The sequence below is a fragment of the Pteropus medius genome, unplaced genomic scaffold, assembly GCF_902729225.1.
Source record: "Pteropus medius unplaced genomic scaffold, Ma_sr-lr_union100, whole genome shotgun sequence".
Classification (NCBI taxonomy): domain Eukaryota; kingdom Metazoa; phylum Chordata; class Mammalia; order Chiroptera; family Pteropodidae; genus Pteropus; species Pteropus medius.
In genome coordinates this window covers 2,888,042-2,960,130 of record NW_024352786.1, presented here as the reverse complement: position 1 = coordinate 2,960,130, position 72,089 = coordinate 2,888,042, and the positions used below count along the sequence as shown (strand labels likewise).

The 72,089-nt window shown below is 32.7% G+C and overlaps 1 protein-coding gene across 1 annotated transcript; it reads left to right on the top strand.

The window, feature by feature from the left end:
* The first annotated feature begins 12,723 nt into the window (after nt 1–12,723).
* TACR3 (tachykinin receptor 3) lies at nt 12,724–69,269 on the top strand. Its single transcript, XM_039848748.1, has 5 exons — nt 12,724–13,593; nt 38,007–38,195; nt 39,886–40,036; nt 65,959–66,155; nt 67,595–69,269. Exons 1-5 carry the CDS (start codon nt 13,046–13,048, stop codon nt 67,905–67,907), a joined length of 1,398 nt encoding a protein of 465 aa, XP_039704682.1. The 5' UTR covers nt 12,724–13,045; the 3' UTR covers nt 67,908–69,269.
* The last annotated feature ends 2,820 nt before the right edge of the window (nt 69,270–72,089 follow it).

The window sequence follows — 72,089 nt, the reverse complement described above, 5'->3', positions numbered from 1 at the left end:
AAAAGAAAGAAAAGCAAAATTAAAGGGATATTGCTCACTTCATATGAGAAAGAATTTTTTTTGAGATACCAGAGGCTTAATAAACAATTTTTTAAAATAATAAAACATATAATAGTTTTTACGGGTCTTGTTTTGAAATTCTGGCCTCTACAATTGTCTGAATATTTATTTAGCTCTTAATTTTGCATTGTGTATCTTCTACATTTCTTACTGAAGAAATTTTAAAATTGTATAAATTCATTCTCTGTCTTCAGGAAGAATATAGACATATTCTTAAATTTATATTTTACATTTAATAATAATCATACAAGTTTACAAAAAGAAATAAAAAGCTTATTAGCAAAAAAATAACCAAAACAAATTTATAATGGAATTCTTTATTTATGATACTGGAAGCTTTAAAAAAGAATAGAATAGTATCTACACCCTACTATGAAAGTGGAATGCAACCCATAAGACTTGAAGATGGAGGAAGATTAAGAGAAAATAGTGTTGAGAAATGAATTTTGTGGTATATCTAAAACTAGATAAATATTCAAACATAAAAATAATGTGATAATTAGTTTTCTTGAAACAGAGAGCTATACCTCAGGGGATGCTAAAATTTCTAAACTATTTCATCAAACAAAGAAGTTGGAGCAATGCAGAAGAGGGGAGAGAATAGGACAAAGTGAAGGGAGACTGAGTAACATCTATTGTCCCAATTTGACAGCCAGCCAGCTCCTCCATAGCATCCTAGATGATGAATAAAAAACCACAAATGCATGAATAAGCAATATTAAAATATATATTATGAAACATGATAAATACAATATAAACACTATACTATATCACATGTAATTTATTTTATATATAATTATATAACCATTCAACATGTATATATTTAAAATGTACATATTATAGTTTTATATTTGTACACAAGGAATTATCTCATGGAAGAGAAAATAATTTTATTCTACCATAATATGCTTAAATAAAGCAAAAATATAATACTATTAATGGATATCTGTGTCTAAATAGACATAGCATGAATATGAAAGCCTAATTAAATTAAGCCACATTATACCTACTTGTCATTCCATAAATGCTATCATTGGGAATTGCAAAATAGATACACATTTCTCATATGTAAGAAGATGTGGTCTGTCGAATTGTGAAATAGCCTCTTATATTTAAAGACTTCTGTCAAATTAGCTATTATTTATCACACATTTTTAGTTATGATAGTGAAGACACGATCAGTATCTCATTCCCTAAATACTGCCTACCTTTGGTGTCAATCTTGCCTTTAACAAGATTTTCATTCTCCACAATAATAACAAAAATTCTCCTGCAAATTTTATTTTCTTACTTGTTGTATGTATAAAAAACATCTATAATTACAAAAGAATTAGTAACTACAATACATTATTTTCTTATGAAATCAAATTCATTTTAGTGTTTTTAGAATCTAGTGCATGCTCACTTTTCCCTTGTATCATAAGGGTCTATGTATGAAATAGTAATGACAATGAAACTATCTTTTAGAAAGTATCGATATTCTCTATTTTTTTTCCTTTGGCACAGCATAAGTGAAACAATATTTGAAATAATTACTCTATTTTGGGACAATAAAAAGACTACTCCTTGGCAATTTGTATTTACTTAAACAATTTTCCATCTGGGGCTTAATTTTAGGTCTATTTCCTTCCAAGCTAAAATTTTTATTACAAAAGAATATAAATATCAGAAATAGCAAATTTAAAAAGTAGATAGATAATTATATCACTCACCAGGTATATATCTGTACATATATATGACTGAAATTTTCTGTACCTGCTAAATAGAATAACTGATTATGTTTGTATATGAAACTAGAAGAAAGTGTCCCATGCATTTTAATGAAAAACAGAAAATTGCAGTGAAGTATGTAATATGCCATTTTTTATAAAAATTAAAATGTTTGGGGAAGCCACACATTTTATAAGTGGATATGTTTTTTGTAATTGTTTACAGAAAGCTGTAAATAATTTTATTCCTCTAATGGCAAGATTGGTAAAGTGGGACAAAGGATTTGTAGATATGATTTTCTTTGATAAATCTGAAGGAACTGATAGACTGTTAGAGTAAAACGACAAATAAAATACATTAAATAATTTTAAGAAAAGATTTTAATTGAAATAAAATAAAAGTAAAATTTTAAAATGCATCATGTTCCCAGTCATAGCATAGGGTCAATCACATGCAAACTAGCACTTACAGTTACTTTCGTATAAAATGTTATCTCTTTGGTTGATGGGATACTGAAGAACTCTAAAGATCCCCAGCCAAGGGGATAGGACTTCATGGGAAGAAAAAGGGAATATATCTATATTTCAATCAATGGGGGAGTATATCAAACCATAAAAGCTAAGACGGCCATTTCTGCACACACTTGCTGATTCTCAGCTGTGTAAGCAACCGTAGAATAGCAGCGTTGCAAATTCATTTGTAGAGATTGTGTGAGGGAAATGCCTATGTAACATAATTAATATCAATTTTAAAGAATTATGGTTGGAAGGAGAATGTTTTTATCCATGACCAAAGCTACTTTGTGTAAAATAGAGATACATACTGAGATCCTACATGTATATTCTTAAAACTATTGTCAATATTCTCATCTTTTCTTTTATTTTTTGAATATTTCACATGTACATAATTTACTAGTGCAACCATGCAATATGTATAATTTATAAATAAATAAAGATGCATTTATTAACGGTGTATGCTTTCTTTTCAGTTCTTGACTAGTAACTTTGTAGAATACTACATTAGTTGACATATTATAGTATAAAGATTAGAATGTAGTTTGTTCCTCAGAGAGTTAGATATATTTGAATTTTTAATTTAAACCATGTTTAGATTTAACCACGTCAGGTACTGATTTGATTATAGATATCATCTTAATTACCAAGAACATTTGGAAATAAGTGTGTATGCACAATTACAAGCAAATTTTACATATTTTTTCTTTACTATCCTTCCATTCTCATAGTACTTATGCAGAGTGATCATTCGATGAAAAATTATACCAACCATAAATGAAATATATGTAAATAAAGATATCAGCACCTCTTTGCCATACTAACATCTAATTCCTCCTTTAAGTGACAGCAAATAAATGTGTAGCACAGAAATTATATACCAATCATGGAATCCTATAATTGTACTGATTAACTTTGATTCAATTAACAGATAGGAGCTCTCCAAGGAGCTCTTATTTTGAGGACTAAAAAGAAGCTGAACTATCCAATTACTGTCCCCTTCCCCAATTCAGCAGTTCTTAAGTTTAGAGTAATAGATGCTTTAACGACTTTTGAAAGATTAATTTTTCTCTTAATTATATCACCTGTATCTCTTGAATCAACATGGGAAAACCTGGTGTTTGCAGATAATCAACAAATGTCTGACCTACTACCCCATATTTACTTGAATAGAACACTTTCTCCTCTTACACAAAAAAGTAAACAAATCCTAATGTTACTAAAATTATTTTTTAATGACTATGCTTTCATTTCTTACATCATACATGCATTTAATTTTCTAAAAGTTCAATAAATATACCGGGGAAATAAAGAAGGAAAGAAAGGGAATGAGAGGTAGGGAGAAAAGGGAAAAAGGAGAGAAAGAAATAATTTATGTGGTTTGGATAATACACTCCTCATTTTCCTGTTTTAACATAGCCCCAGGAAGAAGAGGAAATGAAAAACATAAATCTTCAATACAGTCATTCTGAACTCTCATCATGAAAACGCTTTGCACAAATAAGTATAATTCTAGTGTTTAAAATGTGCATCTCATACTATCTGTACTGAAGACAATCTAATACTTTATCTTACGCTAAACTGTAGCCCCAGCACTGTATTCCAATTTAAGGACTAGCTATTTAGTGCTTAGGAAGGAAATATAGTGTGTGTACATATTATACTTTATGTGTGATATAAAGGATTCTCAAAGGCAACTTAGGTAATATTTCTCTTGCATACAGAGTGTAGTAACTAACCCCTATGTAATCTGTGACTATGCTGGCATGTGTATGTTTAGAAACATTGTTAGTTAAGATATCAATCACCTCTGCGTCATCAGTGTGGCTCACACCCAGCTCTAGTCCATAGTCCCAATTTTTAACCATAGTTATTCCAGTCTGCCTTTGCTGGTTGCGTTTTAATTCCAAAGAGATTATCTGTTTGTTTATTTGCTTGCTTGCTTGCTTGCTATTTTGTTGGTTTGTTGAAGTATTGTTTGTCTTCTATAAAACAGTCATCGGTGCTACATATCTGAGTCCCTGCATGTTTGAAAACATCTTTCTGTTATCTTTATACTTGAAAATGAATTTAATCAATGGGATAAATTTATTGAAACACACTTTTCTTTCCCTAAGAATTTTTAAGAATTCCTCAACTTTCTTCCAACAGGTAATGTGTAAAATTTTGAGACCATATTATTTTATTAATTTTAAAGTGATTTGTTTTTTACCTGTTACATATAATATTTTTTTCATATGCAAGAGTCCAGTGGTCTAGTAACTTCATTTGAATATATCTTGACTCAATTCTTTTACATTAATTTTGATTGTGACATGATGAATCTTTCTGAACTTTTTTTTTTTAGAAATGATTTCCTTTTTTAGGTAAAATTCATATAACATAAAATTTTGTTTTAAAATTTTAGATAAAATTCACACAACATAAAATCTACCATTTTAATCATTTTAAAGTGTACAATTCACAATGTTGTACAATTACTTCTAATTTCAGAACATTTAAAATATGTTCTTCAAAGGATAGGATAAAAGCCTAGCTTTGAAGATGCCAAAATTCTTTTTTAGACATGCTAAAATTATTTACTTTTATGCCTTTTACATTTTTGACCACTTAAATACAGCTGCAATATACATTCTTGTACACAAATTTTTGTCTGAATTACGGATTACTTCCTTAGATTGAATCATTAGGATTGAAATTATTGGACACAAAGAGTGAGATCATTATTAAAATTCTTGATATATATTGCTTTATATCATACTAATTTCTACTGCTTTAATAATTTCCACACTAGCATTGAGGGTTATTATTTTAAGAATGCTTCCTATTTTAAAGTGGGGAGAAATTCATGGTATCTTTACTCACAATCTCTTTACTCATTGCTTTCCACCCAGTGCTTGAGTTGTATTAGCTATATACAACAGATGAGCTGTCATTCTCCAATTGAAAAACCTCTTTTAATACTACTTTCATTAATGAAATTGTTCAAACATAGCAAGGAGTTTCATTTCTTGATACTGTGAAGTTTCTTCCTTCACTTATCACCTTTGTGCTCTTGGACAACTTAACTTCTTATAGCCTCTGTTTTCTCATCTGTGAAATAGGTACCTCAGGTTCTTCAGTGTTGTTTAAGGATGAAGTAAGATCTATGTCAGTATAGTGCCTGGCAGAATAAAAGCTCCATAAATGGTAGTTATTTTTAATTAAATTAAATGTAAAATAAATTTTTAAAGGGTAGCTAATGAAATATTTTTGTAGTATCTGTCCCCAAGGCAAAGATATAATATATTTAGAAAATCTCTATAGTCAGATTGCATCAAAGTATAAATCCTTTATAATTCCTAATCCTAGAACAGCATCAGCATATAATAGATACTCAATAAATATTTTCTGACTGAGTGAATTTGAGTAACTTCTCTTTACACCACTGGAGGTCTCCAGTTTTTAAAAGACTCAGTATAAAAATTAAAAAAAATTTTTTTAAAAACCACCTTTTTTCAACTAAAGCCCATAAAAAAGATGTGTTCATATATATCCAAAACTTTTGAGCATTTGTTATGTCTTGCTTTCTTACAAAAAAAAAAGAAGAAGAAGAAGAAGGAAAATTCACCAAAGAAATAAGAGTTATGTGTTCAAAATACTTTTTCTATTTTCCAAAGATCTCACTATTCTTTTTACTGAAGCTGTATAGGTTATTGTATCCCAAATAGAAGTAGTAGAGAAAGCAGTAACTATATGGATAACAACTCATTGCACATGATATAAATGTAATTACTAGATTACAAGACAAAGTGAAAATCATGAACAAAACAAGAAAGATAAAATTTAGGGTTAGAGAAAATACACACAAGAATAGATGATGGTACTAGTAAAACTAGTAAATAAAACAATATTTTTGGACAGATATTATTTTCTATAAATATGTTATTAGAAGGTGTAAGAGAAACAACTCTAGTGAAGTTACCCAGTAATAGAAAGAAATTGCCATTCCCAATTATATACTTTACCTAAAAGATATTTAATATGGCATTTTGTTACAAGAAATGAATGTGGTTTTCAAATACTCTGTGTGTATGTATATATGTATAAATCTAATAAATAGATGAAAATTCTGCCATTCTGTTAAGTACATAAGAATATGTAAGCATCTTGAAGTAATTGCAAACCTATAAAAATAAAATCTAATATGACCTTTTGTGAATCTATAGTTAGTATTAACCTCAAGGTCTCTTGGTAAGGGAGAAAGACCGGTATATTATTTCTAACATAAAACATACTAGTGTGTTTTACTACATATAACATAAAAATATTTTTCCTAACACGATTTAAAACACAAATTAACTTCTAAAATTACCATTTGCAATACAACATAAATTTCACCTACAAATAACAAGCCCAATAAAATAAACTTTATTTCTAAAAGGTCATACTTGAAAAACCAAATGTGCTCTTAAAAAATTCAGTGTCTAATTTAAGGTTGTTAATTTCATATTGCATATAGAAAGAAGAGCTGATCTGCTAAGAATTTAGTAATTCTACTAACATATATTTGTTATAGGTTCTATGCTAGCTAAATGAATAAAGCTCATATTCATCTCTTAAATATCTTATAATTTAATGGAGGAGACATAGAGGTAAATCAATAATTACAGGATGGTATGAAATGAACCAAGCTAATGACATAAACAGGGTACTATAATGGACTTCCACATCATAAAAAGCTTCTGAAAAAATAATAATAATAATAATTAAGATGAAATGTAAAGAACTAGGAAGAGAAATGGTATTCCAGAAAGAGAGGCCAGAATCGGGAAGACATGGCATATGAAAGAATAGGATATGTTGGAAGAATCGCCAGTGGTTTCAGATAGTTAAAGAGAAGAGACGTTATGAGGAGAAGTAAAAGATAAAATTAAAGAGGAAAGCAGGGACCAATATTGAAGGACCTTGTTGCTTTCCATTGAAAAATTTTGGACAAGGGAATGATTGATCTAATATATATTTAGAAAGATCTCCGTAAACCATTGTAAAGAATAGTTAACTACAGTGCTGCCTAAAATCAGCAGTGATCTATTCATCAGTGAGCTCTATTAGAGTCTGTCACAGAATCCACAGCAGAAGTAATGGAGATTTGCACTAGGGAAGTATCAATGGGAAAAGAAATAAGAAAATTGATATAAGAGCTTCTAAGAATGCTGAATCTATTCTACTAGAAGTGGTAAATGATTGGATTTGTGAAGGAAAGAGAGGAACACAAAGAAATCTAGAATCATTCCTGTTTCTAGTTTGAGTAATAATTCAGCCAGATTTATGTTCTTATTAACATGGGGGGGAAAAAGGTCTAAGATCTTAAAGATGAGTTCAATTTGGGTCTTGTAGAGTCTGAAGTGACTGTATGGCATCTAAAGGAAGATGTCCCATAGGTAGTTGAGTATATGAGCATGGAAAGGTAGATTTGGTACACATCATGACTAAAGGTAGTAAAGACTTGAATTTGCATGAAGTAGAGCTCTCAAGGAGAGTATACAGAGTAACAAAAGAAAAGGATCAAGACAGGAATCTCCGGAAACCCCAAATGTAAATGGTAGTCAGAGAAAGGCAGTCTCAAAATACATTGTTTGGATGTAGGAAGAAAGAAGGAAGCAGCAGAGAGTTGTTCTACAGCCTCACGGATGGAGAGAAAGTTAAGAATGAAAGAATAAATAATAATATTGTAGGTTAAACTGTGAGGAAGTAGGGTGTTGCTGTAACAAATGTGGGATTGGCTTTGAAATTGGGTAATAGAAGCCAGAAGAATTTTGAGGCATGTAATAGAAAATATCTAGATTGCCTTAAGAGACTCTTAGATATACGGTTATTAAAGGAGATTCAGGTGAGATATGAGGAAGAAATAAGGAATCGGTTATTGAAAACTGGAAGAAAAATTATCCTTGTTATAAAATTGGCTGAATTGTATTTTGCTTTTGGGTGGAAGGTAAAACTTGTAACTGATGAACTTGGATATTTAACTGAGGAAATTTCTAAGCAAAGTGTGCAAGGTGAGGCCTGGTTTCTCCTTGCTGCCTGTGGTAAAATGCAAGAGGAAAGAGATAACTTGAGGAAGGAACTGTTAAGCAAAACAAAAAAAAAAGAAGAAGAAGAAAAAAGAAAGATTTGTAAAATTCTCAGCCTGTCCATATTTCAAAAGATGAGAATGTCGTGTTCTGGAGACAATGCCAAGAGTGTGGCTGAATAAACTATTATTGGAAAGATTAGGCATATGATGCATTGATCCAATTAACCATTTCAGCAGAAACCACTATTTTGGCCTAAGGAGAACAGAGGCAGGATGAAAGGAAGAAAGGCTGTTGGACTTCTGGAATTCTATAGGCAGGAAAAAGGAGACTCTTGTAAAATAAAAATACAAGTATAAAATATGCCATACTGTTTCCTTGAGTTGTCAGAGAGGAAAAAAATAATTAAGTAATGACCGGTATCCATTTTATTATTATAAGTTTGTAACAAATTATTGGGTACATTACTAACATGTATTCTAAGCAAAAACACTGAGCGCAAATAAAATTTAGAAGAAATGTAATCTATTATGCATAATAAAATGGGTAAACACTTCTTGGTCTTTAAGATAAATACAAGGATTCACATAAATGGTTATAATTTATATTACACTCATGCAGTCAGACCAAGATTTAGTCACTATTATCTAAAACTTATTAACATCTCTTAAGCTATTTACCATGCTTAGCTTACTTCCCAGCATCCTTAGACATTTGTGTAGGTGCAAGCTCACACAAACTCCCCGTTTTGTTTTGTTTTTTCCTCTCTCTGCCTTCCTACTACAAAAATGTTTTGTTGCTGATAATGGTGTTTTCTTTATTGTTTCATTACAACAGGGTCATATAATAAGCTTATGCTTTTGGCAATAAACCTACATTATCTATTAAATATAATCACAAGGTATGTAGATAATCTTCCTTCTTCTCTTCATCTCTATTCCATTACCTAAATCTCAATATGTGATTTCTTGTCCTGATAATCTTGGGCTACATTAATATAGCTTAAATAAAAGAGAGTCATTAAAAGGCAAAAATACTCTCTGGATGATCTCATACTGAAAGGACGGGACCTTGGTTTAAATAATAAAAAAAAATATTGAAAGGATAATCAGAATTTTAGTCTGCAATCCAAAAAATAAAATAATAGCTTCAGTTTTTAAATGCAAAATTATAGGATCCTTCTCTAAGAAGGATCTGGTCTGTTACCATGTCCTCTGCCCCTCTGCTCCTGACCTCAATGTTCATGCTTAAGGCTAGATTCTAATGGTAAGAGAAAGAGGATAAAGAAGAATGAGGAAGCCATCAGAGTGCACTTAGATAAGAGCAGATTCAGATTCTGGAGCTACAATGGCCAGATTATTCCCCAAATTCTCTTAACCAGGATCCCTCTTTCTTACACTTCCCTTATCTCCTAAATCTTCCCATTTTTTAAGGTGTGAACTCCTGGTAAGCCTGTCTTTTTTGGCACTTCATTTCATTCTCACAAAGAAATTTTTAAGAGAAACTGACATAATCTAGACTCCAGTGAGTACAACCTTCTTCTACTCAGTTACACACTCCCATTTTTTTTTTTCTGTAACTTCCTATCTTACTACTTATAATACTTGCTTTAGTGTCAAAAATACTGCTAGACCACAGGCTCCAGAAGGACAGGGTTCATATCTGGTTGTTTCATTGCCACATCCCTAGTACTTGGCATAGCTCCTGGAAGGAAGTATACTCATTTCATATCTGAGGATGACTGAAGCAATGAATGAATAACAACTACTCAGTACTACTGCTCAGGGATACAGGGAAATTCTCTCTATGTAAGACAGATCTAAAAGGAAAGCCTTGACCTGGATTCCTCTCTTCCTCTGAAAAGAAAGACCTTTTTTAAGCCCTTGCACTCTAACTAGTTCTAATTTTATCATTATCACTTATTTTTTGTCATATCACCTTACCCATATATAAGTCCAAGGAAAATAGAATCACGACTTATGATACTCTGTATGGATAATTAAGGCAAGAGTATAATAGATTTAATAGACTTCTACACAACTAAGCAACTTTACAACTTAAAATATTTGATCAAAATATACTTAATTATCAACCACCAGAATGATCCATATCATAATCTTGATAAGTGGTGTGTATTATACGAAGTTTTTTTTTTTAATTCTTCCCTTCATTAGGGAAGAAAGAGGCTTTCATTTGTAACTCAAGTAATTTCAGGAAGGTAAATTGGCAGAAAGAAATAATTTGGCTTTCAAAAGAAAATGGTTTAATTTAGAATTAATAAGCAAGAGTGTGGAATCTCTATTAACTTATAATTTATCATATATTTTCACAGGCCTCTCTGGGAAGAAATAGGAAACAATAACCCTTGATAATTATGACTTTCAGCATGCATTTATTTTGCATAAGGGTTTTGTCAATGTAATTATCAGGTTGCCTCACGCTTAGCTCTATACACTATAGTTTTCATCATAAAAACTATAAAAAGGAAAACACTATTCATCACAAGCCACCCTGCACATCCATTTGTGAAATAATCATTGCAAGTTTTTTAAAGAATATGTTCTGAACAGGGAAACTAAAGAATTCAAAATATTCACAAATTACAAGCTAACTTCTTTTGAAGCAAGTAAAACTTGCTTTTGAAGAAAGGCCTGGTTGGGACCTCTGTAGTAGAGGCCTCACAGCGACCCCAGCCTCACCTTTCTTTATCCTATAGCTTAACAATAGATCAGCCCCTGAAGCTTGACCCAGAGCTTGGAACATCTTCTGCCATAGAAAGTTGCCCTGAAACTTATGATTAATGCCCTTAGGCTTACTGACCACAATCCTTCTGATCTAGCATTCTTTCCAGACTACTCCCATCTTTGCTCCTGGTTGCCAACACCACCGGAGGACCAAGTCACCAGAGGGAAGGCTCCAGGAAGCACGACATACCCCTGGAACCATCATGTAGCCTCTGGAATAATTCCCAGATGTCCCCTTAAATACCCTAAGCTGGACTGAGAAAGTAAAGCAGTTTTTGAAGGTGTTAACCTGCTGCCTTCTCAAATCACAGATGCTCTGACAATAAACACTGTTCTAATAGCCCAATTTCTGTGTTGGTCTATTGGCTGAGTGGCACAGGCAGCATAAGCCCCTGACTCAGTTGCCCTATGGTTACACTTTGATTCATTTTACCTGAAAACATTTAGATGAAATGCACCATGATAAAACTGAAGTAGCTAACATTTACTGAGGTCTCCCTCTTGCCTAGTGTTGTTGAAGGAATTCTGTTGAAACTACTCACCCCCATAATTATCTTGTAAATTAGACTTTTTAAAAATTTTTCATTTTCAAATGTGAAAACTGAGGTTCAAAATTTTCAAGTGTTTTCAGGAGATTGTTAAATTATGTTTAACACTGAATTCCTGTATATCTATCCCCGAGAAATTAATGAAAGAGAGCTTGGCCTCTGGAACATCCTGATAAATTGCCTATCTACAGTCTACAGAGACCATTTCCTACAGCTGGCACTGCACAGAGCACTCCAGTTCACATGCTCCAGCCAAAGCTCAGAAGTCAGGCTTGCCCACTTACCCAGGAAACTAAGGCTATTGTTGCTTATCCTCATGTTCAGGCCCTGAAAACCAAAGCGCCAAATGTCCAAAACTGTATAACCGAGTGTATGTATTCAGATTGCTTACAGGATACGTTTATCCCAGAATAATAAAGAAATCTAAGTCTTGTCGTGTTTAAACAAACAAACAAACAAAAAACCCACATCTTGGGATTTCTAATTTACCCTCTGTGCGTTATGGCATTCCAACCTAAGCCAAGTCTCCCAAACCGTAGCCTCTCATGGTGATAGAGATTAAAGAGGAGGAACAGGGGACTTTGGAAGTGAGAGCGAGAGGAAAAGGGATCTGAGAAGTGATAACATGAACACGCAAGCAGAAGGTTGACTGAAATTCCAAAAGCCAGTTAACACCTAACAATATGACCATAGCCCGCAGCAAGCTGCACCCACACACTCTCTCAGGGAAAAGCTCCGGGGATTGTGCCTTCAGTTTAACGGTGAATGGTTTCATTGGTTTAGAAATGAACAGCCCACAGAAATGTCTGAGAACAAGGACCTCAGCAAAATATCCTGAAGTTAAAGAGGAAAACCAATCTTGGCAGGATTTTAATTACGTGTGAGGAAGTACAGCCCTTTCTTTGAGATGTCCACCCTTCAAGTTCCAGCTGCTCCGCAGCAAATAGAGAATGAATGAAATCTGAAGGGTGGGGTGGAGGAAAGGGGTACAATCGTTGTCTGCGAAGGGGTTGGTCAGCTCCGCGGCCCCTACAACGTCACCAAAGCAGGGGGCTATAAGAGACTATAAAGCGCGCCGCAGCATCCGAGCCTCAGTGCTCCGCAGCCGGTGCCAGGCCATCCCCGAGATCCCCGGCGGGGACAGTTCCTAATCTCTCTCTTCCGGATCGTCTCATCCTGCCTGCCTGCCAAAGTCGCAAACTCCTCGGACAAAGTGGCGCCCTTGCTCTCCATCATCTGCTTGTTCAAAGCATCTTTTCAGGAACAAGAGGAGCGGTACCTTCTCTGCAGCGCTTCCAGGGGTTGGGGGCTGAGGACCGCCCAGCAACCAAGACCAGGAGGCAAATAAGAACTTCAGGGGAGTTGGCTGAGGCTGGCGGCGGGTGAGTGGGCAGATCCGGGGCTGCAGACTGGTGGCGATGGCCTCTCTGCCCTCGGTCACAAACTGGACGACAGGCGCGGGAGGAGAGGGCGTTGATGCCGGGAGCCTGAGTGAGGCGCTCGCGTCTGGGGCAGCGGTAGGAGTGGCTGAGGCTGAGTGGCTGCAACAGCTCATCCAAGCCGGCGATCTCTCCGCCTCGTCCCCCACGTTGGGACTGCCCGAGACTTCCCCGGCGCCTTCGCAGCCGCGGGCCAATCTCACCAACCAGTTCGTGCAACCGTCCTGGCGCATCGCGCTCTGGTCCCTCGCGTACGGCGTGGTGGTGGCCGTGGCGGTCTTAGGGAATCTCATAGTCATCTGGATCATCCTGGCCCACAAGCGCATGAGGACCGTCACCAACTACTTCCTCGTGAACCTGGCTTTCTCCGACGCCTCCATGGCAGCTTTCAACACCTTGGTCAACTTCATCTACGCGCTTCACAGCGAGTGGTACTTCGGCGCCAACTATTGTCGCTTCCAGAATTTCTTCCCTATCACAGCCGTGTTCGCCAGCATCTACTCTATGACGGCCATTGCTGTGGACAGGTGAGAAGAAGGACAGGCGAGAGGGAGGAGGGAGAGCTGGGCGGGGAATAAAGTTACAAAGGAAATGGTGACGAGGTGGGTTTGGTAAAGGGAAAGAGCCTAGGAAAGAGTTCCTGGAGAAAAGAGGTCAATGACCCACTCGTAGTCCTCCAGCGGCTGAACTAGTTTCTGCTGCTACGGCCTCCCGCACTCCCACGCTAAGCCCTGGTCCCGGTTAAGGACATCTACAGAGACCGAAGAAAAGGAAGGAAGGAAATGGGGAAATGTCATTTCAAGTAGGAGAAAGTCAGCTAGAAACACTTATTTCTCATATGACTTCAAACAACTGCAGCAAAGCTTACATTTTCTGCAAAAAAAATGTGCTTTTTGGCCTTCTGTCTCTCGGTCAGTCACTATTCTCTCAGAGAAATGGGCGATGAGTCTACCCTTCACACTTCCCTTTTCTCTCCGGTCTTCTGGAACTCATCCCCACCCATCGCATTCCCTATCCTTACCCCATGGCCAATACTGGTTTGGCATGCCAGTCACAGAGCATCTATCCATCAGGGACAACAGGTTCCCTCCCAAAGATTGCCATTGGCTAGCAGTTTCCACAGTGTCTCAGGTCAGACTTCACTTCTGGTAATCTGTGGAGGCTATGAGTTGAGTAGACACTGTGCCTCGAAGACTGCATCCAAATCTTTCAGATAATGTGCAACAAAAAGCCCAGGGAATAATTGTTTAAAAAATGAGACACACTACTTTAGAGCTGTTTAAGATAACTTTTTAGATTCTTTCCTCATCTATAGTGGGGATTCTGAAATGTTTAAGCAATTAAAAGAAGCTCGATTGACCTTCAACATTTGTTCTGATATTTAAGTTTTAAAATTTTCTGTGTGCATTTTCTTTCTCATATTGACATTATGAAATATGCATGCTGTGTCAAGACAATGGTAAATCTCCCCCTGTTATTGAAAGCTGGTTACACTTTAATTCAACATTATGCTAAAAATGACCATACCAATTGATTTCAGTATTGGTTTTGTGATTGGCAACTGCATGTGGAATACATGAGGTAATTTCACTTTAACTTCAAATCTCAATATTCTCGCTTGTGGAAGAAAAGAGTATTCTTTCCCGACATTAACGAGTCTGTTTCAAAATAAAGTGAGGCTTAATATTAATTCTTACTACATTAAGCCACTATTATAAGAAAAAAATAAGAAGAGAATTCTTTTTATAAGTCATTCCTTTATTTATGTCATTCTTTTAACCCTTACTGTTTTGAAATAGTGAACACAGAGATATTTATCAATAAATCTTTAGAAGCTTTTTTGAATATCAGATCCAGAGGATTAAACTGAAGGAACACTGGTTACTTGCCACTAACTAGGATAAATTAGCACAAAATCACATTTTTTTACAGCCTCTGAAACTGATCTTTATCCCTTTCCCCTTTATCTCTGATCTTCCACATGTGTAGGGACAGAAATAAATAAAAAGAAGCAACAAAATCAACTCCAAATTGGGGAACAGGTGAAATTGCTTCTAAGCTTTCTGTACCAAGGTAGAATTGGTTTGAGCATCTTATTTTTTCTTTTGCCTTGGGGTATTTTTTTGTCTTTTTTATTTCTTGTAAGCACATGGTTTTTAATGTTGTGATCAGGAGGAGAGGCATTAGCATATCATGGTATAAAATTCTCACAATCTTGAAATGTTAATGATGCATTGTGAAATTTGATGAAAGTTTAGTATGTGTGAAATTGGTAGTTTAAGTAAGAGGAAAATGTTTATTTTTCCAATTACTTTCTGCTAAAATTTATACAAAATCTGAAATGGCTTTTGAGTTATTTTAATGGCTAATATAATGCCATTTCATTACACTCACTGATTTGAAATTAATGAATACTTTAATAACTCTTTCCTATAAAACATTTGATTACTAAAATTTATGGAGCATACAATTTGCAACAAAATATGAAGTATACTCAGTTCAGATCATTTTAAAATCTCTTACTTAAAGGAATACTCTTATTTGAGCAGACAATTGATAAAAAGAAATACAGAAATAGAGAAAAGCCTGTTTAAGATAATTTTTAGAATCAAATACTATGCAAATATAACAGTTATTAGAACTCTCAGTAATTCACCGGTATACGGAAACCTTCTGCATTTGTGTCTTATGAAACATGAACTGGAAAAACTTGTATTTGCAGTTATATTATAGATTAAACATTACAAGGTAGACCCTTCTAAGGAAGTTCACATGAACTTCATGGTGGCTTGGTTTATGGTTGCATGGACTCCCTGCCACATTGGAACATAGTAAACGGTATATGCTCACAGAAATTAGATTTTCTTATATAATTAATGTGTTATTGAAATAACCATAAAGGTTACTTAACCCCTAATTTGTTCTTACTGATAAAAAATGCATCCTTTAGACTGCCTTGTGAACACTTGGCTTATTGAAATGTGAGTGTTTTCTATCCCCACTTAATAAAAACGGAATTCAACTCACTCTGTCGCTCTGCCTAGAATCAAAAGATCCTGAGCTTGAAAACTACTTTCTCTTCAACTCAGGCACATCTGGCTTCCCTTCAGCTGCACTGAAATGCTTGCAACCACCTATGACCTTAGAAATTTTAGACCTGAAAAGAATTGTAAATACTCCCTTCATGAACACCTATATTTTACAAATGGAGAACCTCAAGCCAAAGATCACACATTTTGTCAAGTAAAAGGCATTGAGTTTTCTTTGAAATGTTTGGCGCTCTATTCTGCATTGATAAAATTGCTTGCTTTCTATGTCCACTTTTATATACATATAATATTGATAACTCTACTAAAGATTTAAATGTGAAGTCACAGATTTTGGTCTTATCCTGAAACGTGTTACCTTTTGCTTTGTTGATAATTCCTGCAAAGCTGTGTTTTTGTTGGCTAAGAAGTCATCTTTATTTCTACAGTTTCTTCTTGCCTGGAAGGTTACCTCACCACCCCCCAACACCCTAAAACACACACAGTGGAAGTATTTGTCAATGAAGAGTCACTTTTTCTCTCCATTATCGTCCCTAAATTTGCCATGTTAAAATGTAACATTTAAATATAACATTTATTGAAAAGATGCTAAGCTTTCCCTGGATCATGCAGTAGAGCCAAATTCAAATTGCTGCATTCCATTCCCAGGCCTGTGCTCTTCTTAACCTCTACACTATTATGGCCCCTAAGAAGTAGTGATGATTACAATGTTTAATTAGATGGTTATTCCTTTAATTAAATTAGAATTTAGCACTTGTTTATGCTGTATATTTTACTTGTACATATAGCACTTTTCACACATATATTACCTATATTTTAATTGAGAATGTAAATGTTAGAAAATTATTAATGGAACAGTTAATATAATATAAATATTGTCATTTTTATTCATTTATGACACGTGCCACTCAGTATTTGGAGATATTAGTAAATAGAAAATGTTTTTCCATTTTCTGAGCAAATTTTTGAGATTGTTAGAAACTCTAATTATTAAAAGAAATATTTAATCAAACTGAACTAAGTTACATTTTTAACCAAATAGATAAAAATTGATCTTATATGCTACTCTTAATTTATTAATTTCTTTAAAAAAATTCTTTTATATAAAGCTAACTGTTATGCAAAGTATTCATTGAACCTCTATTTCTTTTGAAATTTATTATGGGCAAATAAAAATATACAATCATAAAAATTGTGAGGCCTCAATCTGGTAACAAATTATCTAAAAGTACTGTGGTAAATTCTACATCATTGCTATAAATATTATGGATATAAACACTTTGGTCAATTTTTTTTACACCACTCTTTAATTCTATTGCCGAAAGCCAATCTTCTCACTTCTCTATACTTTAGAGAAAGCTACTGGCCATGTAGTTAATAGCTTTTATTTGTGTTACAGTAAGACTTAACTTATTTTTTAGCCCACATGATAAACAAAATGAGTTTAGCCCAATATCTATTACTTTATCTTTGCATTCTTTGCAAAATAGTAACTTAAACTTATGTTTTGGAAAAGATTACTTTTTAGCAAATTTATTATCTTTGGCTCTTGCTACAATTTGTAGTTCTTATTCAGGGGTTTTAAAATACACCATTTGCATCCGCATGCGAATTGCTGTAGTGAGCTGTGAAAGTTCTGTTAAAATAATAGTGAATTCTTGTAAAAATTATTTATGAGCAGATAGTGAAAGCAATAATTATATGTTATTTGAATGGGTGAAATGCAAGGTCATCACAGAATAAGATGTAATCCAAAGTGGTTCTTATATAACTAGCAGAACTACAGTTGATATCAAGGTTACATTAACCACAATAGGAAAAAATATGTCAAAAAAAGTTTGCAGCATATTTAGCCAGCATAATATTTTTAAAAACCTTAATTAATATAACATATTCTTACACACATAGAAAATATAACTAATAGAAGAGATATAAACAGAGAGTTTGTTCACAAAAGAACCAAATATGTCTAACAAACATAAAAATATGAATGGCTTATATTCTTCATTTTCTTACCTGCTATGTGCTCCTCAAGCCGCTCAAATCTGACTTCCTTTCACAACACTCTATCTAAAGAGTCTTATTATAAAATGTTTTGGGTATTTGAGTTCTCGACTTTCTTGCCCTTTCAGTAGTATTCCCCACAGGTGACTATTGTCTCTTGGCTTTCAACTTTCTAATTCCTTTCTTCATCTTTGGCATATCTCCTGTGACTGTATTTCTAAGTCTTTGCTTCTGTGTAGTGATTAAATGCATAGGTTCTGCAATGCTAAATCTCTCTCCCCAAATTATCTAATCCGAATCTCTAGCTTCGTTTTTCACTGTTGAATAAAGAGTTCCCATTTTCTGTCTATTATCTAGCTGGTTTACTTCTGAATTATAAAGATACATAATAATCCATACAATAAAGCAGACAAATATAAATGAATCAAAAATTAAAACTAGAGAAAATATTATATATGTAAAAAAATAAATAAATAAGAACAAGACCAGGGTAAAGTTATAACATAGACATTCAAGTTAGACTCCTAATCATTTACAAAAGTTGAATTTCAAATGTCTCTGAGATTCTTGATAAACTTGCAAAAAAAGGATATATAATTAGAAATAAGGTTTACATTGTTCATAAGAAAATACATGCACGTTTCTTAAGAGCTAAAGAATTTCTAGTTTTCAAATTTCAAGAAATACCTTTTATAAGTAATAAAGAAGACAGCATCCTCAACCACACTGTCATAAATGCAAAATCAAGTTTTTTATAGATGTTTGTTTAGCGTTCCTCTGAGTCATCCAAAGGCATGTGCCAAAGCAAAGTTCAGAATGGAGTTCTCAGAGTACTAAACCTTTATCTGGGCACAGTTTCCAAATAGTCTGGTTTGATGAAGAGTATATTTCAAGAAAGGATAAATGTATTTTCTCTAGAAGTACTTTTCTCATCTGAACTTTGGATATAGTTTGAGAAGCAGATAACTCAAAATTGTAATATGTGGCAAAAACTCTCTAAATTATTCTCATTCTAGTCTCCGTTCTCTGATTCTGAACCATCCTCTATACCAGTCTTTCATTTGAATGTATTTTTTCTCTCTCATTTATTGTAAGGGACACACATGCACAGTGTAAAAATATCCAAAAACATAAATATTATAAAGTTACATTTATTCATAATTATCCTACTCCTCAAATTTTACAAACCTATAATTTTCATGTTCACATTTCAATACTCTTCTTGATTTTTGTGATGTATCATATATATGTATGATATATCATATTTATGCACACTATATTATACACATGCATAAAGTCAGACATATTTCTTTTAATTACTAATGTTTACATTATGTCATGTTTAATTCCACACACTAGCTTATTAAACATTTATTGAAAACTTATAAATCTTGGACTTTATTTGAAATGAGAATATAGAGATTCATCTTACCCTAAACCATTTTTACTTTAATTTTTTATCAGATAATACATATATTTGAATTAAAACTCAAAAAGTAAATGGCTCACCAATTTAAAATCCTATATCTAAACCTTCTTTTACTCTGGCCACATATGTTCAATTACCTATTTGACATTTCCACTTGGATGTCTGAAAATCTCCTTAAACACCACCAAAATCATTATTTTACTTCCAAAACTTTTCCTCTTCCAGAGTTCCCCTTATCAATAAACAGTACAAATATCCATCCAGTTGTTCAAACAGCTCCAAAATCTATTACCGTCTTTCTGTGTCTACCCCACTTTCCTTGTCCAAGCTTCTCTTATATCTTTCCTGGCCTATTACAATGGCCTTCCAATTGGTTTCCCCACATCCAGTCTTAACCCACCCTAATATTTTGATACAAAGAATGATGCCTTCAAAACATATCTAGGAACATGTTTCTGCACCCCTATTTGGAATCCTACAATATTTTCTCATTCTTATAAGAAGACTATTCTTAATCCAGACAATAATGACTTTTTTTATCCTGATCCCTGCCCAACTTCATTTAATGCCTTAACTCAACTGGCTTAAACTTTGTTCCAACTACTCTAATTCTCTCTCAAGTCCTTGAATATATGATGCTATCTTTTTGCCACTAAGCCTTTGAGTATACAGTTTTCCTTCTGTCTCCAATTCCCTTCTGCCAATTACTCATTAGTCAAATGTAGTCCTCTTTCAGATAGCAACTCAAATGTCACTTTCACAGGGAAACTTTACTTGAGTCTCCTGATTTAAATGAAATGTTCCTTCATAGATTCTCTTAGTGCATGTTTGACATAGCATTTTTCTTACATTAAATTTCATATTTATATTTAAGAATATTTGATGAATAATTTCCTCTAATGGAGAGAGAGAGAGAGAGAGAGATGGAAGGAAGGAAGGAAGGAAGGAAGAAAAAACAATGTCAAGACTTGGCACAGAGCATGACAGTTCCTCCAGAGGAAGAAGCCACCTGCTTCTTCAGGTTGTTTTGGGCATGTTGCATCCAAATCTGCAAAACTCATAAGTTACAAACTTTGCCTTCTGCTAGAAATTTTTGTGATGTTTATTTGTTCCAAATAGATTTGGAAGAATGATCTTGTTCCTGATCTTTGCTCCATTAAACATTTCTTAATGACCAGTTTTCTTTTATCTTCTACTTGAAACTCTTTCCCCAGGGCTCAGCTCTAAACCATCTGTCTAGAATGATGAATTGTTTATACCTCTTCTTCCCTATGCCTCATGGCTCTGAGCATAATAATTTTTATTGAAACTTGCTCACTGGTAAATTAAATAAATGTTGCAAAATAGACAACTAGGGTGTGCAGCCCCACCACTTCATTAGACACAGTCAGTCTGAATCTCTAACACCAGAGGAATGTTTAGACCATGGATTTAACAGTCTGATATTGTACATATAGATATATATCTATATGTACATATAGATATATATCTATATGTACAATAAGGTAGATATAGATTTGATATGCTCTGAATGGTTAGACTTTAGGTAATTTTATTTTCTTTTATACTTTTCTTTTTATAACTACCTACAACAAAATGCATTCCTTTTACATGAAACAATAATTTATTAATTGATTAAAGTTCTGGAGGTAGATGGTGGTGATGGTTGCACAACAATGTGTATTTACTTAATACCATTGAACTGTACACTTAAAATATTTAAAATGGTAAATCTTATGTATATTCTACTACAATAATTTTTTTAAATGTTGATTTGTTAAATAGATACCTTTTAAAGAACCAATAATGACTCTGAGGTATATGCCAAACAGTTTGGACTCCAAAAGAGAAAACTAGATTAAAATTTATATAGATATTTTTGTGGTAGATGTTTAATGGCAACATTTTAAACGCATTTTGTGGGCTGCATTAGAAATTATGAAGACAACTCTGACAAGAGAGTACTGTTAGCATTATAATAGATTATTTCGTAAGCTGTAAAATCTTTTCCAGGAATTGTATAAAGATATTTCACCTGTGTGGAGAAATTTAGAAACCTGCCTAAAAGTACGGAGAAATAGCTCAGTATTTCTACTATTTAGTTTAGTATGTGACATATCTTTAAATATTCACTTAAATTCCTTATTTTGAGCTTACATCATTATTTATGAGTTTTTTTTTTTTTACTTCACATCTGCCCAAGTATCAAGGTTACTTAAAATTCTCTTATGCATATAAGGAAAATATGTATATGATTATATAACTAAGAAATAGTGGGCTAAATTGTATTCTAAAGCTGGTTTATTACTGGCTAGAGGAAATCAATTGTGCATATTTCTTCCCAGCTTTGTATACAGTGATGTTACTTTGGTAGCCTGAAATTATGATAGGAGTAGTTACATCTACAAATCTGCAAACACTAAAAATTAGCTTTATTTTTTTTTCCTGAGTGTCTGTGGTTAAACATTTACCAGCAAATGACTTCCTATATTTGTAGTCTCTCACTCAACAGATATTATTGAGTTCCTTTTAAGTACTAAACATTGTATAGATAAGGAGAACAATGGTATAAACAAAGTAAATTGGCCCATACCCTAATGATACTGTAATTAATATCTCTAGCTTGAACCCCTCAGCTGTATTCCAGAGTCCTAAATCCAACAACCTACATGACTTCACCCTTTGGAAATCTGTTACGCATCTCAGACTTTATACATCCCAAACTGAGTTCCTGACATTCCTCCAAAACTTACTCCTCCTGCAGTTTTCTGAGGTCAAAATCTGAGCCTCCGGTCAAAACTCTTGGAAGTATTCTTGACTCCTCTTCTTTCATACCTCATATACAATCCTTCATCAGGTCTAATCACCTCCACTTTGAACATATATGTAGACTCTAATGACTTCTTAAGGTGCCTCCTGCTATCTCCCTTGTCCAAGTCATCATCCTTCCTCACCTAAATGGTTCCCCTGCTCCTACTCTTGTATCCTTTAGTTCATTCTCAATGCAACAACCGCAGTAATCCTGTTAATAATGACTCAGAGCATATATCCCTTCTACAAATCCTCCGATGGCTCCACAGTGTTTTCAGGATAAAAATCAAAGCCCTTACAATGGTCTACAAAAATTTATAGTAACCAGTCATTTATTACTCTCTGACTTTAATTACCCCTACTCTCCACTCCACCACTCTGTTCCACCATCACTGGTCTCCTCTATTTCATCAGTATCCTAGGCATGTTTCCACCTCAGGATCTTACACTCTGTGTGAAACATTCTTCTTCCATGAGGCCTGCATTACTTCTAACCCCTGACTGTTCTATTTTAAATTGCTTTATTTTTTCTTTATCACATGTATCACCTTCTAAAATACCATATAATTAGCTCATCTGTAATGTTTATTGTTTGTTTTTTTGTCTGTCTGTCCTACTAGGTTGTTAGTTCCATGAGAACAAGCCTAGACCTGTGTCTCAGCTGAAAGAATAAATAACAGATAATATCCATATTAAGCTAAATCCATAAAGAAAAAAGTTTGAACATTTTCAAATTAGCATAAGAAACAATTTTGAAGAAATCAAAATGCTCACAAAATTGAGTGTTTATTTTGAATAAGTATTATTAATCACAATTCAGGTAAATAACTTACTGAATTTAAAAGATGTCACAGTACCATGTGTACTGATTTTTATACTTTCTAGTTGAATAGATATATGGAGGTAGTTTTTTCCAAAAAGCTAACTATATGGTGTAAAATAAATTCAAAACTTTTTCAACTATACATCATGTCTTCATTAACTTAAAATGTTTTACTCCTTATATCAAAATTTTTTTAATATTTCTTCAACAATGATGTACATAATCTAAATTTCATGCAGAGGGCTGTAGTATTTCAGAATCAAAGAAAAAATAGTGTGATCCAATATTACTTTTTAAAAATAATAGATTAAATTTTTTCTGTACAAAAAATTACTGGCAATCCCCATTCAATTATAGAACCATTGCAGATGAATATCTGTAAGGAACAAGAAAGAAACAAGTCTCCTTAGAAACATCTGAAAGGATACCAGTTTTAAGGTTTTAGCAGCTCACAAGTAGAATGCATATGCTAAAGATTAAACACACACACAGACACATACACACAGTTGACCTTTGAACAACACAGGTTTATGTTGTGCAGTTCCATTTACATACAAATTTTTAAAATCTGTTTTTATGCTAAGTGAAATAAGTCAAACAGAAAAAGGCAAATACTGAGTTATTTCATTTATATGTGGAATCTAAAAATAAATAAATAAATAAGAAACAAAACAAAACCAAAACAGACTCACAGATACAGAGAATAAACTGATGGTTGCCTGAGGGGAGGAGATTGGAGGGATGGGTGAAAAGGTCAAGGGAAATAGACTTCTAGTTATAAAACAAATAAGCCACAAGATATGTGTACAACACAGGGAACATAGTCAATATCATAATAACTTTGCACGGTGGTAGATGGTTAGTAGACTCATTGTGGTTATCACATCATAAGGTATATAAATGTTGAATCATTGTGTTGTACACTGGAAACTTACATCAGTGTACAACATAATGATTCAACATTTGTATACCAACTATAATTTAATAATTTTTTAAAAATCTATTTTTAAGTGGATCCACGCAGTCCAAACCCACGGTTTTCAAGGTTTAACTGTATTTTTGATCCATGGTTGGGAATCCACTTATGGGGAGGGCCACGTTAAGTTATAAACAGATTTGCCAGTTTTTACTGTGAGAGTGGTCAGTGCCCTGACCCAAGTTGTTCAAGGGTTAGCCGTATGTCATATATTTGCAAAAACAGATTACCAATTCTATATACACACTTCTCACTTTGCACAAATTTTAGTTACTAAGACATATAACACCAGTCCCCTCAACAGCATGGCTAAAATTTTTATAACCATGTCATAGTAACTGTGAATACTTGCATAAAGTAGAAAATTAGCTATCAACCCTTGAGTCCATGATTCACTACACAAATAACAGATGTACTTCATATTCAGTGATTAATCATATTCTCTTTTTCAAAATCTGTTACTGATTGGTCACTGATCATCTGTTCATGCTCAGACAGCAAAGCACATAGTCACATTGCCTCATTGACTTTCAGTGATAAACTCAAATGACAGAATGGCTAATTAAAAGAGGAACTTGTCAGCAAAGATGAAAGTGTAATGAAGAAATAAAAAGGGAATATAAGTTTTTAATGCCATTGGGTAAATACCATGGAGCACAATTGCTGGATCATACGATATGAATATGTTTACTTTTGTAAGAAGTGGTTAAATTGTCTTCCAAAATGTCTGTATCATTTTTCATTTCCACTAGGAATTCATGAGAGTTCTTGTTTCTCGTTTCTCTCCAGCATTTGGTGTTGCCAGTACTGTGGATTTAGCTATTCTAATAGGTGTGTAGTGGTATCTCCTTGTTGTTTTAATTTTCATTTCCCTGATGATACATCATGTGGAGCGTCTTTTTATATGCTTATTTGCCATTTGTATACTTTCTTTGGTGAGGTGGCTGTTAAGGTGGTGAGGTGGCCCTTAAGGTCATTGCCTCACTTTTTAATTGAGTTGTTTGTTTTCTTAATTTAGAGTTTTAAGAGTTTTCTATATTTTGAATATGATCCTTTATCAGACATGTTCTTTTGCAAATATTTTCTCCCAGTCTGTGACATGCCTTCTCATTCTCCTGATTCTGCCTTTTACGAAGCAGAAGTTTTTAGATAAAATTAATTCCAGCTTATCAATTTTTTTTTTCATGGATTGTGTCTTTGATGTTATATCTAGAAAAACATCACCATACCCAGGGTCATGTAGGTTTTCTTATACGTTATATTCTAGAAGTTTTATAGTTTTGTTTTTTACATTTAGGTTTTTAATCTATTTGAGTTAATATTTTTGAGAAAAGTAGGTCCGTATCTAGATTCTTGGTTTTTTTTTTTTGCATGTGGATGTCTACCACCATTTGTTGAAAATACTATTTTTACTCCATTGTACTGCTTTTGCTCCTTTATTGAAGATCAATTGACTCTATTATATGGGTCTGTGTCTGGGCTTTCTATTTTATTTCATTGATCTATTTGTATATTCTTTCACCAATACTACTGTCTTTATTATTATAGCTTCATAGAAAATCTTGTTGTTGGGTAGTGTCAGTCCTTCAAAATGTTTTTCTTCAATACTGTGTTGGCTATTGTGGATCTTTTGCCTCTTCGTTATAAATTTTGCCTCTTCATTATAAAATCGGCTTGTTGATATCCACAAAACAACTTGCTAAATTTTGAGTGGGATTGCCTTGAATCTATATATCAAATTGAGAACTGGCATCTCAACAATATTGAGTTTTCCTAGTTAATTCCAAATTCCACATGTTTCTTTATGATATATAGGACAGTGATTGACTTTTGTACATTAATCTTATGTCCTGCAACATTGCTATAATGGCTTATTAGTTCCAGGAGTCATTTTATCTAGTCTTTCAGATTTTCTATATAATTTCATTTTGTGATTTGTGAAAATGTAAATTCTAATTATATAACTTCACTTTATTTTTAAATTAACAAACAGTAAAGCTAATTTTAATTGATGTACAGATCTAGGATTTTTAATGCATGGATAGATTTATATGACAGCCACCACAATCAGGATACAAAACAGTTTTATCACCACAAAGAAACTCCTTCAGACTATACCTTTGTAGGCACACCCTCTCCCTGACCTAAAATATTCCACCACTGTATTCTGGTATTTTGAAAAAATATCATATTAGTATAATCATGCAATCATACAATATGTAAACTTTGAGACTGGCTACTTTCATTCACTTATAACATCTCTGAAATTTATCTAAATTGTTGAATGTATCAAAAGTTTGTTCTCTTTTATTGCTGGAGTATTCCATTGTATGGATGTATGAAATTTGTTTATTTACCTTTTTAGGGCATTTTTATTTTTGAGCAATTAACAGTGTATGAGACTTCCACTCATTTTAGATCCTCACCAGCAACTGATATTGTCAGTATTTTTGTTTTTATTTTAGCTATTCTAATGTGTGTGTCATTCTATCTCATTGTGATTTTAATTCACATTTCACTAGTGGATTATTATGCTGGACATCTTTCATGTGCTTGTCATTAATATTTCTTCCTTGGTGAAGTGTTCTCCAAGCTATTTGTCTTTTTTTAAGTTGGATTGTTCGTTTTCTTACTGTTAAAATTTTAAAATACTTACTGAGTTATGATCTATATACCACTATATACCACACATTTTAAGTATATGAGTCAATGAATTTAGGAATTTTTTAGTTATGTAACCATCAACACAATCTAATTTTAAAACATATCTATTACCACTCCCCCCCAAAAAAAATCTCACTTTCAATTGTAGTCACTCCTTTTCCACACCCAGCCCTAGACAATCAGTATACTATTTTCTCCCACTATAGATTTAACTTTTCTGAAATTTGATATAAATGAAATCATACAGTGTGTAGTCTTCTGTATAGACTTCAATCGTTTTGTTTTCAAATTGGATTATATGTCTTATTAAACTGCAAGACTTTGCATGTTTTGGACATAAGTCCTTTATTAGACATGTTTGCAAGTATTTTCTCCCTGTGATTGTCTTCACTTTTTTCATTGGGTATTTGAAGAGTAAAATTTTAAATATTGATGAAATACTATATATCATTTTTTTCCCTTACTGTTTGTGCTTTTGTGGTCAATTGTTAAAAAAACATTAGCTCCCCCCAAGGTTGTAAAAGTTTAGTTCTACGTTTGTTTGTTTTTTTCTCATAGTTTCATACTTTTAGACCTGACATTTATATATGACCTATTTGGAAATGACTGTTGTGTATGTTACAAGATAACAGTATAATTCATTTATAATATTGATGTCATCTATAATCAAAATAAAAAATAAAAAGATGGTATAGTACTGGAATAAAAATAGACATATAGATCATGTAGATATCCAATTGCACAGTGCTGTTTGTTGAAAAGACTGCAGTTTTCCCCCATTGAATTGCCTTGGCACCTTTATCAAAAATCAATTAAACATAAATGTGTATATTTCCAGACCCTTAATATTTCTGTTTCATTGATCTGTATGTCTATTTTTAAGCCAGTACTACACTATCATTTAATTTTTGTTTTTTAATTACAGTTGGCATACAATATTATATTAGCTTCAGGTGTACAACATTGTGATTTGACATTTATACAACTTAAGAAGTGATCATCCTGATGAGTTTAGTACCCATCTATACCATACATAGTTATTACAATATTATGCTCATTACAATACTATCTTGATCACTGTAGTGTGGTAATAAGTTTTGAAATGTAGAGTGTAAGTTCTTCATCTTTGTTCTTATTTTTAAAAATTGTTTTGACTGTTCTAGGATAATTGTATTTCCAAATTACTTTTAAGATTTGTTTTTAAATTCTGGAATTAGAATAGGAACTTTTTTAAGAATTGTGTTGACTCTTTCAATCTATTTGAAAAGTATTGTCAGCTTAATGATATTGAGTTTTCCAACTCATAGACATGGGTCATCTCTCCATTTATTGAGATCTTTAATTTCTTTCAGTAATGCTTTATAATTTTCAATGTGCAAGTCTCATTTTTTATTAAATTTATTTAAGTATTTATTCTTTTTGGTGCTACTGGATGGACTTTTTAAAGTTCATTTTCAGATTGTTAATAGCTAGCATATACAAATGCAATTGATTGAAATTGTATCCTCCTGTGACCTTGACCTTATTTATTAATTCTAATTGGTTTTGGGTTTTGTGGGTTCCCTAGAATTTTCAATATGGAAGGTCATCTCATCTGCTGGTAAAGACAATATTACTTCTTCCTGTTCAATCTGATGCTTTTACCTTTTTTTTTTTTTTTTTTTGCTTGATTGATTACCCTGTCTAGAACCTTCAGTACAATTTTGAATGGGAGTAATAAAATTGGGTGTCTTTGCCTTGTTCCAGATTATAGGGGGAAGAATTAGATCTTTAACAATTAATTATGAGGTTAATTGTAGATTTTTTGTAAATACACTTCATTAAGTTGAGAAAATTTCTTTCTATTCCTAGTGCATGGAGAGTTTTTATTATGAAAAGATATTGAATTTTATCAAATGCTTTTCTGCCTCTGTTGATATGATCATGTGGTCTTTGTTCTTTATTCTATTACTATGATATATAACATTTATTGATTTTTAAATTAACTTTGAATTTCTGAAATAAATCCCACTTTTTCATTATGGGTAATATTTTGGGTATGTTTCTGAAATTTTCGTTTGATAACATTTTGTTTAGGATTTTTATATCTATACTTGTGAATGATATTTGTCTGTAATTTTCTTTCCTTATGGTATCTTTGGCTTTTTTTAAAGTGAGTTATAATGACATGTAGTATTATATTAGTTTCAGGTTTACAACATAATGATTTGATATTTGTATATACTGGAAAATGATCACCACAATATATCTAGTTAACATCTGTCACTATACAGAGTTACAAAATTTTTTTCTTGTGACAAAAACTGTTAAGATCTACTCTCTTAGCAACTTTCAAAACTGCAATACAGTTTTATTAGCTATAGTCATCAGGTTGTACATTATAGCCCCAGGACTTATTTATTTTATAATTAGAAATTTGTACCATTTGACCCCCTTTGGCTTTGATATCATAGTAATACTAAACTTACATAATGAGATGAGAAGTGTTCCCTCTTCTACTGGGAGAATTTGTGAAGGATTAGTAATATTGTTTAGATAAATTTTTCAGTAAAACAATCTTGACCTGATTTTTTTTGTGGGAATATTTTTAATTATTAATTTATATCTTGTTATATATATTTGGATTTTCTTTTATTCTTGAGTCATTTCGGTTGTTTGATTCTTTTTATGAATTCTTCAATTTTACATTTTCTAACTTGTTGGCATATAGTTGCTCAGAAAGACTTGGAAGTTATGGCTCACAAAGAAGAAAGACTATTAAAATAACATTATCTTACCTTTGTTGGTGTGTTGTAAAAAGAGAGAGAAGCAACTCTCACAAGGAAATGAATAGCTACCTTTTCATTTCTCAGTGTATCTCACATATGAACTAATTACTGTCTAAAACAGCCACGTCATTTTTTTATCTGCTGTTTTATTTTTCTTCATAAGATTTATTACTGTTTTGTTTACTACTATATTCATAATATCTAGGATAATGACTGCATATATACATATTCATTGTATGACTGAATGAATAACTGGAGGCAATTTTTAAATTGTTTTCTTGTCATTGAATAATTTGTACTTAAATTAAAAATATGTCAATAAGATATCATGAATATATAAGTAAAAAGAAAAATCAGATATGAAAAAGCCTATATTTCCCATCTTTATTTTCCAAGTTTAGAGATTATCTATTGTTCGTTTTCTTCCATTTGCACAGTTAAATGAACATTTACGTCGTAAGGACTTAAATACCCAAAGATTTGGAAATCTTACTGCTTGATGGATACCAACACCTCTGTGAGTTTAAGGATAATATAATGGAACTACCACATGCCTCTGTTTACTTCAAAAGGAGTTTGATATGGTGTAGGTCTATATTAGACAAAGTTGAAGGGAATTAATTCCTACTGCACCCCCCAAATTTACAGAGATTCCAAGTGTAACATTGAATGTTTATATTTAATCACTGAATCACTAAGAACCAGTTGCGCTTATAGAAATTGCATAGAATATCTCATTACTTTCCACAAAGGAAATTATTTTAAAAGGAGAGAATTAGAGAAATAACTATACTATACTACCCTGGTGGAATAGGTTTCTATTAAAGAGCTAGGGACTATATCAAAAAAAGTTTTTTTAATCCTCACATCGGATTTTTGGAATGAATTTTTTTTTCCATACCAATCACGAGTACCTAAGAACCAAGTTATATTTTTGTTTGTTTTTGTCTAAAGCTTACCCCATAGCTGTTATGTTTTGTTTGTTTGCTTGTTTTGGTCTCAAGTGTTAATTTCTTTTTATTCAACATAGTTTAAGATGACATTATTAAAGTTCTTGTACATGTCGTGTTATTTAATGTCATTTAATCTCATAATCATACTCTACATTATGTTTATTATTTTTATTTAGCAAAGTTAAGAAAACTATTCCTTTAAAAATTGCATACATGCTGAAGTTCTCATTTGTAAATAATTATTTACTCATTCATCTCTCCAAATATTCAACAACTATTTGCAGTCACTATCTAAAAATCAAGGTGACTACTCTACACACTTTGTTAGGTGGTACAAAACACAGAGAAAAATAAATCAGTATCTCCATGAGCTAAAATCAAAGTAAGAACATAATGCTGTTAGAGCATGTAAAAGGTAAAAACTAGCTTTGGACGAAGAGAAGAGAAAGAATCCACAAGAACATTCTATAATCTGAGTGGAAGTTAAAGGACGTGTAGAAGTTTTCCAGTTGTAGAACTTTAGAATAAGATAATCTATTATGTTCTGATTTGTAAGTTATTAATCAAAGATAGCATAAGTAGCAGAAACTAATTTTTAACAATAAATTTTATATTGTCATATAGAAAATCACTTAAATCTGTGTCTGAAGTTTTAAGGAAAAACTGTTTTATGCAATGTTCACCAATGAGGTAGCATTTTTATATAATTCATTTTATAATTACTATAAATAATTAGAATTTAAGATTACATAATTTATATATGAAGCTCTTAGAATAATGTCTAGTATATAGTAAACATTTAACAAGTATTAGGAATTATTACATTTATTGTTAAAAAAAATCTAAATTTATATTGAATATATTTTATATGTGAAGTCATGCTTACTACCAAATTTCCAGCTCATCTGATATCTCTGCTTTTCCCTCTCCTCCATGTTGTAGAAAAGCTGGCCTTCGTTGGTGCTTCAAATACTTCATGCTTTCTCCAACATCAGGACTTGCTCTTCCACTTTCTCCTCTAATCCCATCTTCATTCCTAATTCATTCCCGTTTATCCTTCTAATCTGATACTGTTTCCTTGGGGGAGGCTACATCTAATATCTCTACCATTATTTCAACCTATTCCTCAGATTAGGTCAAATTTTCTATTTCATGCTTATAATTACTAGTACATGTCTTCATAACATCACAGTGGACAATTTTATTCAGCAGAATTCTCAAATGATTGGGCTGGACAGATTAGCCTAATGAAAAACTGGGGAACAGGCTAAACATCTAAAGAGATTGTGACAGGATTACATATGGTAATGTAGTTTTAAAAAATGGCAGACTATAATGTGAGAAGAGAAGAAAGTCAAGACTGAAAACATCAGGATGAAGAATGATGGTGCATTCTCCTCTCCCTTAAACTTGCAAATACAATAAATTTTGAAATCTGAAATGCTTTTTGTAATTGGATTTCTTGTGGAAACGACAGTATAATTTTGCATCCAGATTCACACTGGGTGAGATAAATACATTTTATACAGATTCAAGAATGGAAACAGAGTGCACCACACAAGTCAGGTAGGAATTTTTAGAAATCATGGGAAAGGGTGCTGAACTCACACAGGCCATTACACTAAAGCTCCAAGGAAAGTTTAACCTAATATCGAAGAGGCAATGTTGTCCCAAGAGCCATTTAGGTAATAAGTTCTTACATGTTTTCTGACTATTTTAATAATATATTTTCTCTGCATTAGATTTTGAACTCCACAAGAATAGGAACCATATCTATTTTTTTCATCAATATAGCCAAAGAGTGTAGCATAACCCTGGAAAATAGTTGGCAGTCAAAAAACAGTTGAAAATAAAGTCAATATTCAATAAATAAATAAATGAATAGATAAATTTAATTGCTAAATATATCTCTTTAAATATATTTTTATTTTTCAATTACAGTTGACATATATTATTATATTAGCTCCCGGTCTATAACATAGTGATTAGACATTTATATAACTTACAAAGAGATCACCCCAATAAGTCTAGTACCTATCTGACTGACACAAAACATAGTTACTATAATATTATTGATTATATTCCATCTGCTGTACTCTACATACTCATGAATGTTTTTTATAACTGGCAATTTGCACATCTTAATACTTTCCCCTTTTTCACCCATCCCCCCAACCCATTTTCCATTAGGCAACCATCAAAATGTTCTCTGTATCTATGACTTTATCATTACTTGTTTGTTTGTTTTTAGATTCCACAAATAAGTAAAATCATATGGTATTCATCTTTCTCTGTCTGACTTATTTCACTTAGCATTATAACATCTAGTTTCATTATGTTATTCTAAATGTCAAGATTTCATTTTTATGGCTGAGTAATATTCCACTGTATATATGTACTGCATATTCTTTATTCATTCATCTATTGAGGGACACTTAGCCCACTTAGGTATCTTGTTATTGAAAATAACACTTTAAAAAAAAAGGAAAGAAAAGAATGCTGCAATAAACATAGGGATGCATATGTCTTTTCAAATTAGTATTTTAGGATTCTTCAACTAAATATCCAGAAATGAGATTGCTGGATCTTTGTCTCTTGTTACAGCCTTTACCTTAAAGTCTATTTTGTCTGATAGGAGTATTGCTATTCTACTTTTTTTTGTTTCCATTTCCTAATTGCTAAATTTAAATTGAATGCATAGACAATGAAAGTCAAATACTTTCACTATTCTGATACTTTATTTTTAATATAATTTCCTTAAATTCCAGTGTATAAATTTTATTTACATAGATCAAAAAAATTGAGCAATTGAACAAGTTCCTATTATATGTGTACATGCATATAAATGTGGGTTTATTTAGAAATTCCTATTATATGTGTACTGCATTTGAACGTAGGTTTCTTTTCATAAATGCTCATTCATTTCAAAATTCACTGAGATAATATTTATAATTAATTAATGGACTCATTATTAAGTTCATTTAAAACATTTATGAAAAAGCACACAATAAATTTTGCCTAAAAAAGTACAATTTAAAAAATGATTATATTTCTAGTGATTTGTCAAAATTGAAAATGCTTTAGCACCAAAGGTCAGCAGTTGAAATTTTATGGGCCAATAGCAACTATTGCAACTAATCTTTATTTTGCACAGACAATAGCCAGACAGCATTTTATATTTGGGGTTTACAGACTAAAACACTGACTGCTGTGGCCATAAGCAAATTGGAAAACAGTAAAATCCATATCGTTTCAGGCAAATATTCTTTGTATGGTTAATTAATCAAGTAAATATCTGAAGAATTCATTCTGTCTTCAGTCCAAAAATTTAAAACTTGTAGAAGCATGTAATGATCTAGAAACTGAGCTTAATAAACATGCTTCAAAAGAAAGAATTACACCAGATATCAAAAACAATTACAAAATAAGAAAGGCTTACTTACATCAAAAATTCTACTGTGCTAAAGACATCAAAATACAGAGAAAAGATACCCATCATTATATCAGAAAAAAAAGTAAGTGGTAAAATAATCTAATATTAAAGTGGAAAGGAAAACTGGTAAAAATGTTAAAAATATGCATTTCCAATGGATGTTTCTAAGAATTTCAGCCTCTATAAAAGATAACAAAACATGACTTTAATACTTGTTTAGGTGATAGGTTAATTTGTACAGTAAAGGATCAAATCTTAACTGTTACTTATGAAATTATCGTACTCAGGAGACTAATACATTTGATAATTTGTTTGGTGAGGAAAGAATAGTAGTTAAAAAGCTCAGGCAAAAATTTAAGAAAAGCAAATGTAATCACATCAAAGATACATATATCTTTAAAGGGAAAATAAAATACTGACAATCATTTGAGTGAGTTTATATCTCAGATTTGATCATTTCTTCTCCAGGTCCAGGGGATGTTTATCTGGGTGAGTCTTAGGATCAATTTTCTTCATGCCTGCTATTGAGCAAATGATTACTGCTGGAGAGAATCTCAGAAAAGGAAATATTAATGCCACAATGAATTCTTAATTACCAATTCCAAAATGGCCTGCAGCAGTGCCTGGCAATTCTACCTACATCTTTGGCCAACCGGCTCTCCTTTTCCTCAATATTTCTATATATAGTTTTTTTATATTCCTCAAACTATCACTATAATTCAATCTCCAGTGGCAACCAAAACAAAAGCCAGGTAACTTACTTCCATACTTCCACATTTTCCTTCTTCCAGGCCTGTTCCCCAGACTAAAATCTCATTATTTTCTTTCCTTGATTGAATCACTTCAATTACTTTTCATAAGCCAAAAATCTGAAAACTGCACTACAACTTTGTCTCAGATCACTTTCCCTTTACTTTCTCTGTTTCAGTTATAGAATCTTTAATTGCTCACATGTACAATGCTTCTCCCACCACTTACTTATCATATTGCTTTCCTAGGGCTGCTGTAACAAACTACCACAGTGACTTAAAACAACAGAAATCTGTCTCACAGTTCTGGAAGCTAGAAGTCTGAAATCAAGATGTTAGCAATGGCCACACTGCCTCTGAAACCTATAGGAAAATCCTTGTTTCTTCTTCCGAGCTTCTGGTTATTTGCTGGCAGTCTTTGGCATTCCCCGGTTTGTAGATGCATCATTTAATCCTCCATGTCTGTATGGCATTCCCCACGTGTTTCTCTCTGCTTTCAAATTTCTCTTTGTACCAGTCATTCGATTAGGGCTCACCCTAATGACCTCATTTTAACTTGATTATCTGTATTTCCAAATAAGCTCACATTCCATGACATTGGGAGTTAGGACTTCAATATATCTTTTTTAGGGAGACACAATTCAACCCATAAAAAACCCACAATTAATACAGGAGTTTTCCACATGTTGTTTGTTCTCCTAGAAATCTTTGCAACCCTCACCCCTCTGCCACCTTGCCTAGTCACCCTTCCAACTTTCAACCCAGAATGGCTATTATTAGGGAAGACTGATTCACAATCTAAACACATTTTCCCAGTAAATGCATTTGTATGACCATATATCTTGCCTTTGTAACATTTATCATATTGTAATTTAACATTTATTGGTGAGATTATTTGATTAGTATCTATCTGCTTCACTAGACTGCGAGCTCTGTGAAGGCCATTTTTCATCGTTGTTGTCTCTACCATCTGAAATATCACAGTAGGCATTCAAAAAACTGTTTGGCTGAATGAATAAGTAGTAGATCAGATAAGAAATGACAAAAATATCAGCTTGCAGTTTCAAAATTTTTACTTTTACTAAAGTGTTAGCTATAACATAAACTGTTTCCATATAATATTCTACCTGTCAGGAAATAATTTCTCTATCATTAGATTTCAAGGCTAAAAAAATCAATAAGAAATTTGCAGTTTATTTTGAATTATCAGTGCTGCAGTAGCTGTATAGGACTCTAACTCTGCTCATATCACTCAACTTCTGTTTTTAGTCTCAAAAAAATCAACTCTCTAAATATCCAAATTGCATTCAGAAGTTCTAGAGCAAGCAAAAAAGCAAAAGGTTATAATAGAATTTGAGAAACATTCAGTTCAGTGAAACAAAATCTGTTGATAAGTGCTATAGTTGAACTCTGGAAACACCCAAAAAACAATTCAATACAATGAGAAATACTATGGTGAGTTATAACCAGCAGCAGTGGAAAGAGAAATGCCCAACTACAATTATTGCCGTTACATGTTTAATTTATCTTTTATACAGCACATAGATGCTTTTGTATTCATAAGGCAAAATTCAACTTCTGATTCTTTGAAAAGCATTTATGTTATATATTTTTCTTCTCTTCCATAATTCCTTACATAAATGGTTATATTCAAAGCCAAATCTCTATCTATATGGACTTTGAAGATTAGCAGAACTGGGTTAGAATTCCAGCTCCTACCATCTGGGTCATTTTGAACAATTTACTTAATTTCTTTAAGCCTCAGTTTTCTTTTCTGCAAAATAGAGATAATGTTAATTGATCGATTGGATTATTCTGGATATTAAATATACATAATGTACGCAATAAATTGCCTAGTCACAGTTAGCAATCAATAAATGTTACTACTGTTATCTTCAACAACATAAACATGAGAGGTGAATGTTAAATACTTTTCAATTTCAAACATATGCCTTTTACATTCTTCTATGGCTCACTTTATTTTCTTAAACCAAGATACTGTTTTTATAATTAGTTTTTATATGCAACATTCACTTTTACCTATTAACTGTCATACATAATAAACTAGGAATATTTTCTTTAAGTAAATTACAACTGAAGTTAATATTATGAATAGTATATAGATAAATTCAATATATCTACTGAAGATTGAATTCTGCCTAATTACAAAAACACAAAGAAATAAACAAATTAATGAATTATCCTTAATTTGAAATATTTATTCTTACGTTTAAAATGTTTATGGCTTAGGTAATATTCTTTGATGAATGCTGCCTTTGAAAATTTTGCATAAATGAAAATACATTTGAGAAATACAAAATGACCAATAGTAAAAGCAAAACAATTTAAATAATGTGTTTTATTGATAGAAATGCAAAAATATAATTTATTGGTTGTATTTTATTTGCCAGAATTTGGCAATTAACCTTATTAGCCCAATTAAAACTGAAATTTGATTTTCTCAGATATATTGTTACCATCTATCTTACCAGGGAAATAAAGCTTGACTTTTGTTACCATATTAAGAGAGTTTAAAATTCCCCAAAAGTTGCACTCTAGAAATTATATGGAACTGTGTATTTTAGAGCCTCAAATATATTTTTATTGCAATTATATTACATATAATTATGTAGATTATGAAGATTTTCATGATGCAGAATGAATTCAGTTTTGGAGGTAACAGAAAGGCATAGCCTCAACCACACTTGATTTCTTCACCTGTATCTGAATCTTAAACTTGTCTCTTGATGTTTTGAGATGAAAATATTGATGATATTCTTCTTATGGTTTTCTCATCATTGTTAATCATGTAGATATTATCCATATTATCTCTAATATTTTTTTTAAGTTAAACATACAGAAGAAAAAAATGGAAGTCTTGAGGTATGGAATTCATATTTTTAAGTATTTATTACTCACCTTTCCAATTGCATTCAACAAACATTTATAAATTCTGATAATGTGTGAGGCACATTACATTATTTCATTTACATTATTTCTATTGCTCTTAACTTCACCCCTAAGAAGTGGATGTTCTTATTTCTATTTTAAAGTAATGAAGCTGAGGTTAAATAAGTGACAGAATAGGATTTGAATCTCAATTCACTTGATTCTTAAGACTATACCATAAATTATCATTCTATGCTGCCTCTATGCAGGCAAAATCCTCATCAACTTGTTTACCAGAAGAGAGATAACCCTGGCCATTGAAACACCTTTGAAACTCCTTATTAAATTTCGCTAGCAAGAGATGGACAAAATGGTTTTATTTGTTTTTATATAGGTATATGGCCATTATTGATCCCTTGAAACCCAGACTGTCTGCCACAGCCACTAAGATTGTCATTGGAAGTATTTGGATTCTAGCATTTCTACTTGCCTTCCCTCAGTGTCTTTACTCCAAAACCAAAGTCATGCCAGGCCGTACTCTTTGCTATGTGCAATGGCCAGAAGGTCCCAAGCAACATTTCACGTAAGTTAATTCTCAATTATAATTTTCAATTCAATTTATTGAACACTTAAGGAACTGTAGGCTGGGAGCAACAATTAAGCAAATTGTCCTCAAGGGCTCACATTTTACTTGGGAAAAGAGACACATAAAAATACTGTAATATAGTACATGGTCAATAAGTTATTATAAGTTGCAAAGGTTTCTAATTGGAAAAATGTAATGACTTCTATATAGGGTTGCTCTGGAGAGTTTCCTGGAGGTGATGGTAAGCTCACTAGAGATGAAAGCAATGCAAGGTTGTTACTGATTGAGAAATGAGTAAGAAAGGGTAGAACTGAAGCCCAAAGGTATTGATTGCTCTTTTAAGAAACCTGACTGAAGGGAAGGGGAGTCCTGGTAGGTTCTTGGTTGTGTTCTTTTGTTTCAGCATTAAAGAAACTTAAACACTAGGTTGGAAAGGAAATAGGAATGCTGTATGATAGAATTTAGCATTTCATATTTTGGACCCACTTGAAGAAAAGCAAATGGAAAAAAAATATGCAAATGTTTTCATTTTGCTTTTTAGTCTGATCACTTAAATTTTATTTCAATATAATTATTATTTAGTGACCAATTTTCCCTTTAAAAATAACAAATATAATGGTCATCTATTAAGCAGCCATTTTATCAAACTCTGCTCTACCTAGAGTTCAGATCTTTAAAGAACATTTGGAAGTACTTATTGAAGGAAAACTGTATTCTATCTATTATCTATTATTATTAATAAGTCTTAATTGTATAGCAAAATAAAACTAATCAAAGTAATAAAATTAAACTATTTGTTGACTAAATCACTTCACCATTGACTTTAAGTCAATATTTAATAAGCTATCAAGAAATGGGAAAGCAAGAAGGCTTAAAGTTCCCTCTATAAAAAAAAGATATGAATATTAAGAAGACTAGCATATCAAACTTTTTAATTACTTTAAAGCCTTCCTAAGACAGTGGAAGCCACACAAAAGTTTATAGAAATTCTAATTGGGCTGTTCTGTTACCGCTTGCCCTCTTATTCCTCCCTCAGTGCATCCTTATAATTTTGATTGAGAGCTATGAAATCCTATAATTTAGTCTGTATGTTATTTACCAAATTAATAATGGAATCAAATGTATCATGACTTTGAAAAAATGTATGTAAATGTCTTTATCTGATTCTTAAAATCATTGTCAAATAGCTTGTGGATCCAATGTAGCTCACAGTATCTGGTAACATTTTTTTCATTTGGATGAAAAACAGTTTATTTCAAATGTGACTGATGTTGCAGAGATATATAGAATAGTTTTACATAGGAGAAAATACGGCAGTTGATTAGTTTTCTGTCATATCTCTTTTTCTCTGATGATACATTTAATTAGCTTAGCTCAACAATTACCAGGTAGGGGAAAGGCATTCAGCCTGAACCTCTAGGCAAGGGGACATGTGAAGTTTAAATGAGCACTGCGCTCAGCTATGGTGTTTGTGTGTAAAAATTGACGGAGATTAGCTGGTAACATTTGGATAACTGTAGATAACAATAGTATGATATTCTGATGGATTTGTGGTGAAATGAAGCTTAAAGGAGATGTGGAAATGTTCTTTCACATTTTCAATTATGATTTAAAATGGAATGAATTCAAAGTCCCATTATTTCATTCCAATATGCTCTTCAGCATGTGTTTTTCTTATTTCTTGCAGTTACCATATTATTGTCATTATACTGGTGTACTGTTTTCCATTGCTCATCATGGGCATCACATATACCATCGTTGGAATCACTCTTTGGGGAGGAGAGATCCCAGGAGATACCTGTGACAAGTATCATGAGCAGCTAAAGTCTAAAAGAAAGGTACTGTTTCATATAATTTACCTAGCCTTTGTGTAAATTATGGCACATCAGAGGGGAAAAAACTACTTATGTCATTTTAATATGATGTGATTTGATGTTTTGCTTCTATTTTTTTGTCTCATTTTCTTTCTTTCCATCAATTTTATCTTTTACTTTCTTTTTGTTTTCTATATGGCACTGACCATATGCAATATCAGTCTGTGATAGAATAGTCCCTTACAGAAAGACTTTTCATTAGTTTGCAGAGTATTCTCAATTACTCTACCAGAAACCTGAAATTTAAATGGAGTCCCAGTTATATTTCTGCAGTTCTAGCTATCTTTACCCTTTATTGAACACAATGCCTCTGATGTACTCTATAACCTTCCAGAAGCTTCCTTTATTCCAAGAATGGTATGTGCTTTAACTTCATAAAATCCATTTATTTATGCCTCCCTCCTCCCATCCCCAATCTGGTTTCTGAACAGCCATCATGCGTGTCTGATTAAAAAATGAGAGTTTCGTTAGTACTCTTCCACTACTTATTGGGGGACATCTTAAAGCCTGTTTCTGAACATTTACATTTAGAAAGCCTCTAAAATTATTTTATTGACATCTTACTAGAATTTTTTTTAATTAAGATTTTTTCTGACTACCATTATGTGACTCAGTGAGAGATTTTTTGATAAATTTGTAGGGTTAAAAGAAATCTTATTCATCTATTCCATCTTCCTCTCTCCAATTGATGTGTACTTAAAATTAGAGAGGTTTATCTAAGGATAAGAGAGTCATCTTAATTATGCCAATGATTTATTCCATCTATGGTTCATTTATTTATGTAGAACTACTACCAACCACATGGACAATTCTCTTAAAACATTCGACAATTTTAAAACCACTTACCTACAAACACTCACTTAACAATAATCTACCAGGTTTTAAAAATCTAATGTAGAAAAAGGACTTCTTTTAATATTAATGTTTCCTCTGTTATTGACAAATAATGGTAGACAAGACTTACGTTTGGTTAACAATTTATCATGATGTCTAGTATTTGAAAACAAAAAATGAACATGATCTCTTTCATGTCAATTTACTTATTTCAGCCTGTAATACAAATAATTTTATTTCTCTTAAAAAAAAAACTTAAAAATGATGTGCACAAACAACCAAACTATGCCTTTAGCACCTAAAAAAAGAATCCTAAAACTAAGAGAACTTCAATAACATGGTCATCTTAAATGAACAGTTTCTCTTTCTCTTTTTCAATTTCAACCCTCATTTTGAAATACCTTGCTTATATTACAGGATACTCTTTTGGGGGGATATTATCGCTATATTTAAGGCATGATCATATTAAATGATTAATGTTCTATGGACTTCAGAATAATTTCTGTCTTTATATTACCCACTTTATTTCCTGTCTTTTGTCTCTTTTTTATCAGTTTAGGCATCTTTTTCTTAATATGTTTTTTTCCTGTTCACTCCCAAATTCAGTTCAGTAATTGTAGATTATGGTTCTTTTTTCTTCATCTATATGTAATATTTTTTCTGGCAACAAATAAAAATTTAATCTGAGTGTTTTTAGTTTTTGTTTTGTTTTTGGTTTTGTTTTGTTTTGTTTTTGAGTTGAGTCCCAGAGGGAACAAAAGCAAGAGGGAATATTTCTGCCTTTGCCCCATATAGCTGATGAGAGTTAGGCATAAATATTTCCCTTTGATTTTATTACTCTACAATTTCAATGTATAAATATTAATTCAAACCAAGAGTGTGACCCTGCTAGAATAATTTTAAAAAGTAAGACATTTAAAATTTCCAGTCTGTATGTCTTTCTCTCAGATTGTATTCTGGGCTGAAATAATAGAAAATGACATTCACATCATGGACTTATAATAAACCACCTTGTCCTTGGATTTATTCCACAGTCACTTATTGGTATGACCATAAGAATCTTGGAAGTAACACTTATTGGTCCAAAATTTTAACTTCAAAATATAGCTAGCTCTTCTCTTAATTGATTTTTCTTATCTAAATTAAAATATTGTCTGATATGGTTTGGAATTAGTTATTTCTAGTAATCATGCTATATTCATATTTGAATATGACTACTTAGGTCAGATATAAATCCTATCCTAGATGGGCCATTTAATTAAATTCTATCTCCTAGAGAATTCATCTTTGATATTACAAATTGGACTTCAGAGGTAAGTAACAGAGTATTGGTTAAAATAGTACAAATTCATTGACTGTTGGGAAAAACAGCTCCATAAATCATTCTGAGACAGCCTTCTAGTAATAAAAGAATAGTGAATGTTGATTGAGCCCCCAAATACACATGAACAAAAGTAAATAAAAACTTAAGAAATTTTAGTCAAGTCACTAAGATCTTTCCAGCTATTGAGAAACATCGCTTCCATTTCTTTCTCCTACCATCTTTAGGAATTGTGCTTAATTTCAAAATTTGTAGATTAAATTTTTTTGAAAAACAGCTGGTAGAAGTAAATTACATGTCTAAGTTATATAGGATGTAGCATGTCTAAAAATTAAACTACCATGAAACTTTCAGATAAATTAGGATTAAACACCCCTGCTTGATCTTTACATATGTCCTGCGTAAGTATATATGTCATTTGAAATTAATATCAGTGGTTCTAGCCAGCACCAGTTAAAAAGAAAGACTAAATATTAGTTTTGAGAAATAAGATAATACCTCAAGAAATATTTTATCATTTAAATTGGAGTATTCAACCTAAAAATCAGTATTAAAACTATTGCTCCAGTTTACTAAACTCTAGGAGAAAATCTGTAGGATTGTCCAACATTTGAGTCACATATATAGAATTAGTCTTTCAAAAAGATGTTAGCAAGCATATTAATTAATTCTTATATAATGTATTTTATAATTTCAAAGAATTTTGGTGTTTTATAACAAATCAAAGATATATTTTAATTTATAGTAAATGTTCTGGGTTTTAAAATCCTGTTTGTTACATACCCATTGATTTTAAATATGTCTACTTAAATATGAATAAATAAATATGTCTTCTTAAATATGAATATTGAAAATAATGTGCCTTTAATATAACAACACGGTTAACTTAAAAATCCTACTCTCTAAATAAGAATATCTTCAGATAGTAGCACAATATAAAATATTAATTAATATCATACAATCCTCAAAGCCTTGTGTGTGTGGTAATTGGTTAATATTCTTGTCAAAGATCTTCAGGAAATTTGTATATACTACTGTATGATTGATTTAAAGTACATTTGTAGTTTTAAAATCTATTCAAGAATGATAGATATGATCAGAACCTAAAATTTCATGAATCCTTTGTCTTACTGCTATTATACTTTGTCGGATTAAAACCAAACACAGTATAAGAAGGAAATAAGAAGAGAGTACTAAAAGATCGCATAAGTACGATGTTTTGGTAAAATAAATCAAATGTGCGCTTTGATTTTTTTTCAGTCATTCCAAAATCATTCTGTCTCCCTAAGGATCTAGAAGCAAGAAAACCACAGATATTAGCTCGTAAGCCCTTGTAATGCTTACTTAAGTTAGAATATTACCTATAACTATATTCATAGAGCCATAATTTAGAACTCATTCACTTTGGAAACAGAGAAAATTTGCTATACATTTCTCCAAGTATTCTCAAAATTAAGACAAATTTCTCAGCAATTTGGGTGAAAAAAAAGTAGTGACATTTTCTTATAAATGATATTAAAATTCTTGGCAATGACAAAATAAATCCCCAAATATGTGTGTGAGTCTACTGGCATCTTGGAATAACTACCTAGAACATAAACACTAGAAGTCCCGTGATTAGCAAGATGAAAAATAAATTATATTAATTAATAGATGTATGAGTTGGACATAAAATATAGTTAATATTTTAAATGATTATAATTATCAAATTCATCTATAAGAAAAATAAATTGAGGCTAGATAGAGAACAAAAATAAAGAGAATAGTTATATCAGATCAAGTCAATTTTAATTCATTCATCAAAGGTTATTTATTGAAAGTTTCTGTTGTAGAAATAACATGGATTGCCTGATATCAGAAAAAAAAAAATTGATAGTCTTGTGATATCCTTATAAATCAAGTAAAGAAAAATGAACTAGTCATAAATTGTATTAATATTGGTTGACCACATGCTGATGAAGAGAATGATGTCCATCTAAATGGAGGGTTTGAGGGGCATGCCACAGACCTCTTACTTTAGTACTAAGTTGTTCAAATAGATCGATAACAAGAATGTCAATTCTGTGGTCATGAATAATAAATCTAGAGATACAGACAGAATATCTGATGACTGAATCAGAAACTAGGAAGACCAAGAGCACAGTGTCACGTGCACGTGTTATGTGGTCCAAGTCCCATGGCTGACAGGAAAGCGTGGGGTCTTAGACATCAGTGATTTGTATTCCAGTTCTTGCTCTATGTAGGTGTGATCTTAGACACATCTCTTTAACTTTATTAGGTTTTGTTTGCTGAATATTGTAGAGATTTAAGGAAGGACCTTTGGAATTGAAATTCTGTGGTTCTAATGCCTAGCACCCTGCCTTTTACACAGCAGACACTTAATTCAGGTTGATATTCCCTCTTTCTCCTGTCATTTGCTACCTTTTTCAATATGAAGAATCTATAAAATGAATGCAGAACTCATGTCCACACATTTATATGTGACTCTCATTTTATTCCCTTTAATTAATCAAGCACTTGTATTTAAGACAACTGTAGATTTTATCAAGATTTATAGTCAAGATAAATTACATTAAAGTAAAATTGATTTCCAAGTGGCCTAAAGTTGGTTGTTTTTTCTATGTATTAGTTTAACAAAAAATTTAAATGGCAACTTTCCTGTGACTATATTTAATCAAAGTGACAACAGCTCAACCCCAAGTGGAGGAAAGAAAACGTTATTTTCATTTTTTCAGATTTAAAAACCTCATACTCTTGGAAAATATTCATGAAAACAAGATTAATCAAGAATTTGATAACATATTTTCCTCTCTTTTAATATTTACATCACATTTTATGCTATTAATCTGAATTTTTGATTGTTACCTTCCTTTAGCCATCCAGCTATCATAAATAAAGTAATACAATATATATACATTTTTTTCTGAGAGCTCACTGTGCAATAACAGCAGTGATAAAAGTTCAGAGTAATTGAGAATCTGCTGAGATGCTAGCTTTGTGAATGAACTAGAACTTTCTTTCTGACACTTTCCTCATTACCTATTTCTTTATCTTTATATACATCACTTACTTTGATACATTTAACAAAACCTTGATATTATCCATATAACTTAGACTTTAAATATTAATACATTATGTAGATGTACAAGTTTAAATATAGCGCAGTTACCTGTCTCCATGTCATTCCCTCATTTGCATGCCTCCGTGACACATGGCCACTTATTTCCAGGCATCTTTCCTGAATAATTGGCATAATAACATTATTATTTGTATTATTAATCATAAGGCTATATATCCCTTTTAAAGTACCTTCACATTTTAAAAAATACATGTCTGACATATTTACTTTCTTTTAAAAATGTATATTATCATTCAGGTATAAAATCAACATTTTAAAAAGCAGTAAATTTTCTAGGGAAACAAAAGTCAAGAACCATAAAATATCTTTATAGGCTTCTGTCATGTCACAAACTGTCTCCTCAATAAAGAACAACAAATATTGAAAGCACTTTTATATACAAGTTCATGATTATTTACCAACTATTTTCATTCACATATTTTGAGAAAAGTGTGTATGTTAGCAAATGAATCAGTGAACACTGTTAGAGCATATCTGCTTTTTATATTTCTGAAATTATGTAAATATTTTAACCCATCAGGATAGGATGAAAATTTATCCAATTGGGTCTTTAAAAGCCTCATTGTCCTAAAGGAAAAGAACTAAATCAAAACAAAGTCAAAAAACACCTGAGATTTGTGATAAATATGAATAATATTTCTAATTAAAACACTGAAGTTTAAAGAAAACTAACAGATATTTGTTTCCTCTCACTAACTTCTAACCCCAGACAAAACCTGCAATCAACAGTGGCTCCTACACTTGTGTTTTTCATTGATTGCAATTCCCACCTGCTTTAAACCTTTTGATTACATCTTTTCCTTGCTCTGTGTGTGTGACAGTGGATGGGAAACATTTTGAAAAGCCTAGAAAAAAAGTTTCTATGTTTCTTAATGGCTTGCCGGTAGTACTTAAAAAGTGGAAGTGTTTATTTCTTTTTTAATAGATAAAGGATAGCAATTTAGGAGAAAATATCTGCAGTCCTTGAGTGCTTGGGAATCACTTGAAATGTTTTCTGTATGGATTACCCTTTAATATCTCTCATTCCTCAATTACAGGTGCAGGGAATATTGGAGCCAGGTTCAGGCATCATGGCAGATTTCTGGCAGGAAAATGAAGCTTAGCATATGAAATCTATAACAAGTGCTATAGTGATCAGTATTTCCTACCACCAATTATTGTTTTACCTTCCACCATTCATTGAGTAACTAACTCATCTTCCAACACCTAAAATCTCACAATTGTCACATTCTTCTAAATTCTCAAAATTTTTGAGACTCTACTTCTATTCTGTGCTTATAATTTATCTAACTGTTCATGCGTTATCACCACACTGTTTTAATTTTTCCAGAATTTTCTTAGATATTCTTGTTTACTTTTACATCCAAAATTTATAAAAATAATTTTACCTAGTTAAAATTATTTGTGGAATTAGATTACATTTATTAACTTTCAAGGAACTGGACAACAAATTTTCAGTAAGGGAAATATGTAATGGGTTGATAAATGAATAAACGAATGGCATTATTTTGTATTATTCAGACAATCGAAAGTAGTGACTAGAAACAGACTGTTAGTAGGTATGCCAAGTTCAAGTGCTGGTTCTGGCACATACCTTGGACAATAAAATCTATCGGAGCTCAGAAAGGTTACAATTCATATAAAATGAAATTAAGATAATAATACATACTCATGTGATTGTATAGAGATCAAATGAGGCAATATATGTCAAGTACTTCAAAAAGTGCCTAGCACATAAAACTGGTCTCAGTAAATGGTACCTATTACTTTAGGCAATTTATTGTGAATATATATGCCAGTATTGTGAAGATTAGAAAGCATCGTGTGGGTAGAAAGTAAAGAGTTATTAAAACTGGCCATTTATCTTTTTTAACATAATATCGACTTATATTTTATAGTGTAATATCTTGCAAATAACTTTCACATATATATTATGTAATTTTCACAATATCTTTGTGAATTTTTCTTGTTTTACAGAAAAGGAAACTGAGTCTCAAACTTACAAAACAGTAAATGGCAGAACTTGGATATGAATCCTGGATGAAAGATTTTAGGGTTGTGTTCTTTCAGAGAGCAAATTCAAAGGACCAGGTTTCAGAATAATATTTTATGTCAGAGTATTATTTGTATTACACAAGGTGCTTTCGCATATATTCTCTGTAACGATCTTCGCAATATCCTGGGAAAGTAGGCCTGGAGAAAATTGTTTTCTTCCATTTAACAAATTAGGAAAACGAAGCTTTGGGAAAAGTGAGAGTTGCCCAAACTCATGCAGCTGGTAATTGTGCAAGAGGAATCCATTTAGTCCTGTGGAATGCAAGACAACTATTCTTTCCTTTACATTGAACTGCAAAGAACTGGCAGCTACCCTTAGCCATTCTCTTACCCATTACATTTTCCTGTTCATTATTCCATTATACATCTTGACTTACTCTAAAGTAGTGCTATCCAATAGAAATTTCTGCAATAATGGAAATGGTCCATAGCTGGACTGTCCAGTGTGGTAGCTACTAGCCACTTGTAGCTAAATATTAAAATACTATTTATTTTCTTGAAAATTTTTGATGAGAGTTAATCAAGATAATGTATATGCTGAAGTTTCTGGTACCTAAAGCTCATAAATATGCAGTTACTTATTTTTCTTTCTTCATAAGACAAAAATAAGCCTAATTATAATCACTAACCAAAAGAATAATGTCGTGATAGCTCTATAAAACAACTAACACTGATTGTGCTTATTAATATGTCAGATACTTGATTTAAGTGCTTTATATAGATTAGCCAGTTGAATTCTGACAAGCACAAGAGAAAGGCACTACTGTTATTTTCATTTTACAGATAAAGGAAGAGTCATTAAACAGGTTAAGTAGCTGCTTAGTCTATTGAATAATAGGATTTGAACCCAGAAAATCTGATTGTAGAGAATGTGTTCTTAATCTCTATATTCTATTGATCATTTCTGTACTTAGCTCAAGGATGGGATTGGGGAAGTAAATAAGACAAAAAAATTTCTTACTTATTTTTATATTTGTTTAATTACCAGTGCTACAGTTGAATTATATTATTGTATTATTTGTTGATGTATTCTGAGTTTAAAAGCTTTTGTATATTAAACTAACTAAAATTAACAATATTTTTAAAGAAAACTTATTTCCTTAAAAATACCAATAATCAACTTAAAATTTATTTTCAGTATCAGCAATCAACTTAAAAATTAACTCTTAAAAAATGACTAACAGTAAACTGAGGAGACATCTGTTTTAGATGTGTAGAAATGTGCCTTCAGATAAAATCTGTTTTAGATTATTAAAAATTATAAATCATCTTAATATATAATTTGTCTTGCTTTAGTTCAAATAACTTGTTTTAACATTCCAAATCTCACTTTAATACACACTGAATAAAACAATACACAAACCCCCTTAACATATTCTCCTTAGTTAATATGATTAATTGTTCTGCCACAACTAAAACAATTCCACAATAATTATGTTGCCATTGTCAAATATCAATAGACATATATAAATAAAATTGTTTCTTGTATTTAGAAAAAATATAGATTTGTAAAGCCAAATGAGCACAACACTTTTCGTGTGCCTGAGAGATAGAGAGAGTAGTATATTGTTTGAATCACAACTTATCTGGGTTCAGTCTCATCTGTAAAATGAGAAGATTGAACTAGATTACCTCTAAATTGTCTTCCAACTATAAATTTCCGTGATAGAAATTCATCAAATAATTATTCAACATCTAATGTGTACCAGGCATTGTACAGCAGTGATTATATTTAAACCTTTAAAACCCTGTAAAAGAGGATGCATTTCAGGTAAGAAATATTAGTGGGCCAATCTCATAAAAAAACTCTAGTGGGTTCTATGTAGCTGATTTTGGTTAGAGCAAAAGTTTTCCCTCATACTTTTGACCCCACACAAGTAACCAGTCACATGGGTATATTATATTGTCTGCAAGTGATTGTGCAAGGATAGGCATGGAAAGACCCACACTTAAGGTCAATTCAGCATGAAGCCCCCTCCACTCAACAAAAAAATTTATTCTTTCTCTAATTTGTAAAACTTCGCTTCCTACACTTCTTTCTATCCAGTCTCAGACACCCTTCCACCTCCTTCTTCTCCTATCCTTAGCCCTATCTAGTTGGGGATGTTGGGAGGGAGAAATTTTCCCCTTTCCCCTCTTGAGTTCTTATGGCTGGACTAACAATAAAATTGACACAAGAGAGATTAACAGGAGAAAAATCAATTAGTTTCATGCATATGAGAGATGATATAATTGATACTCAAGAGAATGACCAAAAAGCAAGCAGATTTTATATCTTTTACACAAAGAAACAATAATTTATGAGGATTTGACAGAACAAAGAAATCTAGGTTTGGGTGATTATTAATGAAGATCTAAGCAAAGTTTGGGATTGGGTAATAAATTAGTTAAATAAATAAATAAATAACAAGGTTTGTTTATACAAGCTTCTTGGCCCTAAATTTGCTAATTTTGATGATAAGGATGTCTCTTTCAGTCTCCAGAGGCAGGGAGGGCACTTTCACAGGGGGAGACTTATTTCCTATATTCAGGGAGACAAAGGAGTGTTAATACAGTACTTTTGTACAGGCTGCTTCTCAAGCAACTTTAATTCAAAATTGTCAGTATGACATATTTGGGAGTGGTCTAACCTGGGCCCCCATAAGGGAAAGAAAATATATGTTCTTTGACATATGCTTAGGCAAGTGTTTCATAAGACTACTCATGGAATAGAAAATGAAGAAAACTCACAGGAAACATTAATATTTTGAATATCAACTTATAGTGCAATGTCATGTTTTTTATATGTAGTTGTTCTGAGTCCATTACCTGTATAAATGTATTATGCATAAAATATACATAATACATTTATACCGCACAGCAGCAGTACACTAGATGGTGAAGCAAGGAAGCAATAATGGAGTTTGAAAGTAGCTCAGAATCTATGGTGAAAAGTTTCCCAATTCTATAACCTTTTATAGCACATAGTCTACATATTATTTTATTTTACACTCACAAGAATGCTCTGGGATAAATAAGAAAGGTATTATCTTACTTTAGAGATACAAAAGCAAGAAAGTTGAAGCTAGAGAAACTAAAGAAGAAAACAAGAGATCGATGTGAAAAATATAAAATTATCATCAGAGTGTGGTAACTGATTAGATATGAACACTGAGAGAAAGAAAATGAAAACTATTTAAAGACTCAATTGCTGAGAAAATTAGGACACTATTGACAGGAAATAAGAGCCTGTGAGAAAGTAAAGCAATTTTGTTGAAGATGAATTCACTTTAGGAGAGTACAGCAAGGTTAAAATGATCTTCATGCATCTGGAGGCATATTCCAGCAGAGGGAACACTTACTAATGCTGATGAAGATGACAACTGATATTATTACTGCAGGAAACCTTTCACACTTATGTAATCTATGACCACAGATTTATATCAATCCATTCTGTACTCTGATTAGAAATTTTATAAGAATATTCTATCACACCATCTTATAGTGAATATAGGCTCGCCACTTATTGGGTATCATTAGAACAAATCCCTCTGCTCACCTCTCAATGTTCTTTCTTCCTAATCTCCTTACTTGGAGCCCAAGAGAGAGGAGCAGAGAAAAATAATTTTTCCAGACTGCCAGTTTTTATTTCTTTCATTTTTTCTACTTACTATTTCTAATTCTATAATAACATTTTCAAACAATGCAGAAAAATTTATTGATAGCATTGTTCCTCTCTACTAGAGGTCACCAGTTCATAATAGGTTAATAAAATATTCTTTGAAGATGAATGGCTGACAATTCATGTAGCTCTTTTTATGCTCTCAAAAAGAATATGATGCATATAAATTTGCATCATATTTATATGGCCTCTTAATAATAATGGGTAGTCTTTTAGCTTCTGACCATTTGTCAAAAGGAGATGCATTTGTAGCTATTTATTCAGCATCGTGATTGATTGGTGCTGACTCATGTTTACATACTTTCTCGTTTCTATTTTGAAAGACCCTATTTGTTCAAAATGAGCCACTTTGGGAAATCTGTGGTCAAAAAATAGAGCAAACACAATTAACCTAAACCCTAAGACAATGAGCTTTAAAAAAAAACACTTGGCTATTTTTAAAATGATTCAACTAAAGATAATTTTTTTTCTTTTAAATTCATAGTAAATAAGCTACCATGGACCTCTGCTACTTTATTCACTTAGAAACGAGTAGTCATTAGGATTTTATAAAATCTGGAGATATTTCCTTCAGATGCTCAATGCTTAATTATAATAAGACCATATGCCTAAGCATTGTTAGACACATATGTTATCTCATTTAGTAGCCTCATTAACATTCTGAAGTATTATTGCACTTATCTAACTAAAGATGCAACCAAGGATTAAAGAATGTAACTTGCTTTAAATTGTGTGTTAAGTGAATAGAAGAATCTGATTTGGATGCCAAGTTAACATTAAAGTCAAAGAAATAATCCATTGCTGATTCTTTGTCTCTGAGAGGAGACCACACTCTGTAGAGTGTTATCTCTTTTCTAATAAACTTTCCTTTTGATTATTAAAAAAAATTATAATCCATTGCCTTTCTACATCCTTTTGTACAGTTAAAGAGCATTATAGATAATGTCAGTAAAAGAAGTAAAAAAAAATAGGAATAATTTATAATATCAGCATTCTAACACTTTTCCAATTTTTCTCCAATGTATACTCAATATATAAATTTTAAGAAAATTCTATTGTCCATATAACTCATGATATAGCTCACTGGCTTCAACTATCTATGAATAATCTATTCATTATGGAATAATCCACTGTTATATTTTTTATTTAATGCTATAATGATCTCTTATCTTTCTATATGGACTCCCTTATCTGGAAATAGATTGGTCTTTGTTCTTCAATGTATTATTTCCTTTGTTCATGAGCTTTCATCCAGGTTTCAGTGTAGCTTTTAGGCTGACAAAAGCCTCGTCAGAATTTATTTCAATGTTTTCCACTTCTTATTTGATAAAGTAAATTACCACAAACAATTCGTCTCTTCCCTGTTCTAAGACTAATGCCCATTTGTAGATGTTATCCACATTCTCTTATTTCAGCTTGCTTGAGTAGTATCTAATGTAAACTTAAATAGTTTTAACTACGGCTGTGTGTGAATACATAAAATATTCACTTATGTCCAAACCGATATATTGTTTAATAATCTTGTTTATAATTAAACCTCATTTAAAAATAAATTCAATTACTATTAGAGTATATAAAAAAATAGAAGAGGAAAAAATAAAGCAGTTTAAATTAGGTTAAATTAAAACGATGCTTGGTAATGTCCATATGAAACGTGGGGCATTTTATCGCAGGAAAATTCTCAGATCTGTAGTAGAATACTGAGCAAGAAATGTGTTTTATTCACCATTGTGTCTTCAGTGTCTGGCATAATGCCTTCTGGGTGGATGGATGGATGGATAGATGAGTGGATGAATAGTAAATGGATAAATGAATGAAAGAATAAGGTTTTGTGAATCAGCTACTTTTTCATTTTATACATGAGAAAATATGCAGTTATACAATGTGACTTGCTAAAGGTCAAAAATCATTAAAAGGGAGAGCCAATTATGGAATGGTCTTCCTGAGTTCCAACCTGGTACTCTGTCCATAGTCCCAACACACACAGGAAATTCTGAATCTTCTGGACAAAGGGAATGTCTTCAGGAGTATATTAATATTCTCAGGACTAAAAACGAGGTCTATTTATCTATCGCTGAATGAATTAAACTGTTCTTGAAAGTTTCCTATTTCATCAAGTAAAAATATTTCTCTACCTTATCACAAGAAAAATATATGACTCTCCCCATTATGTAAATTCTTGCTATAGTATCCCAGTAAAAAAATTCTAGTAAGTAAAAAGAGTTTATATCATATATATATTACTCATTATAAATTTCCAAATTCCCTTAACCTTAAACTGTACTGGAAAAAAATGCTTTCTTTTACAGAGGAGACAACTACTTTAACATTTTGCAAGACTAACTTTTTTAACATCAAATATAAACTGCCTGGCCAAATAAAATAATTAATACAGAGATTCCGATAACTGAATAATGGATAACATCTGATATACTCCATAGTGTGCTTTAGGATTAAGTGTTGCAAATCTCCATAGCATATTTACTAGCCTAACATGTTTCCACAAGCTTCCCATTTTGCCCCCGCTCCTCACTGGTAACATCTGCTATAAATCTTTCCTCTAAAAACAAAACCCTTTCCAAAAACCCAGAGAATACATGAAGAACAGACTTGTCTCTCTTAGTGTCCCTTTGGTTGACAGCTAAGACACAGGGATTGACATAGTCAAGGCTCTCTGTGCTGGAAATAACCAGTACAAGATACCAGAATAAATTAGCCATTTCAGCCACAGGAGCAGCTATGTAAATTGCACATGTGTAAGTATATGGCTCTCCGTGGATCAACCGAGGTTCAGTAACAGAATAGAAATGTCAGTTATGTTTCATGATATCCACCACATATGATTAAGAAGTGGATGGGGTTATAGGGGTGGAGGGAAGGAAGAAAGAAGAGTCTATTAGTTTGTTAGAGATGCCATAACAAAGTACCACAGACTAAGTGGCTTAAAAACAGAAATTATCTTCCCACAGTTCTGGAGGCTATATCAAGGTAGTGGCAGAGTTGGTTTCTACAAGGTCTCTCTCTCTAATTTATATTGTAGATGGCTTTCTTCTTCCAGTGTCTTCCTGTGGTCTTCTCCGTGTTTTGCTGCAGCCTAATCTCCTCTTCTTTTTAGGCCTCCAGTCATTAAATTAAGGCCCACTCATATGACCTCATTGTAACAATCAGCTCTTTAAAGGAGCTACTTCCAGATACAGTCACATTCTGCAGTACTTGGGAGTTAGGACTTTAACAAACAAATTTTAGGGGGACACAATTCAGTCTATATCAAAGACATTATTTAAGATTTTTAGAAATGGATACCTCTATTAAATCATTTCATGGATTCTGGTAGTGTCCTGCCACCAAGGAGGATTTTTGCTCTGTTAGGAAGATATACCTTCCTCAGCAAGTGTGAGTGCTACCAAGTGAGGAACTAGGATAGCGCTTCCCTCCACTTCATTTTAACAGGCTTATCCTTCAGCTGAAAGAAAACTGAAGAAACTATTTCTGTTTGTTTGACTAGAACATTTCACTCCTTTTCCTCCTCCCTAGATGGCAGTTTGCTTTTGAGACCTTTTCATTTCCACTTTCTCCCCTACTCCTCTTTCTTTATTCCCATCTTAGAGAAAACAGTTCCTTTTAAACTTATTTCGCCTTTCCATCTTTTTTTTTCTTTTTTCTTTTTTTTTTTAATGCCTACAGCACCTGGTCTTCCTAGGTAATCTCCTATCCAAATATCCAAATACTAACCAGGCCTGACCCTGCTTAGCTTCTGAGATCAGCCGGGATCGGGCTTGTTCAGGATAGCATGGCCATAGACTTCCTTTCCATCTTTATATAATCTTTGCAACAAGGGACAATGTACAGTCTCTTAAAGTGCCTAGCATGACATCCAGCAAAGTACCTATAAGTGGTTCATTCTTACTCCTCTGTTTTTTAAAATAGCCAGTCCCCAGCAATCTACTGTTTTCATTTGCCATTATTTATGTGATCCAGATTTTAAATAACTTCATGTATATCACAGTGCCAGCACCGAGATGATCAAGAAGGGACGGTTTCGGTGGTGAGACGCCCAGTTGGAAGAATGCACAAGAGGCCGATATGAAACAACAGGCAACCAACTTTATTGTGGGGAGTGCAATTCTATTGCAGGAAGTGCAGTTCTATTGCGGGGAGCAGGTTTCTGCTTCTGCTCTTCTTCTGCTCCCTTTCTGCTCCCCAGGGGATCACGCAGCTCCACATATATCAGAGTACAATAGTGGCATTCAGCCACACAAAAGTGATACAATAAGCTGAAATATGTTTACACATTTTAGGCTCAGGCGCCCTACTACACTAATGTAACATTCTAAATCCGGGGTCCTATTCCTAGCTATGAGCCTGGATCACAGCCAGACCATGGACCCACCAGGCCTATGACCCACAGTCTTTCATTTTTTGTGTGTCCTGAATGGAAAATGTAAGTTTTACTGAGGATTTTGTAGATTAGTTTAAAGGGAGAATTTGCCTCTCAGAGCATAAAACCCCTTTGGTATTTCATATTACATCAGCTCTCAGGCAATTGTGTGTGTGTATGTGTGTGTGTGTGTACATGTGAGTGTGTGTGTCTCCCTCTTCATCTCCTCTACCTGTCCTTCTTGCAGCACCTTCTTGATTCATTGTTCTCCTCCAGAAAGACCATTCACCCACAATTTTTCAAGACAAATTTAGCACTGTTCATACAATTCAAACTGTAGCACTGTTTTTATCATTTAAGTAATTCTAAACTTGCAAATCCCCATCTACATCTATTACTCATCTCAGTGAACAAAATATTTTTCGTATAAACAATTTCACTCTCTTTTCAAGTCAGGAGAGCTTAGAAATAGAAAAATAATGTTGTTGTTTTCTGTCAGACCATGTTGCACAAACCCTTTGTGTACGTGATTCTAATGACTAGCTCTAAGTCTTTTCAGATGTCTTTCTGCCCCTGTTTTCATTTTTATTTCATTTCTGAAAATTTTTCAGGGAGATTTTCCTCTATTACTTTGCTTAGGTAGTCGATCACAAAAGGACTATGTGTGTCTGTACTTCTATATGTTTTATTCAGTGTATTTCCAAATTTATGGATTTTTCAAATCATTTGTATTCCTCCCCAAACTCTCTTTAATCTGTTTTTATTTGGAAATATTTAGAACTGGTGAAATAATACATTGTGAATACCTCTTACCTTTTGATTCTCAGGTCTTATCCTCAGATTATTTCTGCTTTGTTATTTCATCATTCGTCAACATGTTCTGGCAGCATTTTACAAATCTCGGAAATAGAAATTTCTAAATCCTTTTGCCACAGCTACCTAAGCCCAGATAAGAATGATTGTCACTGATACCTTAAAGAAACACAAACATGCTTCACATAGTAAATCTGTAAAGAAAAAGAGCATCCTAAAAGAACTGAAAATAAACTATATGTGGTACCAGGAGGATGCTAAACTTATCAGTGAGATCGCTTTGTAAATTATATAAATGCCTAACCACTATGCTGTACACCTGAAACTAATATAAAATAATATTAATGTTAACTCTAATTTAAAAATAAATAAATATATTTTTAAAAAAGAACTGAAAATAATGAACAGAATAGTAGTTGCACACCAAAGGAAATAAGAACTCCAATGTTAATTAGAAAAAACAACAGGTCCTTCAAATGCTACCCATACTGATTAAAAAGCAGATCAAGTAAGAGATAACAATTCCCTTCATACACAGGGCTTCACTGAAAATTGAAAACTGATCATTGGTGGCCAAAAGCTTATATGCCACAGTTAATCCGGCTTGAACAAGACAGTTTTATTTTAAAACAAGTTTTCATGAAGAACTAGAAGACTCTGTTCCATTCACTTGTCTGAGAGTACAAGCCAGCTCTCTATCAAAATCACACCAGTCTATCTTCTAGCCATAAGATTTCACGAGGCATCTCCTAGAACATTTCACTACCAGACTGTAGATTTTTACTAGGAAAGACTGTACAGTGAGCTCTAATGTCAGTGCTTTTTTACATATATAAAACACATATACCTATAAATACCTACATATACACATATGTATGTTTCTATATATATGTGTATACATATGCAAACTACTCTGTATATACTATATACAAAAGAATATGCTCTGTATATATACTTGTATATATTGTATACAATCTATATAATACACTGATATTTTTGATATTAGAAAGATCTTTGTAATATGCCCTGTCATTTTTCTTTGTGCTGCACAGTGACCCAGAAATATACACTAATGTTTCATTTATAATTCAATATTTTCCGATACCCTGTCTAGGAGCTTCCTCAAGCACAAGTCATTAATTTCTGGCATTACTGATTGAACTGAATCCATAAAATTTAATTTTCTGGAACACCTCCAATTTTCCTGACATGTTATGGGAGGACTTAAATCTGATGTTTTAAAATATATTTCTGGAATTTCTCAGAACTTACTCATGCATCTAAAGGAGTAAATATATAGACAGGTTATTTTCTTTATTTCTCAGATGAACTTCACAAACAAATTGAGATCTTAAATACTAATAGAAAAAGATACTGAGATTATATGCATTGGATTAATTTTCTGCTCTACATATTACAGTTAACAATTAAATGGCCATTAGAGTCTAAGTATTTTGTAATTTTTAAAAACATTTATGGTCTTTCTGCTGTTCAATTAATTTTTTATTAAATAAACTTCACATAGTTAACTTTCTAGTTGTAAAACTAAAATATCAAGAACAGAACATTTATTATTTTTTCTTCCTCTGGTAACCACCTTAATAGTTTTTTCCATAAGAAAGCTTTTCAAGGAATACTTATTATTCTGTTATTTTACAGAAATATGCTATGTTGGGGAAGTGACAAAGCCATTGTGACTATAAAATAATTAGGCTCGTTATTTTTTAAGATGTAATGGGAAACATGGGTTTGACTCCACTTCCCACTTTCTATCCTTCTATCTCTATCTCTATCATTCACAATCTCTCTCTCTCTCTCTCTCTCTCTCTGTCACACACACACACACACACACACAAACGGATAGCAGGGACTGAGACTGTAATAAAAGAGCTGTTTTTAAAACTCCTGTTTTTTTCACACCCTCTGTCACAAAATTTGACAGAAATTTTTGGCTTTCCCATACACAATCTTCATTGTATTCTTTGTCCCCAGTGCATCACCGTAGCTTTCTTTTTCCTTTATAAAGGCATATTTATAATCACTCTAGGTCCTGATACCAATAATTTAAAATATGCTTACAAATGAGTCAGATCTTTGGAATGAAGTAAAAATGAATATCTCAGCCCACCCTGAGTATATATGAGCCTGGCTTTCACATTCCTGTTTAATCCTCTTAATCCTCATAATCCCCTGCATAATGAGTGCTCTCATGGCTTCTTTACTCCTCAGACTATCGATGTTCAGAAAATTTAAGTAATTTTCCCAAGGTTACATAACTATTTACAAACAAGGCCTAGATTTAAACAAAATTCTCTGAGTTTAGAGCTCTGGACACTGCAAGACACTGCTGTGCAATGCAAATGAGGGAATGGGAAGAGATAAATATCTAGCTTCAGATACTGTATTGGTGGTGGTGCCGCTTAGTAAAGTAGATTTTTCACAGAAATAATAGCTTTGAGATGTCTTTGAGACATTTGGATAGATCATCTGTCTTTGGGAAGATGATGGCCTGAAAGGGTTCTTCTGAAGTTTCGCTTTCTTCTCTGCCACTTGACTAATTCTCCAGAGTAAAGCAGCAGCTGTAAAAAGAGAGTGGACAGAGCTCAGAGGGGTGTGTGAAGCCCAAAGGGTGTTATAGTCAGGAGAGAAAGGCTCAGGGTTTTACTCCTCTCCTTATTCCAGAGACTATTAGGGTATTAATACTTTCACCAAGTACATATCGGGCAGACCGCCCTTCTCCCACCCTCTGGGGAAACATAGCTGGCTAACAGGAGAGTAGACTGCTTTCCCTTTATGATGTGCAGCTTTGCAGCACTGAAAAGAACACTTTCAGTTTATCTTTACAGGCAAGGATGAACAGAGACTGGAGTCGAAAAAAAATAAAATGAAACAAACCTTAGGGAAACCAAATGCTAGAAACAAGACAAAGAAGCAGAGTACCTAGAGCTTACTTTGTAAACTAAAGTCAAAACATAAGATCACTTAATTGTAGCCTGAAGCTCATGTGACTTAAATAAATAATTTTTAAAATATAAAACTCCAATTGTCGAAATAGATATCACCATTAAGAAATAAAGGAATATATCAAAATACAAACAAATATACAAAACACCTAACGATCATGAATGAAAAAGTAGTGAAAGTTAGAGGAATGGTCTAGGTTAGAGATACTTGAATAACCAAGAATTTACTCCTACAGAATGTTTTATTTATCTTAATCTCCAGAATCAGCCTCTTCTACATCTTGACATCACTCTCTAGTAGAAAAGAAATATGTACCTACTAGACTTCTAGCTGTAATTGAAACAGATTTCTCTCGGCACCTCCAAATTGCATTAATTTACACAAATTGCATTAATTAAATTATAATAATTGTATATGAATTAAATTGTACAAATTGCATTCATTAAAATGACAATGCATTTGGCACAGTACCTTGTTCATAACAGGTCCCAAACAAGTTTTAGTTTCCCTACTGCCTTAGGAGGCAACTTACTTTTGCCCCTTACTTTTACTTTGTGAGATGTTATTTATTTTTCTCTTTTCCAGTCTTATAAAACTAAATATATCTAAATGTTATCACTTTCTGAGTTATTTCTTACAATAAAAAGTAATTTCTTTTTTTTACCATAGCAGCTATTAAGGGAAGAAAACACATGATTCTAGAATATATATTTAAACTTACACTTGCCTTAGGGTATAAATAAATCTACATTGACATAATATCACACTTTTCAAAAATAACTTTGTGTATAGAAGTAGTTTCTGTAGCCACCATGGAGATAGAACACAATAAATTATACAGACGTGTACCTATCTTTCTCTGTTAGCAGCATATCAAAAAAAAAAAAAATCAATAGCATAATGAAGACTATGCAATTGTAATAGTTAATTTTATGTGTCAAGTTGACCTGGCCATGGGATGCCCAGATAGCTGGTTACACATTATTTCTGGATGTGTCTGTGAGGGGGTTTCTGGAAGATATTAGCACTGGTATCGGTGGACTAAGTAAAGCAGATGACCCTCCCCAGTGTAGGTGAGCATCATCCGATCTGAACCTTAATAGAACAAAAAAGCAGATGAAGGTTGCACTTGTTCCCTGACTGACTGCTTGAATTGGGACATCTATTTTCTCCGCCATCTTTCCTTGGTCTCCAACTTGCAGATGGCAGATCACAGGACATCTTAGCCTTTATTAATTGTGTGAATTTTATATACATATATTTATATTTATATATATTTTTATATATGTAGATATATGTATATGATTATATAGATATAGATCTATATATGTGTGTATATCTTTAAAATATACATTGTTTTCTGATCATTCAACCCATTCCTCATCAATTCAGCTTATGACATTGCTTCGTACATAATATTTACTGAGCATTTGCTATGTGCTAGCTACTTTCCTAGGCACACTAAGCACTGGTCATTAAGAAATAGGAGCCACCAAATGAAATTACTCTAGATTTCCCACCAAATAACCCACAAACCACCTGTATATACCATCTACATTTTTTCCTTCTGTTACAATAAGGAAATGTCTCATATCTCAAAAGTTTGTGGCTTCCATTTGCTCATACACTCTCAGAAAACTTGAGCATTTAGTTGTGCTTGATGACCTATAGGTCTTTTTCAATGGCATTCATGCATCTTCTAGTATGTCTAATTTTAGAAAATTATCTTTTGATCTCCCATCCCCACCCCACCTCCCCAGCTTATAACCTATATCCCGCACCATAGCCAACAGAAACAACCAAAAGAGTTGTTTATAATGCTTTCGCCACATCCCAGTCACCTTTAACCCTGTTAATTTCTATTTTGCCTTCACAACTCCACTAGAACGGCTCTCATTCAGTTCACTGCTTGTCTTTAAGGAAACTATAATTTTTTATGTTGCTAAAACTTGGAGCATCATTCTACAGGATAGGCAATCCTCCCTCTTAAAGGAGGAGAAAAAAATAAACAAAACAAAAATGCTTCTCTTAACTTTTCTGACCACATTCTAGTCAATTTCTTACCAAATCTTTGATTGCTTTCTCCTCATATCCTTTCCAACTCTTTGCCTCTATCTAACTTCAAAATGTCTGAGTTACCTGGGCTTGTTTTGGACCACTTCTCACTCTTCATTCTCTAAGTAATTTCATTTATCCTATGACATTAAATTACATCTATAGATCACTGACTCTGAAATGTATATTCCAAATTAATACTTCCTCTATGAGCTCTAAGTTTTTATAATCAGCTGCATACTTGCTTTGGTATTTCTCAGGTATTTTAAAGTTATAATATACAAAACTCGACACTGAGCTTAGGTCTTCATATCCATAAAAGCATATTCTTCCTATAGTCATCCAAATATCAGTAAATGGTACTTCCATTCACCTGGATATTGAATTCTGAAAAGTCATTTTTAAAACCTCACTTTCTCTCTCATCCTTGTTTGATCCATCACTAAATTCTAATGATTCTCCTCCTTAAATATATTTCTCATCTTTCTAATTCTCTCCGTCTCCATTGACATACTCTAAGATGCTATCACTGATCAACAGGCTCACTGAAACAAACCTCTCCCCTGGTTTCTCCAGATCTATACTTGTTCTCGAATTCATTATCCACTCAAAATCCAACATGTGAATCAACTCATGCAATCTGCTTATAATTTCTTAATGGTTTATCAATATATTTAAGAAAATAAATGAATGAAATTGCAAACTCCAAAAATAAACTACAAGTTCCTACAGAACCATGCTACCAACTACTCTGCCAATATAACTGGGCAACTTTGCCATTCTTACTCTGTGTTCCAGTGACACTTGCACTCAGTTGCTTGAACACATTAACTTTCTCCCACTTTTTAGCCTTCACTCACACTATTATCAGGGCCTACAATTGATGTGTCCTTCATTCTTCTGCCTGTATATTCTCCAGGTTTCAGCTTTAATGTTGCTTCCTCAAAGAGACCTTTCATTGTATTCTAAATATCTAGATATGATTTTTTCTCTATAGAATTTATCATATTTGTAATTACTTATATATTTGTGTATTTATTATTTAATACTGTCTCTATAATAGGATGTGATGTAAAAACAGATAACATTCTCTTTTTTAATTCAGCACTGTATCTCTAGACTCTAAAACTTTGATTTCTTTAGAAAAAAATCATTATTATAGAATAATTTTAATCTAAGTAAGTCAATTGTACTTTTTTCCCAAGGCTGTACCATCAAAGTCTCAAATAACTATTCTTTCCAAACATCCTGCTAAATACAAATGCCAAGGGCAATAATAATGTATAAAATATTCTAAAGCATTTTTGTTTTATTCACTTAAATAATATTTTTGAATTTTTATTATGTGCATGATAGAGCAAAACAATGGTAAGACAGAGATAAATAATGATTCTTGCATTTAAACTGTAAAATGGATGGGAAAATCAGATATCCACAGTCAACCAGTATTTATTAAATTTGTCAAGAACTATGCTAAGTTCTGAAGACACAAGATGAAAAATGCATGCGCCCATATCTGGACTAAAGGAAACAGAAACATGCTTGACTACAACACATATCTATAGAAGATCTTTCTTTCAGGGTCTTTTAGATTTTTTTCTGAAAGTCTTCAAATAAGTTACTAAATGTTTTGCAACAAGGTTCATAAGCCTGTATATATGTGAATAATAAGTTATTTGATACCTCTGTTTTGATGCATTTTAATTTAGTGACTTCTGTACATTCATTTGATTTTCCCCACATTCTGGGCATTTTCCCACATTGATGGTTGTAAATTACTTTAAAAGACTCAGATAGCTGTTGCAGCTCTTCAGCTATCATTGGAAAACAAGTTCATGCATGGAGAGTTTATGGTCAGTCTGTATAAAAATATTCAAATAAGATTTAGGTACATTTGCTAATATTGTATTTCACATAGTAGCCTGCACCTTGTTTACATTGTTATAGATACTTTTTCTGTTCTCTTAACAAGAGCAATTTGATAATGAAATTTAATGCTTATGCTTTCATGCACCCCAAATAACATACTGGTTATACTGTTTGTGCACTCATACTCTTTACCTGAATTTGTTTGCCTAAAAAATGGAAATCGCAGTAAATACCAGGCTCATTTTATATCTCTGTGCCTATTTTAAACTTGGTGGACAAATGAGACCAGCAAATAATGACAGAGTAAAACCATGGACATCTTTTCATTTCTTTCTTTTTGTATTCACTTTTATTTATTTAAGGAAATTTGAGTACCTATTATGTATGAAGTCTAGTCTATAGGCTGAAATATATCAGTAAACAAAATAAGCAGAAAATTCTTGCTCTTTTATATTTGAGCATAAGGAGACGCAAAGTAAAGAACAAACATAACAAATAAACTGAAACTAAAAAGCAAGCTAAGGGGTTTGGGGAGGGCTAGAAAGACAGATTGTAATTTTAAATATGTTGGTCAGAACAGGATTCATAGAAAAAACGAGAATTGTGCAAAGGCTTGAAGGCGATGAAGGTGTTAGCCAGTGGGAATAACTGTGGGAAGAGTGTTCTAGAGGGAGGAGCCAGTAAGAACAAGGGGGACAGGAGCTTGCCTTCGGTGTTCAAGGAATAGAATGATGTTCACATATTCAAGAAGAAAAAAGTGAACAGAATTCATTTCATTCAGTCTATCTGGCTGGGCCTACAGTTATCATGCATTGAGTCATTCGTCATTATAATAAACTAGTAAGTTCTCATAAATTTTATTTTCAATTGTATTTACACATATTTATATTCACCACATTTCTATGCACTTTTTGTAAAACATTTTTTATTGTATTGTAAAATTATTCAGAATAAGGAATTGATCCTCTATTCATTACTATTCTCTATACTGTTTTCTAGATGCCATAGATATTCAATGAATGCTATTAACTGTAAGCAGAAAAACAGATGTAAGAATCTGAGATTTCAAGGCTCTAACTTTGTTCCATAAATCATAGTCGTCAAATCTTTTGGTCTTTGCCTCAGTTTCCTAAAATGCAATTGAAAACTAATTAAATTGTTAAATATATAAAACACCATATACATACAAATTATAATAAAATATGGCTTATATTCCACCAACATATATGAATAAGAAATAGAGATAAAATGCAGAAATCTAAATACAATTGTTTAGGAAAAAAAACGCAATTTACAGAGTCCTAAGAAAATCAAAAGACTTTCCATGGTGTGGCCAATGATGACATTCTATGAGCTATGACCTGGATTTTCAGCTCTGGTGGCCAATTTCTATCAGTTCAGTATTAGTCACCTGGATGGTACAGTGATTAGGCCCTGAGGATAACTTTGCCTTCCACATTAATCCATTTCATGCTTTGTCTATTTCTAGAATCATGTCTCTATGATCTTAAACCTTGCCAACTTTCATCTGTCTCCAGCTTGCAGTCAAATGACAAGTGGAGTAAACACATAAATAATGTGTTTTCATAAGTCTAAGGTGCCACACAGGCCATTTATGTAGAGACTCTCTGATTTGTGTTCTGATATGTTATTCTAAGTGTTCTACTATTTCTAAACTCCCAAGAAAAGTATGAACAAATTTAGTAGACAGATTGATAATGAGAAATATTAAATGAGGTAATCATAGGATATTATTATTTCCTTTTACACACAAAGCCAAGCTGGTTAGTGTTCAATAACTTCAAGTCCATCTTTCTCATAGACACCAACAATGGAACATATTTTAATTCATTTAGAGACACATAAAGCATTCTCCCATTCAACTTCCTGTTACAAATTGTATACTGTCATTCATTATTCATTTATTCTATATCTAATTATCTACCTCCAACTATATAGGGACTATGCTAGCTGTTGGGAATATGAACATGTTTATGACATTCTTTCTGCCTTTTAGGAATTCAAGGCCTAGTGGAGGAGAAATAGAGGTTGGCATTCTACTTTGGCTAGGGTTTCTAGAATATTTTGGTTCAAAAGTGTGGAAACAGAGGCTTACCAAACTCATAGGAGCTAATGTAAAAACCGGCTGTGTAAACTGATTGCTTATTTACGAATTTAAAGTTAGTGATGTTTTCTCAGAGTAATGTGAACATCATAATCACTATCCAGAGAAACTTTTCTCAATATGAGTTTATAAGAGAAATCAAGTTAATATTCAGAAGATTGCCCAGTGAGCATGGTATTAGAGTAAAGAAATCTGAATAGTCTTATGCTATAGTCAGATTATAATAAATGATGAGGAACCAGCCAGCCCTTACACCCTCAAAGTGACTCAACAGTTTCTCTAGATACAATGTCTCTGCTGTTTAACACTGCAGGTGAGCACAGCCAAATCTTAACTCCTGCTTCTTTCTCCCCCAGGCTCTTTGGATTTTAATAAGCACTTATTTTCTTCAGGCCAATTAAAATATTGCTTTAATTGTTTGAGTCAGTGCCACACATTAACATGGGTTAGATAAAGATGGAATGGTGACACAGGTATGCTTTCTTGAGATTTACCTTAGGCAACTGTCACTTTATTACCTCATCATTTTAAAAATTATATCGACTGTTCCTTACGAATGCCATATATTTAACTGTATGGCAGGAAAATATGATTTGCAGTAAGCTATTGCAACTAATGTATTTAATGACTTTTAAACTTTCCAAAAATGACCTTTTCCTTCTTTTCTTCTAGGTCGTAAAAATGATGATTATTGTTGTGGTGACATTTGCCATCTGCTGGCTCCCCTATCATATTTACTTCATTCTCACTGCAATCTATCAACAACTAAATAGGTGGAAATACATCCAGCAAGTCTACCTGGCTAGCTTTTGGCTGGCAATGAGTTCGACCATGTACAATCCCATCATTTACTGCTGTCTGAATAAGAGGTAAAAACAAAATTAGCAAATGCAAGCTTCTTGTCACTCCTGGCTTCGCTGGAAGCATATAATGTTGTTCCAGTTTTCTAGTGCACATTTAAAATGCAAAAGGAAGGGAAAATTGAAAAATTCACTGAGAAAAGCACAGTTGTCTATTTTTCTAGATTCCCCCATACGTTATGAAATACCCCATTTTAACAATTACATCCTTAAGGCAATGTTCTTAAGAGTTTCTAACTGGGCAATTTTTTTAATGGGTCAAATTCTCCCTCCAAAACCTTCACAATTTTATCTGTCAAAAAAAAAGAAATGTGCTCATGATTGAAGGAAGTGAGTTAAAAATGTGCTCATGTCCTCAGAGAAATGAAGACACTTCACAGAAATGCACAGATGATGGCATATGAGAGTGTGCTCCATTAAAAAAGATGTTTTGTAAGTAGACTTCGAAATAGAAGTTGTTGCTGTGAGGGTGACAGAAGCAACATGAGGACAAGGGGAATTATAAGCTGCCTTCCTGCATAACGAGGTTAGTAAGAGAGGGCGCAGCCTCCCTGGCAACTGGATGTGAAGAAATTGAAGTGGTCAAGGAAAAGTTATTCGTAAAGTGAAGTGTTTGGTTTTTTTTTTAAAGGACTAGTTACATTTAATTTTAAGACTAATAAGAAAATCTAAAATGTGGTTTCCAGACTGAAAACACCCTAGTTGTAAGGTTGGCTCATGGAAAGGTAGGGTTAAATTTCATAGGGTTGATAAATGAACGAGTTTTGAGCTACTCTGAGTACACGTAGAAGTGGAACTTCATGTAAATAACTGCAGGAGCTGAATCGTAAACTCTTCCCAGTCAGGCCTCCACCGCATTGTGCCTTAAGTTTGATAAATATTTAATTCTTACTTGTTTTTCATTAATTACATAAGCCATGTGTCAATTCAGCCACCCCACAAGCTGTACATCTGTTTTTAAATCAATTTCATTTCATGGTTTACAACGCCAAGAATTTTGCATTTTCATATTTGCTTACGTAAAAACCAGAAAGATTAACAATTAATTCTAACATTAAATAAGACTTTAATTTATAAATATGTAATTATATCTGAAAGAAGCTGATTTGAAATATGTAATTTTTAAGTATTTTAAGCAGCAAGCCTAATTCAATTACACTTATGCAAATGCGTGAAATTATTGGAGAAATGTACACTGTTTCTTTGGCATATTGATTACCCAATGCTGTGCTTTTCCTATTTGATGGGAAATTAAGATTCAATTCAAACATGAACTTAAAAGACCAGTAATAATACTGTGGCATAAATTCTAAGAGTTTGATTAGAAAATCAAATTCAAAACCCGAGTTGGTTTTAGTGCCTTAAATAAATAGGGCTTTCTGTGGCACTTGAAAGAAATTTCCTCTTGAAAATATGAGTTTTTCTTCCTGTGGCCTGCCTCTCCTCAGATTTCGAGCTGGCTTCAAGAGAGCATTTCGCTGGTGTCCTTTCATTGAAGTTTCTAGCTATGATGAGCTGGAGCTCAAGACCACCAGGTTTCGTCCAACTCGGCAGAGCAGCCTGTACACTGTGACCAGAATGGAGTCCATGACAGTGGTGTTTGAGCCCAGTGACTCCGACAACGCCAAATCTAGTCGAAAGAAGAGAGCGACTCCAAGAGACCCAAGCTTCAATGAATGCTCTCGCAGGAATTCTAAATCTGCCTCCACAACTTCAAGTTTCATAAGCTCACCCTACACTTCCGTGGATGAGTGTTCTTAAATCTGTTTCTTGAAGTGAAAAGAGTAGTGTGAGGCCACCATGGTGCCGGCACAGGCCCCAATTCTCTTGACGTATGTCCGTCCTGTCCTACATATGCTCCAGAAACAAAAGGGCAATGTTTAGGCAGCTACACTTTAATTGAGAAAGATAGCACATAAATATAACAAAAATACTATTAGGATATTTGCCTCTCTCAAAAAATAAAATGGGCTTTAAATTTATTCTTTGATAACTAAGCAAACAAGAGTATAAAACACACCTTTCCACAGAGACAGCTTTCTTATTCTCTGCTTAGCTATTTCAGAAGTACTCCCAGAAAGGAATGAGCTAATAGTTCTACAGAAGCATGTGTTTTACTACAAGAAAAAATATACTGACACATTTTTGAGAGCCATAACAAAATAAGGTATATCATTAAGTTAGAATTTATCTCCCAGATTTCAGTGCTTATAAATCATCTTTCCTTGAATTAGAGATACTATCAGTCCTGCTCAAGAGAGCAGAATCCTTCTGAGAATGTGGATGTACAGCACAAACTTCCCCTTTAAAGTATTTCATTGGATTTTTAAAGCTATCCAGCTAAAATAATTACCCGTAACACTTTACCAGATTGTTATGACTTCATCGATATAGAACCGACTATTATTTTTTGAAGAACAAGATATAAAAGCAATTATTCAAGAGCAAATTATGGTCTATTACTGACAAGACATTAAATTTTCCAATTCTCCTCTTTATTTGGACCCAAAGCCAGAAATATTTAATTGTTACAAAGTGTCACAAGTCTAAACAACCCTACCACGTCTTGAAGCTGAATTTCTTCATATTTCACCAATGAACAGGCACATACAGACAAACATATTCGATTGTGCAGACACAATCATTTTAATGTATGTAACAAATTCAAAGAGTTAAATTCAAAATAGAATGCTGAAATAGTAAGTGGTCATTACAGAGTTGACACAAATAGCTTAATAAAGTCTATCAAGTTGGTGTGCATGCTTTAGATAAGTTAATGTATTATTATTTAGTATCTAATCATTGAATATAATGTTCTTAAATGTTCATTAAGGTGTCAAGAAAAGAAACCTAATACTTTAAAGCAAAGATTGTCTTCTCAAATTTACAAATGAATATGGGACTAGCATTAATGAATGTTCTAGATCTATGGAACCATATTCAGCTGTGGATTGCAAATGTGAAGTCTGGCCCTCAGATTCAATGTAGTCAGCCACTAACAAAATACATTTGAAAAACAACTCCTGGCCTTCACAGATGTTAGAGAAAGTCAGTATAATTTGCTAAGACGTTTAAGGAAAAAAACTGAGCCAATCAGCTGTTTTGTTTGTTTTCTTTTCTTTCTTTTTTTCTTTTTTAGTAGATTTGTTGTTGTTTTGCTTACTTAGTATCATCCTTCTAAATGACAGAAATACCTTAGGTCCAGATGGTATCTTTTTCATACTCTTTAGGAAAAATTGACATCATTCACTCAATACTCATGACTCTTACTTAAATCAAGACTTAAAAAACAAAATTTTATAAATTCAAAATTTGAAAAATAATAACAATAAAATCAATGAATATAATATGAAAGAGGTAAGATTTTATCCCTTTTTATGAATTTCGTCACTGAGAATTATATAATACTACACATGGAAATCAGCTTCAGTAGGAGTCACTTTAAATACAGCTACGCCAATGTTGTCATATTTGTCAGGGTTTGGAAGAATTTGTGTTCAAAATTCACTCTGCCTTCTGATGTAAAAACTCACTGAATCTTTTTCATTGTTTGAAGGCAAACACTGGCTAAAAATAGTAGGCAGATTTATTTTAATGTTCTAGGGCTTTGGGGGATGCATTTAGATCAGCAGAAAAAAAATACAACTATTTTGAGAGAAATCTGAAAGAGTTAAAAAGACTTGCATCCTTTTAAACATTCTCTTTTTGAAAGACAAAAATAATGATAAACATTGTATTTTCATTATTTTGCATCTGGACAAAGTGATTTTGAAATTACTTGCATGGGAAAAAAATTAAAGCAAACATAACTATTATGGAATCCAATCTAACATCTATTTTTTTAGCTAGCTCATTATGATGCTGCATTATTCCATCTCCCAACCTCATGACAGTGACATTTCTGACCCAGAAGCCAATTTCATATTCTTTTCCAGGTCCTGCCAATCTCTTATAAAGAAATCCTATGAATTTCAAGTAAACTCCGCCCTTACAAAGCACACAGAAGAATGCTAAAAACCTTGGTATCAAACCTCAGAAGCACAAAATAAATGTGAAAAAGCAATGTTAGCCAGCTCAGAATTTGAATTTGATTTTTGTTAATGCAGAATTTCATCAGAAAACTTCTGATTAATGTCTAGTAAATTATTCTATCAAATACAGAAGCAGGCGAATTATAACAATTTCTCACACTTTTTACAGTAACGATTTGAGTTCCCACTCATTGATAGTGTGCCAAAAGTTAAGGAACTCAAGCATGACACTAGCCATGTAGAATAATAAGACTGCAAAAATTTCCCTTAGGGCCAAGCAAAACTCGAGAATAAAGTCCAGTAGTTCTGTACAAGCTCAGTAATTATGTGTTGTAAAATAGCTTGGCAAAAATTCAATGTATATAACAAATAAATGTATATAAAGTTTGTAGCTAGTGAATAAAGCATTTTCAAGTTGTGGTAATTATACTGAATAGATTTAATACATTCATACCCTTTGTATTTGTGGTAATATGTGACAGATTTGATTTCACTTTTTTCTGTAAAACATTAAAAATAATATTAAAAATAAAAGCATTCCTAATATTTTCCTACTGGCTAGCATAACATATGTTATGTAGTATCCTAGCTTATCTAAACACACTCACCCAATCATCCCTCAAAACAATTGTACTTCCTTCCTTATTTTTCCTCAAAAAAAGGTCTAGTTTTCCTGTTACCTTGATTCAAAACAATAAAGCATCTATGGGGAGCAAAGGTATCAAAATGTAGAAAAATATTCTGTTTAGAGAACAGGAGCAGATGAATTGAAATATAGAGCCAAAAGTGCATGTAGTTGAGTATATAATGCAGCATTTCAGAGATATGGCATCGGGCTACATTCACCGACAAACTTGAGTTTATATCTGAGCTCCACCAACTGCCAGCTGGGGGACCTGAAGCAAGTGATTCTCTGCTCTGAGCCTCATTTAACTCATCAATAAAAAAAAGAAACTTGTAATTACTTTAAAGTGTTGATGTGCTGAATGCTCTAATGCATGAATGCCACAGCACCAAACATTAAATAAATGTTCAAAACCATCATTAGAATCATTGTGTACATAGGGAGAACATTAGAGAAACTCTTTTTTTTTTTCTGGCCATATCCTTCTTCCCCCATCCAAAGCTCTTTGAGGACCATAAGTAGCTTTATAGCCTCTTATCACATAGCCCTGGGCTGTTTTCAGAGCCCCCACAAAGTCTCATGGATTGTGTTTGAGTGTTCTGGAAATTTGCTTTCTGGCCCTAGGCTCTGACTAGGGAAAACTGTGCAGGTGAAAGGTTAGCAATAGCCACTTAATAGGAGTGGCTTTGGACATGTGAAACTAAACTCACTTCTTAGAAAAGATACAGCCTTTTTTGGTTGAAGAATAAGAATGTTAAACTTCAAAAGATAATAGATAAGAGAGGAAAAACACAAAATTTTCAGGCGTCCTCAGCAACCCCATTGACCGCTCTCTCAGTGCCTTCTCTCCTGTGCTCTGAGGAAGAATGCCCAGGGACAATTCCATTTCATGTCATGACAATGACCCACATTGCCTATCCATTTCCACCCGTTACGAGGACATTCTCCCTGATCCAGACCCTCAACTCTACTTAGATATAGGCCAAACATTCCCTACCCTGTTCCACCAATTCATCATAAAAGGAGAAAGAGAGAAAGAAGCAGGATATTTCACAGGCCCACCACACTTTCAGAATATTAGGAAATCCGAAGGTTCTTAAAAGATATCTAACATTCTACTGATTCATACTATAGCTACTGCTAGAAATCTGGTCCAAGCTACCATCATCTCCCTGCCTGGATTATTGCAATAGTGTCTTCCCATGCTCTCCCTAAAGTAGATTCAAAAAAAGCAACCAGAGTGGTCATTTTAAAACAGCATCACATTATCTCACTCCTCTGCTCCAA

Excerpts from the sequence above, each read along its gene's own strand:
- TACR3 (XM_039848748.1), top strand. The coding sequence starts at position 13,046 with ATGGCCTCTCTGCCCTCGGTCACAAACTGGACGACAGGCGCGGGAGGA. Across the intron at positions 38,196-39,885 it reads GGTCCCAAGCAACATTTCAC|TTACCATATTATTGTCATTA; the intron begins GTAAGTTAATTC and ends TATTTCTTGCAG. Across the intron at positions 66,156-67,594 it reads TACTGCTGTCTGAATAAGAG|ATTTCGAGCTGGCTTCAAGA; the intron begins GTAAAAACAAAA and ends GCCTCTCCTCAG.